The sequence below is a fragment of the Zea mays genome, chromosome 3, assembly GCF_902167145.1.
Source record: "Zea mays cultivar B73 chromosome 3, Zm-B73-REFERENCE-NAM-5.0, whole genome shotgun sequence".
NCBI lineage: Eukaryota > Viridiplantae > Streptophyta > Magnoliopsida > Poales > Poaceae > Zea > Zea mays.
The window spans coordinates 13,131,529-13,203,376 of record NC_050098.1 but is presented as its reverse complement, the minus strand read 5'-3'; the positions used below and the strand labels follow the sequence as shown (position 1 = coordinate 13,203,376).

At 49.2% G+C, this 71,848-nt stretch overlaps 1 protein-coding gene, 1 long non-coding RNA gene and 1 pseudogene across 2 annotated transcripts; 1 reads left to right on the top strand and 2 right to left on the bottom strand.

Annotated features, from left to right (window-relative positions):
• The first annotated feature begins 25,103 nt into the window (after positions 1-25,103).
• On the top strand, positions 25,104-26,663 carry LOC103651761 (myb-related protein Hv33). Its single transcript, XM_008677461.2, has 3 exons — positions 25,104-25,468; positions 25,600-25,729; positions 25,875-26,663. Exons 1-3 carry the CDS (start codon positions 25,330-25,332, stop codon positions 26,470-26,472), a joined length of 867 nt encoding a protein of 288 aa, XP_008675683.1. The 5' UTR covers positions 25,104-25,329; the 3' UTR covers positions 26,473-26,663.
• Positions 26,664-29,736: 3,073 nt separating this feature from the next.
• On the bottom strand, positions 29,737-40,027 carry LOC118476632 (uncharacterized). Its single transcript, XR_004857077.1, has 3 exons — positions 39,949-40,027; positions 30,087-30,676; positions 29,737-29,999 (listed from the first exon to the last, which is right to left on the bottom strand). It is a non-coding gene; the product is annotated as an uncharacterized lncRNA (long non-coding RNA).
• Positions 40,028-40,088: 61 nt separating this feature from the next.
• Positions 40,089-65,467, bottom strand: LOC109944955 (uncharacterized; annotated as a pseudogene).
• Positions 65,468-71,848: the final 6,381 nt, after the last annotated feature.

Below are 71,848 nucleotides of genomic sequence, written 5' to 3'. Positions count from 1 at the left end.
CCGGTAAGCCAGCGGGGTAACGGCTACCTGCGCGCAATGGTCGACTTTGACAGCACTACAATGTCGCGGCAGAAGTCAGAGCAGAAAGTCAAAGGGGCACTGGACTGTCCAGTCAACTGCTCTAGAACCCTAACAGTTGGGTGACGTGGCGGCGCACCGGACACTGGACAGTGAGTGTTCGGTGGCACACCGGACTGTCCGGTGCGCCCATCGCCAGCAGACTCCCCAACGGCTACTTTGGTGGTTGAGGGCTATAAATACCCCCAACCACCATAACTCCAAGCATCCAAGATTTCTGAATATCACATTCAATACAAGAGCTCTAACATTCACTTCTAGACACAATTCAAAAGATCAAAGCCTCTCCAAGTCCCAAATTCATCTCAAATACTTAGTGACTTGTGAGAGAGTGATTTTGTGTTCTTTTGAGCTCTTGCCTCTTAGATTGCCTTTCTTCTTTCTCATTCTTGTTCTCAAATGACTTGTAATCAAAGCAAGAGACACCTAAGAGTGTGGTGGTCCTTGCGGGGTCTTAGTGACCCGATTGATTAAGGGAAAGGCTCATTCGGTCTAAGTAACCGTTTGAGAGAGGGAAAGGGTTGAAATAGACCCGGTCTTTGTGACCTCCTCAATGGGGACTAGGTTCTTTGGAACCGAACCTCGGTAAAACAAATCACCGTGTTCATTCGCTTGATTTCCATTTGATTTGTTTTCCCCTCTCTCTCGGACTTGATTTTAGTTCTAACGCTAACCCCGACTTGTAGTGTGTTTAAAGTTCTAAATTTCAGATTATGCCTATTCACCCCACTCTAGGCGACTTTCAATTGGTATCCGAGCCTGGTGCTTCATTAGAGTCTAACAACTCGAAATGATGTCGGGAGATCATGCCAAGAGGGAGAACGTGACCGGCGACAAGCCCGCATGCTCGGGGAGAATCCTTTCAAGGGAGTCCGACAACAAGCATAAGGAGGAAGCCTCTCCTCCACCAAGACGCATCGGAAGGGTGACAAGAAGAAGAAGATGAAGAAGGTGGTCTACTACGAGACCGACTCTTCGTCACCCTCCACATCAAGCTCTGACTCGTCCATCGCTTCTAAGCGCCATGAGCGCAAGAAGTTTAGTAAGATGTACCTACGCTATCCTCGTATTTCTAAAAACACTCCATTACTTTTCGTACCCTAGGCAAGCCACCATATTTTGATGCTTAAGATTATTGTATGTGGAGTGATAAAATGAGGCATCATCTAACCTCACTCCACGAAAGCATATGGGACATAGTTGAATTTGGAGCGCAGGTACCATAGGTGGGGGACAAAGACTATGATTTGGACGAAGTCACCCAAATTAGGCACTTTAACTCCCAAGCCACTTCTATACTCCTCGCCTCCTTGTGTCGAGAGGAGTATAACAAGGTGCAAGGGTTAAAGAGCGCCAAAGAAATTTGGGACATGCTCAAGACCGCGCACGAAGGGGACGAGGTGACCAAGATCACCAAGCGAGAAACGATCGAGGGCGAGCTCGATCGATTCATCCTCAACAAAGGAGAAGAGTCGCAAGCCATGTACAACTGGCTCAAGAAGATGGTCAACCAAGTGCGCAACCTCGAGAGCACCAAGTGGGATGACCATGAAATGGTCAAGGTTATTCTTAGATCCCTTGTTTTTCGCAACCCTACTCAAGTGCAATTAATTCGTGGGGATCCTAGATATAAACTAATGTCTCCCGAGGAAGTGATAGACAAGTTTGTGAGCTTTGAGCTAATGATCAATGAAGCACCCCAATCCTCTGGGACTCAAATGTGATACAATTACTAGTCCCAGGAGGCTAGTAAACACATCTACACATCAGATGATTCCAGATCTGCTTAAACAAGACAAACCTATAAAGGTGGCGATCAACTTTAAGAGTTGATCCACAACTCGGGACATATCATCAGAGTGGGGCTGAAGCAGCCCGATATACGCAGCGAAGCAATTCAGCGATCCAACAGCCACAGGCAAGGTTGGGAACATGCGTAACTCTTACCCGATCAACGATCTACTTCTCTGAAAAACAACAACTAAGCAAGGGTGAGTACTTACATACTCAGCAGCCCACCTTCACCCACGAAATGGGGAAATCAGGTATAATGCATGGAATATTTGGAGCTCAGGATATTTTGCAGAAATAGCAGTATTTGATGCAGGCTTGTTTTGTAAAATATTTTGTATTTTTCAAAGCGCATCCTCTCCCAAAGGAGCAGGAAGTTTTTCAATATAGAACAAAATCCCCTGGACTAAACCATCCAAGTATCTTAGCAGTTTCCCACTGGTTTTGATTTTCAAAAACAGCTACTGGACTTCTCGTCCACCATAGCTCACGGCTCAACCGCCGAACCTTTTAAAACCACTTTTCAAAAGCATATTTGGAAAACAAAACACTAATTGTCATACCACACCAGACTCGTCCATACCAGTGGACACAGACTATTCGAATAGGTTTGAACTCTGTGCAGAGGGGTACACTTTACCCACTAGTTCGGTTTCTGCGATCTCACCATCGTGAGATCCGAATGCCGAATCTCTTTCCTTCCTCGCACGTCCTTACCTTAACGGTTATACCGAAAGGAGTCAGGCCACTGCCATGTCCAAACCGGACAAAACATTCCCCCTCCTTATCCTCCCGGTGCTTCACAACCATCATAACCCTGGGGTTCGGACCATACAAGTTCAGATTGAGTGACCGCCCATACAGTCTCAAGTGGTTGTACTTGTCATGAGTACAGGTAGTGAAGGATGACAAACCGATCCTTATATGAGGGGATAATCCTTCTGCCCACACCTAACCCGACTGAGCCAACACCTGAGGCCCTCCCCTAAACCTGTGAGTCCCTGATCATCCCGTTCAAAAGGTGATAAGGGTGACAACCCTTCATCATACCCATTTTGAAAAGTATTTTCTTTTGAAAACTCACACCTTTTCTCAAATCATTTGTAACAAAGATATCAAGGAGTATAAAGATTAATTGTGGCAAGCGGTTGGGTGACCATAATAACTTATCTTAAAATCATATCATGCATAAAATAACAGGCTGAGGGTTGTGGTTGAAAAATTATAGGTAATTTATGCATCAAAGGGATCCAGTGAGCTTGCCGTTGCTTTAATCGGCGAAGGGGTGAGAGCTCGCGGAACTGGCTTCTGGCTCCACCGCCTGGCGTAGACTTGCAAATATGGCCTCCACGAGACGGCACGAACGCTCCGATAACTATGCAACATGAACAAGCAAACATACAAACCAACAAGTATATCAACAAATACTTAGTATAGTGGTCAGAATAGCGATATATGGATGGGTAGAGTCTTGAGCAGAATCTGTGTCATGGGGTGTTGTGATATTACTGGTGGTGGAGCGGAGGTGCTTACCAGGAGGGTGGGTTGGAGGTGAAGCGGCACTATGCGCGTAGCCGACAGAGCAGGGTAACTGAGTGGGTGGGGGTTTGCCTTGGCTGAGGGTGTTGAGTGTGTGGAGAGGGAGAGGGTAGCTGGGTCTATTTATAGCTGGGTGTATGTGGTGTAGTACAGTGGAGTTCACTATTGGTGAGAATAGTGACGAGTGAATCGACTGACTTAGTCTGAATAGGGAAATTATAGACAGAATATGGGACAAGAGTATTTTGGGAGTTTTCTGGAATATGAACCATGCTTAAGGGATGACATGGTTGGATAGTGAATAATTTGATAAGAATTCAGAAACAAGAATTATTGGAATCTGAGTTTGGAAGCCTGGTTCGAAAAAATCTCAAAGTTAAGCGTGCTCAACTTGGAGGAATCTGGGAGGGGTGACCAGATGGGAAGTTCCTACTGGAAGGAAAATCACTGTCACCAGAGTTCGTATGACTGGAATATTGGTCTGGTAGGTCTTAGGTGGACTGGACAGCATGATGAATGAGTAGTCGAAATTTGGGGTGATCGGATGGTCGATGAATAGTAACGGTGATGAATAGTAACAGTGATGAATAGAACGTGAATAGTAACGATAATGAATAGTAACAGTGAATAGTGATGGTGAATAGTGATGTTGAATAGTTCGTATGAACGAGCGATGAACGATGAATAGTGACTATGAACGAACGATGAATAGGAACTATGAACGAACGATAAACGAACGAACGAACGATCGGAATTTCGGCAGCATAATGGCTGAACAAAGATTATTTGGACGAACGAACGGACGAACGAACCATGAACGATCGGACAAACGATCGAACGATCGAACGAACGAACAAACTAAGAACAGGTGGACGAACGATCGAAGAACGACCGAACGATCCTTGTGCTAGTGTGGGAAGTGGAGTGGTCGTGTGGGGGGGGAGGGAGAGAGTTGCCATGAAATGGCTTGGGGTGGCTTGAGAGGAGGCCCTTGCCCCTCTATTTATAGCCATGGTGGGGTATTAGGGGGAGGGATGAGAGGATTAGTAGGAGATTAACATGTATTTGTCTTGTATAAGTGTAATTAGCTTGTAGAGCTCACTGTATGACACCGGAGGCGTACGTATACGTATGAGCATGAGGAAAATTATGGAGGAAATATTTGTGGGGACTTTAAAAATGATTATGAAGGTATTTCTCAGGAGGAAAATATTCAGAGAATTATCGGTGGAATATTTGGGCAGTATTTCTGGAAAGAACTTGAAGGGGATCACTAGGGAAATATCTGGGCAGTATTTCTGGAAAGAATTTGAGGGGGATCACTGGGGAAATATTTGTAGGATATTTTGAGGAGGATTTTGGAGAGAATATAGACCACTATATTTTATTTGCTGATATCAGCTCGCAAACAAACATTTTGAAATGAAATTTAAAATTCATTTTGAATTTAGAGCAAGTTTGAGGAAATTCCAAGATTTGAGTTTTTGGGATGCTACAATCAAAGACTCCAAACATATTGTCAACTTGAAGCAAGGTGCCACCTCCACGCCCGAGGTGCAACCCGTCGCATTCAAAGCGACGAAAGAGGAGAAAGAGGAGTCTACATCAAGTAGGCTTCCCATCGACGCCTCCAAGCTCAACAACGAGGAAATGGTACTCATCATCAAGAGCTTCCGCCAAATCCTCAAGCAAAGGAGAGGGAAAAACTACAAGTCCCACTCCAAGAAGGTTTGCTACCGATGTGGTAAGTCCGACCATTTTATTGCTAAATGTCCTATTTCTAGTGAAAGTGACAGGGATGACGACAAGAAGGGGAAGAAGAAAGAAAAGAAGAGGTACTACAAGAAGAAGGGCGGCGATGCCCACATATGTCGGGAATGGGACTCCGACGAGAGCTCCACCGACTCCTCCTCCGACGAGGACGCCGCCAACATCACCGTCAACAAGGGCCTCCTCTTCCCAAACGTCGGCCATAAATGTCTTAAGGCTAAGGACGACAAGAAGAAGAAGGTACACTCTAGAGCCACCCCCAAATATACAACATCTAGTGATGAGAGTAGCTCTAGTGATAGTGAAGACAATTTAATGTCTCTTTTTGCCAACCTTAACATGGACCAAAAGAAGAAATTGAATGAGGCAATTAATGAGAAGGATAAACTCTTGGATAGCCAATAGGGCTTCCTTATTAAAGAAAACAAGAAATTTGTTAAATTGAAAAATGCTTATGCTCAGGAAGTAGAGAAATGTGAAAATTTATCTAAGGAGCTTAGCATTTGTCATAATTCAATTTCTAGCCTTAGAAATAAAAATGCTAGTTTAGTTTCTAAGGTTAAAGATTTAAATGTTTGCAATGATTTTATTTTCTGTCTTAGAGATGAGAATGTTAGATTAAATGCTAAGATAGAGGAATTAAATGTTTGCAAACCCTCTACATCTACTGTTGATCATGTTACTATTTGCACTAGATGTAGAGATATTAATGTAGAAGCTATGCATGATCACCTTGCCATGATTAAGAAACAAAATGGTCACATAGCTAAATTAACTGCTAAAATTGCCGAGCATGAACTTGAAAATGATAAATTTAAATTTGCTCGTAGCATGCTTTATAATGGGAGACGCCCTGGCATTAAGGATGGCATTTGTTTCCAACAAGGAAGCAATGTCAAGCTTAATGCCCCCAAGAAATTGTCCAATTTTGTTAAGGGCAAGGCTCCCATGGTTCAGGACAGTGAGGGTTACATTTTATACCCTGCAAACTATCCCGAACATAAGATCAAGAAGATTCATGCTAAGAAACCTCACAATGTTTCTCATCATGCATTTATGTATAAAAATGAGGCTTCTAGTTCTAGGCACACCACTCATATTAAATTGCCTAGAAAGGAAATTCCTGCTGCATGAAATGAACACAATGTTTCTTTTAAGACTTTTGATGCATCATATGTGCTTACTTACAAATCAGGCAAAATAGTTGCCAAATATGTTGGGGGCTGTTGGGGGTCTGCTTCGTCGCCGAAGGTCCCATAAGAAGAAACACCTTCTGAAGACTGACACAAAGCCAAAGCTATCAATCAAAGAGCTTCAGAGTACATTTTCAGATGCACCGACTTAAAGATGAAATGACCAATTGGCCCGAGATAGCTTGTACTATGATTGTAAACATTTGTAAAGGGCATGAATGTAATTTCTCATAGGCTGTGTCCTGTGCCTATAAATAGATGAACAGTACCCCTATACTGTTCACGCTATCTTGTATTCGCTTGTGTACAACGCTCGGATTTTTGCCTTCTGTCAAGCCGAAGGTACAAATATAATTAAATATTGTATTTAAATACTCAAGTTTATATAATGAAGATATGTGAATGATGTTATATGATTATTCATGTTATCTTTCATGCTTCATATGCTTTGTCTTTCATTATCGCATGCCATGATGATGAAGGTACGTCCTTCATGACCTTCGTCCGAAGATCATTATATCCTAAGGGAAATAATGCTTCGAAGGACAAAGGATATTAACATTTAATACTTTGTGTTGCCTTGTTCTTAACTCATAGCATTTGAGAACAAGTCCCCAACATTGGCGCCCACCTCCGGTGAACTCACTTCCACTGTCGAGCTGATGGCTTCGTTCAACAATGAAGCTGAAGTAGCTTCGGCTACGAAGATGGTGCTCCCGATAACAAGCGGTTCATGTTCAGAACCAGCCAACAAGAAGCAGAAGAAGGAGGCTCAGAGAAGGGTGCAACATGTTGGGGTGCAGGGACCCTTCATCAAGTCAAAATGGTCCCACATCCCAATCACCTTCTCGTAGGAGGACCTTCAGCTCAAAGATTACCCTCACAATGATGTTATGGTTATATCTTGTGTCATCAAGGGATTTCTGGTCCACAATGTTCTGGTTGATACAGGTAGTGCAGCGGATATCATATTTGTTAAGGCCTTCAGACAGATGCAAGAGCCAGAGGACAAGATTCATGATTCTACACACCCTCTTTGTGGCTTCGGAGGAAGGCAGATCGTAGCACTTGGCAAGATCACAATGCCAGTGACCTTCGGATTTGTCCACATCACAAGGACTGAACATGTTGTGTTTGATATTGTTGACATGGAATACCCCTACAATGCAATCATTGGTCGTGGGACACTTAATGCTTTCGAAGCAATTCTTCATCCAGCATACCTATGCATGAAGATACCTTCGGAACAAGGGCCTATTGCAATTCATGGAAGTTAGGAAGCTGCCAGAAAGGATGAGGGAAATTGGACAGACTCAAAAGCCATCCACAATATAGATGGAGCAGAAGCTTGTGAGCAGTACAAGTACAGAAGAGAGAAGGCTGCTTCGGCTGTTCAGCCGAAGCCCATGCTTCTATGTGAAGACATAGCAGAGCAGAAGGTATTGCTGGGGTCTCAATTATCTGAAGAGCAAGAAAAAACTTTGATAAGGTTTTTATTCAACAACAAAGATGTTTTTGCATGGTCGGCCAATGATCTCTGTGGTGTCAACAGGGACGTCATTGAACATTCACTCAATATCGATCCATCCTTCAGGCCCAGAAAACAAAGGCTTCGGAAAATGTCTGATGATAAAGCCGAAGGTGCTCGGAATGAAGTAAAAAGACTTCTCAGTGCTGGTGTTATTAGAGAGGTAAAATATCCAGAGTGGCTAGCCAATACTGTTATGGTTAAGAAGGCCAATGGCAAATGGAGAATGTGTATTGATTTCACGGATCTCAACAAGGCCTGTCCGAAGGACGAATTTCCATTACCAAGGATAGACTCTCTTGTGGATGCATCAGCTTCTTCAGAACTTATAAGTCTGCTGGATTGCTACTCAGGATATCATCAAATATGGATGAAGAAGGAGGATGAGCTGAAGACTAGCTTCATAACTCCGAGTGGCACCTATTGTTATCTTCGGATGCCTGAGGGGCTCAAGAAAGCTGGAGGCAGTTTCAGCAGGATGACAGCCAAGGTCCTTCATTCCCAGATAGGCAGAAATGTGCTAACATACGTTGATGATATCATAGTAAAAAGCACGAAGCAAGAAAATCATATCACTGATCTGCAATAAACATTTGCTAATTTCAAACAAGCTGGCCTGAAATTAAATCCTGAAAAGTGTGTCTTTGGAGTGAAGAAGGGTAAGTTCCTTGGCTGTCTGGTTTCAACGAAGGGGATTGAAGCTAACCCAAGCAAGATCGAAGCCATCCTTCGAATGGAACTGCCGAGCACAAAGAAAGGGGCCCAACGGTTGGCAGGAAGACTAGCTTCATTGAATAGATTTATATCTAGATCAGCAGAAAGAAACTTGCCATTCTTTGAAATACTAAAGTCAGCCGAAGTCTTTCAATGGGGCCCAGCTCAACAGAAAGCCTTCGAAGAGCTGAAGCAATACTTGATTGATATAACAACATTAACTCCACCCGCGCCAGGGGCTCCGTTACTATTGTATGTGGCAGCTTCGCACTCTGCAGTGAGTGTGGCGCTTGTGCAGGAGAAATTGGAAGGACAAATCAAAAAGCAAGCCCCAGTATACTTTGTCTCCGAAGTTCTAAGCCTATCAAAGAAAAATTATACAGAATTGGAGAAGGTGTTGTATGCTATCTTAATGGCCTCAAGGAAGCTTCGGGATTATTTTCAAGCATTCCATATAATTGTTCCTTCATCACAGCCTCTGAAGGATATCATGAGGAACAGAGAAGCTACTGGAAGGATTGGAAAGTGGTATGCAGAACTCAACGAATTCAGCATTGATTATGTGCATAGATCCTCAATTCAGTCCCAGGCGTTAGCAGACTTCATAGCTGACTGGACGCCAGGGGCTCAGGAAGAAGAAGCAAATAAAGATGCCGAAGCTTGGATAGTGTTCTGCGATGGTTCCTGGGGAACCTTCGGGGCAGGTGCAGCTGCTGTCTTAGTTGCACCTTCCAAAGTCAGAACATGCTATGCAATAAGGCTTGATTTCAGCTGTACAAATAATATTGCTGAATACGAAGCTTTACTTTTGGGGCTTCAGAAGTTAAAATCAATGGGGATAAGAAGGGGGGTCCTTAAAACCGTCTCCCAAGTTATTTCTGGTCATATTGACAAGAGTTGTAAGGCAAGAGATCCAAAGCTTGAGACATATCTGGACACAGTTCGAAGGCTTGAAGCTTCATTCGAAGGGTTTTCTGTTAAGAATATTCCACGAGGAGAAAATGAGCATGCTGATCTGTTAGCCAAGTCAGCAGCACAGGGGCTGCCTCTACCTTCGGAAGTATTTTTTGAGACAATAAGAGCACCTTCGGTGGAACTTCTCGAAAGAGCAGTGCTCACTATATCTCATGTTCATAGTGAAGATTGGAGGACTGAGATTATATCTTTCCTCCAAGGTAACTGCCTTTCAGATGATGAAGCTTATAATAAGAGAATGGAGGCAAGAACAAGACCATATGTTATAATAGAAGGGGAGTTATACAAACATGGAGTCTGCTCTCCACTTCTCAAGTGTCTATCCAGAACCGAAGGTATATTGCTGATGAAGGAAATACATGCAGGCTTGTGTGGATCTCACATTGGATCTAGACCTTTGCTGGGGAAGGTCTTCAGACAAGGATTTTATTGGCCGAAGGCAGCTTCGGACGCAACGGATCTGGTTCAAAAGTGCAAAAATTGTCAAAATGTGCAAGAGACCAGAAACAACCTTCATCGCTAACCCAGCTAATATAACCAACATGGCCATTGCAAAGATGGGGCCTGGATTTGTTAGGTCCACTTCCACCAGCACAAGGCAATTTAAGATATGTTGTGGTGGCTGTAGAATATTTTTCCAAATGGATTGAAGCGAAACCTTTGGCCACAATAACTTCGGTCACGGTCCAGAAATTCTTTTGGCAAAACATTGTTTGTCGCTTCGTCGTACCAAAGGCTATAGCTGTGGACAACAGAACACAGTTTGATGCCGAAGCTTTCAAGGAATTCTGTGATCAAATCGGCACGAAGATTCATTTTGCGTCGGTCAGACATCCAGAGTCAAATAAACTTGTCGAAAGAGCAAATGGTATTATAATGACAGGAATAATGAAGTTAATTTTTAATCAACCCAGAGGAAAGTGGCCAGAAGAGTTGATTAAAGTGGTGTGGAGCCACAATACAACCGTATAAAGATCAACAGGTTTTACACCATTCAAGTTATTATTTGGTGACGAAGCTATAACCCCAGAAGAAGCTAAAACGGGGTCAATAAGAACAACAGCTTCGACTGAAGACGAAGCTGATTATCATGTGACAAAAGACACTATAGAAGGGGTCAGACTTCAGGCTGTGGAAAATATAAATAAATATCAAGCCGAAACAATAAAATGGCGTGACAGAAAAGTCCGACTGAAAAATATCAAGCCAGGGCATTTGGTGCTTCGGAGAGTGGCTAATCCGGACATAGTAGGCAAGCTATAGCTGAAGTGGGAAGGGCCTTTTCTGGTAGTATCTTCGTCAATGCCCGGTTCTTACAGATTAAAGGATATGGTTGGCAATAACATTCCCAGATCTTGGAACGCAGATGAGCTTCGACGGTATTATGTATAGATTGATGTAATCTTTTTCATTTTTCTATGGCACCATTTTCCTTTCCAAAGGGGGAGAAAGGTTTTTAATGGGGCCATAGTTTGTAATTTTTCCTTTCTTATTCAGCTCCATGAGAGCAAAATCCCCCAAAATATGTAAATGTAAAATCTGAGCATGCACCATCGAGTGCAGAGAAAAAGAAAAAACAGGGAGAAGCTCGAAAGTCGTCCCTAAGGGGATGCAGAGCATGACGAAGCTACAAAAAGTCGTTGCTAAGGAAGCGCAACATAAGTTTTCTGCTCAAAAGTCGTTCCTAAGGGAATGCAGAGCCAGATACCGCCGAAATATAAGGTGAAGCGCGAAAAGTCAACGCGAATACCGCCGAAATAGAAGGCGAAGAAGTTCAAAAGACGTTCCTAAGGGGATGCAGAACTTACACCGAAAAATAAGCGGCGCAGCCGAAAAATAAATGGCAAAGAGATTTCAGTTATTCCTAAGAGAATGAAGGTTGTGGATGAAGCTTCGAATGTGTGTGTTTGGGCATTCATTTGCACGATACATTACATCATACATTGCATTCATAAACATTCATTTAGACATACATAGGATCATCGTCGTCGTCATATCATATAGATACAGACAGTTGCTTCGGCTCTAAGCATACAGCTTCAAAAGCATATTCATGCTTCGTTGTGTACGAAAAGAAGGGAAGGTGTTTTTCGCCTTCGGCTCAAAAAATACAAGTTTCGTCCACATCAAAGCATTTCATACATCGATGGAAAGGTAAAAATATATTACAAGGTATGGACAAATTTACAGAGTAGAATCTGATTCTTAAGTTACAATATTCTTTATCAAGGTTAATACAAGAGTTTTCTTAGAATTTTTCCACAGCTAGGTATTCGAGCTTCATCACCATCTGTTGAGCTTCGGATTGTCTGCTAAGCTTCGGCTCTGTGTTCTTCAGCTTCGTCATCCTGTAAATATCAAAGCATTATAAGGAAAATTCAAGTTTCGAGGAAAAGGTAAACACAAGGTATGATTTTATTACCGGCTTGAGGTGACTTCGAGCTTCGTCACCAGCTAGGCTTCGCCCACCCTTCGTCTAGATTTGCTTTATAAATCTGTTTCCTATGCTTCGAGCGAGGCTAGGTATATCAATTAAATCTGCTGGTGATAAGCTGAACTTTGGTCTATTAACAATCTTCTCATGTGTGCAACCAGACTTCATGAAGGCAACAGCTGTGCCCCGAGAAGCTAGCAGGGCACAGAAATCACCGTGTTCGGCTATAACTTCATCAAGAGCATCAACTTCGCCCTCAATGTGTTCGAAGGTCCCTGGCAGGTCTTCAATCGAAGGATTGAATTTCTCAGAGCTGGCTTCAACCGAGTTGAAGACCTGTCTTAACCGTTGCACGCATCGGTTGCTGAACTCTAGACATTTATTTTGAAGCTCTTTCAATGATTTTTGCAAATGTGAACTTTTTTCTACTTCAGCCTCAAACTTCGTATTAAATTTCTGCTTTTCTTGTTCGAAGCTTTCTGACTTTGAGAGAAGTTCTTCATTCAATCTTGTAATTTTGGCTTCAGCTTCTGCCAGTAAACCCTCCGCTGTCTGAAGTTCGAAATCTTTCCTTTCAAGAGCAGCCGCTTGATCTTTTATTTTGTTCTCTAGACCTTCAATTATGACCTCATGTTTTTTATCTTCAAGGTCATGTTGTATCCTCAAAGCTTTACTTAATAACATACTCTGTGTAAAAGCAAGCTTCGTCAGCAAACACCTTCGTAGTTAAAACAATGAAAAAGCCGAAGAAAAGTTTTTACCTTGAAATTAGAATATAATAAACTACCGACGATATGCTGTCGTCGGTAGCGGCTGGTATCGGCCTCAAGCTTCGGGAAACCAATACTCTTCGACAGAGTACTGATAACCTTTGCTCCAGTTCAGTCTCGGAGGCAACCTAAGCTTTCATCGTCAATGCCGCCGAAGAGCATCGCCCCTGGCTGATACCCGCAGGATATGGCATAGTCTCTCAACTCTTCTTTCTCAGCCTTTGACAATTCTTGTCCAATTAAGTTTTGAAAGTTGAAATTTTCTTCTTCTGAAGTATCTTCGGCCATCTCCTTCTCTTTTCTAGGCACTGTGGTCATGGTCTCTTCGGCGGCTGTAGCAGCTTCTTCTGCGGCCATATCTAGAAGCATTCTATCAATATCAGAAAATGTGCTCTCTAGATTTGCATCGTCGCCCGTTGCAGCCTTGGCAGTTGCAGCTTTAGTAGGTGCAGCTTCGGTAGCGGTGGCACTCTCGACAGCTGGTGTCTTTGACGCCGAAGCTGGCGGTGGTGTTTCTTCAATAGCTTCAGTCACAGTAATAATCCTTCATTTTTTCGGCCTAGCAGATTTCTTCGCTGCCGAGGGCTCCTTCTTCTTCTGTAAAAGCTTCGTCAGATGTGGCCCCAGTGGACTTAGCTTGATAGGCAAGGATTCAGTCATTACCTTTAGAATTTCTTCCACGTTGGCAGCAGAAGGTGTTGAAGGAGTCTCTTCTTCTATATCAGTCGCCTTTTGCTTCGGAGCCGTAGTTTTCCTTTTCTTCGGAGCAACTACCTTCGGCTCAGGGCTCAATTTTTTCCTCTTCAGAATTTCTTCATCTTCTTTCACCATTCTAGCAGCTTGTCTGCCCACAACACTAACAATTCTTTTTCTTTTTTGTCCTTCGGCACCTTTGTTCAATCGCTCATAGTCAGGATATTCAAAATTCAGTGCATCCATTACTCGATTCAATCTTCGCTTCGGCTGGGAGCCGAAGGCTGCAGTCAGTAACTAATCTTCTTTTTCGTATAATTGCCTAAAATCTCATTGCACATAACTTCAATTGTATCCAACCATTCCTCGCAGGGTTCTTTGAAGTGTTTCTTGAATTTAAAATGATAGGGCAACCGAACAAGTTCATTCTTCTTTTTCTCTCCTTCGAGCTTCGGCATACCCCATTCTCTTAGCGTTGGGAATATTCTGTTGGCTAAGTATTCTTGAACTAAATCCCTAGTCTCAATATGTTCAGAAACAACTCTAAACTCGGCCACAGCATCTGGGCATGGTGCCCCTGGCGTCATGTTGCATTGAGGCCTAGTCAGCCCGAAGGTTAGCTCCAACGGGCTCTGAACTAGCTTCTCCTTTTTCTCATCAATCTTAACATAAAACCATTCAGATTTCCAACCGGTCGGCCACTTAGTGCGGTAACTGACCACCGGTGTCTTCATATCTTTGTGGTATGCAAAATTATAACAGCCAAAATTCTCGTGCAAGCCATCTTCTCTAGCCTTCGTCTGATAATAGAGTTCGTGTACTCGGCAGAAGGCTTCGGCGAGCGGCTCCACCCCTTGGCTTCGGAGAGCCCAGATATACACGCTGAGCCTAACGATGGCGTTAGGGGTCAGCTGATGAAGATAAATCTCAAAATTTTCCAAAACATCTGCAATCATCCCATGCAAAGGAAATCTCAACCCTGCTTTGAAGAAGCTCTTAAAAACTACCACTTCATCACTTTCTGGTTTCGAGATAGTCTCTTCCCCGCCAAAGCGAATCAACCCCTTCTCGGCTTCTCTGAAGTAGCCTAGCTTCGTCATCATGGGCATATCAGCTTTGGACACAGTCGACTTTCCAAAATCCAAATGGCTGGGTTTCGATGGCATAGCGGTGTTATAATCAATCTCTTCTTCACCAGTATCGCCATCTTCAATATTTGCCTGCTCAGCTTCAGTAGCAGGGGTGCCTTCGTCAGGAGCGCCCTCCGTCACAACTAGTCCCGACCGCCTCATAACTTCGGAGATCGGAGCAGTTTTAGTGGCTTCGATTTTCTCTCCGTCGTGTGTAACCCTAGCTGTTGAGCGCACCCTGGCCATTTGATGTTGAATTTCTTGCGTTTTGATGAAGTTGATTATTTTTGATGAAGCTCCCTCTTGTCACGAAGCTAGAGCAAAGTGATCCTTTGATTGAGAATACGGTGAACAAGCTTCAGTGGTGGTCAAATTTTTCGGTAGCACAACAGTACAATAGCAGTAAATGCTGTGGTAACTTCACAACTACCCGTCTGTTTATATAGTGCTGCAGGTGGGAAGGTGAATCGTCAAGTCGCTCGCACCCACTGAACAGTCACCCGCACTCGCTGAACGGTGGACCATAGTGCCCAAGAAGCTGAATCACGAGATCGCGCGTACCCGCTGTATGGTGGGACCACCCTTCACTCAGAATATTTAAATCGTTTCTCGACAACGAGCTAAGGGAAGGTGTTTTTCGGATCTTCGGCATTCCGAAGCCTGAGAGAGTTTTTTCACGGGTCGAGCTTGTTACGAAAAACGATCTGGCACCGTGAAGGGGCTACTGTTGGGGGTCTGCTTCGTCGCCGAAGGTCCCATAAGAAGAAACACCTTCAGAAGACTGACACAAAGCCGAAGTTGTCAATCAAAGAGCTTCGGAGTACATTTTCAGATGCACCGACTTAAAGATGAAATGACCAATTGGCCCGAGATAGCTTGTACTATGATTTTAAACATTTGTAAAGGGCATGAATGTAATTTCTCACAGGCTGTGTCCTGTGCCTATAAATAGATGAACATTACCCCTATACTGTTCACGCTATCTTGTATTCGCTTGTGTACAACGCTCGGATTTTTGCCTTCTGTCAAGCCAAAGGTACAAATATAATTAAATATTGTATTTAAATACTCAAGTTTATATAATGAAGATATGTGAATGATGTTATATGATTATTCATGTTATCTTTCATGCTTCATATGCTTTGTCTTTCATTATCACATGCCATGATGATGAAGGTACGTCCTTCATGACCTTCGTCCGAAGATCGTTATATCCTAAGGGAAATAATGATTCGAAGGACGAAGGATATTAACATTTAATACTTTGTGTTGCCTTGTTCTTAACTCATAGCATTTGAGAACAAGTCCCCAATAGGGGCAAACACAAGAGTCCAAAGACTTGTGTTTGGGTACCCAAGGTGCTTGTTTCTAACGTCAAAGGACCAAAAACTGTTTGGGTACCTAAGAACAAGGCCGAAAATTGTTTTGTAGGTTTATGCATCCTGTGGTTCAAGTTGGATAATCGATAGCGGGTGCACAAACCACATGACAGGGGAGAAGAGAATGTTCTCCTTCTATGAGAAAAACGAAGATCCCCAACAAGGTATCACATTCGGGGAGGAAAATCAAGGTTTGGTCACAGGTTTGGGTAAAATTGCTATATCACCTAACAATTCTATTTCCAATGTTTTTCTCGTAGATTCTTTAGATTACAACTTGATTTCAGTTTCTAAATTATGTAAAATTGGCTACAACTGTCTTTTTACTGATGTAGGTGTTACTGTCTTTAGAAGAACTGATGATTCAATAGCATTTAAGGGAGTGTTAGATGGTCAGCTATATTTAGTTGATTTTAATGATAACAAAGCTGAACTAGACACTTGCTTAATTGCTAAGACTAACATGGGCTGGCTCTGGCATCGCCGACTTGCCCATGTTGGAATGAAGAATCTTTAGAAGCTTCTAAAGGGAGAACACATTTTAGGACTAACAAATGTTCATTTTGAGAAAGACAAGGTTTGTAGCGCATGCCAAGCAGGAAAGCAAGTTGGCACTCATCATCCACACAAGAACATCATGACAACGGACAAGCCGCTCGAGCTACTTCACATGGATCTATTTGGCTCGGTCGCTTACATAAGCATCGACGGGAGTAAGTACTGTCTTGTTATTGTGGATGATTATTCTCGCTTCACTTGGGTGTTCTTTTTGCAGGAAAAATCACAAACCCAAGGGACCTTAAAAGGATTCTTAAGATGGGCTCAAAACGAGTTTGGATTGTTAATCAAAAAGATAAGAAGCGACAATGGGACGGAGTTCAAGAATTGACAAATTGAAGGCTTTCTTGAGGAAGAGGGCATCAGGCATGAGTTCTCTTCTCCCTACACACCTCAACAAAATGGTGTAGTGGAGAGGAAGAATATAACTCTACTGGACATGGCAAGAACCATGCTTGATGAGTACAAGACGCCGGACCGGTTTTGGGCCGAGGCGATTAACACCGCCTGCTACTCCATCAACCGGCTCTACCTTCACCGAATCCTCAAGAAGACATCATATGAACTCCTCACCGGTAAAAGCCCAATGTTTCATATTTTAGAGTCTTTGGGAGTAAATGCTTTATTCTTGTTAAAAGAGGTAGAAAATCTAAATTTGCTCCTAAGGCTGTCGAAGGCTTTTTACTAGGATATGACTCAAACACAAGGGCATATAGAGTCTTCAACAAATCCACTGGATTGGTTGAGGTTTCTTGTGACATTGTGTTTGATGAGACTAATGGCTCCCAAGTGGAGCAAGTTGATCTTGATGTGCTAGATGATGAAGAGGCTCCGTGCGTCGCGCTAAGGAACATGTCTATTGGAGATGTGTGTCCTAAGGAATCTGAAGAGCCCACACAAGTACAGGATCAACCGTCATCTTCAAACCAAGCATCTCCACCAACTCAGGACGAGGATCAGGCTCAAGATGGTGAAAATGAAGATCAAGAGAATGAGCCACTTCAAGAAGAGGACATTGATCAAGGGAGAGAAGACAACAATCACAAGGAAGATGATCAAGAAGTTCAGGGTCAAAGATCACCACACCCAAGAGTTCACCAAGCAATTCAATGAGATCACCTCGTCTACTCCAACCTTGGTGACATTCATAAGGGGGTAACCACTAGATCTCGAGTTGCTCATTTCTGTGAACATTACTCTTTTGTGTCCTCTATTGAGCCATACAAGGTAGAGGATGCACTAAGAAATCCGGACTGGGTGCTGGCAATGCAAAAGGAACTCAATAACTTCACGAGGAATTGTAGCATCATTTCCCTCATGTGAGATCTTGAGGGTGTCCCAGATTTGCTTCGCGTTGTCCAAGCCGCTAACCTTGTTGTATTCATCCCTGCATAAAGATGCTAGCAAAACAGTGGTAGCTTGTGCATTTTTATGAATTTGTTCATTTATCATCACAGGGTTATCCGTACTATCGAAATGCATTTCATTTTCCACAATTTCCCAAATGCTAGGATGGAGAGAAAATAGATGACTACGCATTTTATGACTCCAAAATGAGTAATCCTCTCCATCAAAGTGTGGGGGTTTTCTAAGAGGAATAGAAAGTAAACGGGCATTGAATTGTACGGAATACAGGAATAATCAAAGGAATAGTTTTGATTAACCATCTTTTTCTTTGACGAAGAATCATCATCATCGTCGTCTCTTGATGAAGAAGAAGATGCATCGCTGTCATAGTAGATGATCTTCTTGATGCGCCTCTTCTTCTTCCCGTCCTTCTTCTTGGACCAGAAGTTTACCAAGACTTTGTACTTTTTCGATGTACTGTTCTTGTTGTTGGACAATAATAAAATCAAGACTTCGTACTTTTTCGTTGTACTGTTCTTGTTCTTGGACAATAATAAAATCGCTTCCTTCGCCAAAACAAATTGTGTGCCAAGAACGAACCATTAAGCTTGTCTTTTTCAAGTAGCTATCTAGCCGGCACCAACATTATTAGGTTATCTTCTTGTCATCACTGCACCAACCACGCTCATCTATCATGCATATAAACTCTGAGCTCATCAATTATTGTATATATATATACGGGCATTTACACAAATTAAACGTTAACAGATGTTGGTCCTGTTATCCTGTATATGCTTAAGTAGAAAAATCTGGATTGGTAATAAAATCCCAAGCAGAAAATGCCATGGACGATGGATGCAAACGCATGCAGCATGCCTGTTGTTGGAACGGAGCATCCAGCAGCAGCCCAGCAGGCCATTTATCTTTAAATCCCCACATGGCACATTAGCACGTGAAAATGTGGTAGAGCGTACCAATCAAAGCATGGTTTTTTATGTGTAATACATGCTCTCGTGGTCGATGGATGGCCCTTGCATATACATCTCGCCGGCCGCCGCCGCCGCCATGGCGTCATTGTCTGCTTCCGAGGTCCTTCAGAACTTGTTAACAGGGTCAAAAGTCGATCAGCAGCACTACTGAAATCCAGCTCTTTGCCGAGTGCTCAACGCTTTGCTGAGTGTTTTTTACACTCGACAAGCCACACTCGACAAAGTCCTGCATTCGGTAACGACTACGTTTACCGAGAGCAGTACTCTCGGCACAGAAAGACACTCGGCAAAGACAACTTTGCCGAGTGTCTTTGCCGAGTGTCAAACACTCGGTGAATGACGGCACTTGACAAAGGGCCGTCAACAACCGTCTATAGCTGACGGCCGTTATATTTGGCGAGCGTCGGGCTTTGGCACTCGGCAAAAAATCTACTTTGTCGAGTGTCCCATGTCGGACACTCGGCAAACAAGGCTTCGTCGAGTGCCATTCTTGGACACTCGACAAATCATATTTTAATTTTTTTTTCTTTTTTTAACCAAACTTTTTGTGCTATATTTCTACACTATGTAGACTTACATGTTTCATTTTTGCATAATTATAAAAATGTTTAATATAACTATTAGATTTTGTTCGTTTAATTGAATTTACTCGGATAATTCAGATTTGAACTGCAAGTCACTCGAAAAATAGAAAATCGTGAATGCAAAAATGGTATCCATGTTAGGTAACACAAGTTACGACCGATTTAAGGAGCAGACTGAAATTTTTTAGCACCATTGCTCACTAAGCATGACCGTGAACTTGTCATCAAGTTGTTTAAAAATTGTATAAAACACAAAAAGTCAGAAAATCATGAAACTTGTTCACATGTCATGATATCATATGTATAGGTTGTGATAAAAATTTGAGAACGTTTCGAGAAAGTTGTGACGCAATATCGATGTAATGCTATATTTTTTATTGAGCATATATTTCTAAATACATCTTTTTTATATATGCTTATTTGTTTTACTCTTAATTGCAGGTTGTTGGACAAAGATGGTGGGCGGTGGGATGAGGACGAGGAGGGGAAGGGGGAGGAGGAGCACCCGCAGGACGGCGGAGGAGGCACGACAGGACGACGACGTCCAGCAGCAGGTGGAGCAGCAGGCCGCTATCGATGCGGCGCAGCAGGATGACGACGACGCTCAGCAGGACGCCTCATGTTCTGGCGCCTTAGGTTCGAGGAACGTCTACCTGCGAGGTCCCACGAGTCTCCCTCAATGTCCCATACTTAGAGACAGGCGACCGCTGATTCGGCTGGATGAGGAGAGGCATGTAACTTTATGTTCTTCCTGCTTGTTTATATTATGTGTTCAAATTCATAATATAAACTAATACTTTTTATTTATCACTTAGACATGTTTTGGAAGGTTTTGGAGAATGCTGGGGTCACGACCACAACCCCAATGGCATCCTCGGCCTGCTGTGCAGGGAACACTTCCCTGGACTGATTGAGTACGCCGGATTGATGGGCCCAGCCTACACCTTCGACCACTACGCGTCGCCCCTGATGCAGTAGACCAGTATGACAGTGAATTCAACAACAAGACGGAGCGGGTGAAGCAAGAGCTGTGGGTAAGTGTTACTATAATATAAAATATGTCGCATTTGTTGCACATTCTTAAAATAATATATGGATACATTATCTTTGTATGCAGGATTTCTTCAAATGCGAGGCTAGATACGAGGTTAGGACAGATGTGATGGCCACCACGAGCTATAAGAAGCTTGTTGTGGAGATGCACTACGAGGCACGAATCCAGACCATCGTTAGCTACCACGGCTCTATCCTTGGGGAGAAGGTGACCAAGCAGGAAGCCCGAACCAAGTCGTTGACCAGGGACCAATACTTGTAGGTAAATACAACACTTTAATATCTGTGACAAATTTTTTTCCTTAACTGTATCTTGTGATATGCAATTTACTTGTTTTACTTTGTAGATGATTCCTTATTGAAGCGCTGCACATCCTCAGTGCTGGGAGCAGATGGTGGATAGGTGGTGCTCGCCTGAGTGGGACAAGGCACACAACGCTAGACGGGAACAACGTCTAATGATACAAGGTCCATCCCACCAGCAAGGCAGCCGCAACCTAGGCAAATATGCAGAAGCATGGGTACACCCTCTTTTTTATTTAGGTATATAACATTGGATTATATATTATTTCTAACTACCTCGTTGGTTTTCTTGCAATCGGCGTCACATGGTGGTCAGCCTTGCTCCATCTTCTCGGCTTATATTATGGCCCACAAGGGCAAGACGATGTCTGATGTCACCTACAACCCGGATTATGGGCCCGAGATGTATAGCAACCTCGTCGTCTACAGCTGCCTTCATGAGTACACCGCCATGGCACAGGAGGTACATGGGCCAGATTACGATCCGAGGACTGAGGACATCGACAGAGATGCTCCCATGAGGGTCGGAGGAGGCAAGAGACATGGGCGGTACTGGATTGCCGACGAGGCAATTGACTCGTCGTCCACTCCCACTCTGTCTCAGGTGCGAGCAAGGAGCACGAGCTCGAGCAAAGCATACGACCTCGGTAGGACAACTCACATAATAAGATACAACAACTTCAGGTTAATGCTTTTGTAACTCGTCATTCCTTGAGTTATATACCTTCTCTTTGAGTTACTATAACATTGGGATGGAATATTACAAGCCCAGCTAGAAGAAGAGAGGAGGGAACGACAGGAGATGGATGTGAGGATGACGGAGATGTTCCAGTACATGCAGAGACTTGGCGCCGCACAGAGTTTTGCTCCACAAACTCCGTTGTTCCCTACAGTTGACCCTGCTCAGTTACATACTCCTGTGAGTATCAAAATTCTAGTACTGCATGATATATATTTATCTGGTATAACATATGCAATCTCTTCTCTATGCAGGGACATGCAATTCTAGTACTTGTGAGATTTGTGTTTTTTTGTGAAATATGTAGTCTCTATTATGTATGTGATGATTATGTGATATCTGTGATGTATATGTGATATATATTTTGTTTGTTTGGATGAAATAGGAAAAAACAATTAAAAAAGGGTATACTGGTCTCTTTGTCGAGTGTTACACTCAGCAAAGAGCCTCTTTAACGAGGGTCATGGTCATAGCACTCATCAAGGAAGACAGACCTGGACACCGGTAAAGCCTCTTTGCTGAGTGCTATGGCACTAGCACTCGGCAAAGAAGCAAGCTTTGCCGAGTGCCTCCTAGTGCACTTGGCAAAGAAACTGACAAATGGGTCTGCTAGCGACCTCGTTGTTAAGTGCTAGTCTGGCGGACACTAGCAAAGAGGGAAACTCTTTGCCGAGTGTCACCTAATACGCTCGGCAAAGAGATACTACCGAGTGTCACCTATTACACTCGGCAAAGGCTCCGTCGCAGTTACCCGCCGCCGTGATGGCGAGTTTTTTTTGCCGAGTACCTGGTGACACTCGGCAAAGTCTTTGTCGAGTGCCCGATAAAAAGTACTTGGCAAATAAGCCGTTGCCGATGTACAGTTCGCCGAGCTCTCTTTGCCGATTATTCGTCGAGTGTGTTTTAGGTTTTGCCGAGTGCTTAAGACACTCGGCAAAGAGCCTGCTTCTGGTAGTGCAGGTTCTATAATTGTTAGCTAGCTAGTACTAAGTAGTACTATATAGTATTTCTAACCATCGCACATGCATGATTAGACAATTATGTTTTACATATATGATTAATCGACATAAGATATTCGCCATTTCTGCATGCAAACTAATGGCACTAGAACTATATATATTAGATCGATTAATTTCAAATCATCAATACTAAATTTTCATTAGTACGTACGAGTACAGTTATGAAGGGTGAATATAGGTGACCATGACAATGTCGTCCTAGCCAGCTAACAAGTCATGTAACAACAAATAGAGGTTTGACATATGAAAGAATGAAACAAACCGCCTGTGTGCAGCTTTCCCGGAATTCAAGTGGACGGTATGATCACGACCAAAAGGGTGTAGGCCAGTAAGCCCACTGATGTTGCTTATCGATCTACATGCATGGTTTCATGTGATGATTTATGAGATGTACATAATGGAGAGGTTAGGTATAATAACGAACCTACGTACGCACATGCCCTAAATATAAATACGTTTTCAAAGGCTTGTCATAGAGCCAACACATGGTTAATATGTGCTCACAGTGGTGGAAGACGAATAAAAAACTAGGTATGGCGGAATAAATTGAATCTGACAAAGTGGGAAAACAAAACATAAAAACAAAAATTCCAAAAAACCAAAAAAAAAAAAGAAAATAAAGTGATAAGACACTGTCTTACCGCTGTAGTTTGGATACCTATAGAAATAATTTTGCTAAGGTACGTATGACATGCGCCTATTGCGTCATAACATGTGCTCCATTCCTAAGTGTAGGGCTAGAAAAAAAAGCTTAAGGCTCGCGAGCCAGCTCGAGCTCGGAACGACTCGTGAGCCTCGAACGAACCGAGCCGAGCCGAACAAGCTCGCGAGCTATACAAATTAATTAATCTACAAAATAGCAATAAATATTGGATAATTCTATGGATAATATAGTCGTTTCTTAGCTTTTGTTGATGAATTTATGACATTTCATAATTTAGATTACTCATAATATTGAATGATGATTGTATATTCTACATTTATATATTTTTAATTATTTTATAATTCAATAATATTTATCAGAGTGTGACTCGCGAGCCAATTTCAAGCTGAGCCTCATTCTTGAGCTCGTGCAATGGGCGAGCCGAGCCAAGCTTGGCCCGTCCCGTTTCTAGCCCTACTTGAGTGTGTTAGTGATTGTTAAAGAGATGTTGTCTGAGTTTGAAGACTAACCACAACGTGAGTGTGGTATGTGCAACATGTCTCTTGGATTATGGTGTACATATGTGGAGCATAGAGAACAGCATGTACGTACCACTATGGACTAGCACTATGTCATTTGACAATTTTAGGCAGGATAGAAATGTATTTAAAAAGTTTGTGGGTCTACATGATACACATAGCCATAAATGTCCAAACAGACTGGGTCTGTCAGGAGGCCTATGGCCGCATGGCTTTAACCCGACACGAGCATGATCTAGCAAGTTGGCCACAAGGTTGATACTGGCCCGACGCGATCACCGTGTTGTACCTATATCTTAGGTGCGGCACAGCAGGCCAGGGCGCTCGACACGATCCAGGTTTTTTAAATAAAAATATTCATATTATGTCTAAGTGTAGAGCATAAATAAAACACAATAACATGTGTTTCCCGTTAGCTATGTAGGTGTAAATGTGTGTTGAACTAACAATCATAGTTCAAATCCGCACTTATGCACATTTTAGCTTAATTATTTTTATCATTTAAACATCTTAGGTTGTTATAGATCTATCAGGCTTGTCGGACCATGGGACGGTTTGGCACAATTAATGGTCTAGCGAGCCATGCTTGGGTCTCGCTCGTGGTCTATGGGCCGGCACTACACGATGGCCAATCTAGACCGAGTCGGACCAGACGAAACCTAATTTGTGTCGGGCCTAGTTGTGCTCGAGCCAGGTTAGTCTGTCCTGCTCGTTTAGACATATATATACACATAGACAAGTGCAGGGGGCTGTCGCGCGATTAACTCTTCATAAAGTGTAGTCTATACTCAAACACTAAGTATATACCTAGTTTATATGAACTAAAACCTCGAGATTGACATGATATACTTCAAAATCAAGAGACATGTGTCACATACCACTAAAAGAATGATAAATGCAGGCACTTTACGATATTTTCTACTAAATAACTCAATTAGATCGCTATTGAATAATAACAAAAACAACAACAACACGAATGATCAATGGATGCAACATTTATATGCCAGAACGTGACCGATCAAATCGCATATTCAATAAAAATAAACAAAAGGGGAGCACTTTATATTATTATATCATTCCCTACAGATTTATGGAGTGGATCATGCATGTCTGAGACCCATGAGGCATCATTATGAAGGGACGCAGCTACAGACATGAGTGTGGCTGCTTTTGCCATGGCAGCAAGTGCAGGTGCACGTTAAACTAGCTAACGGGCTGCATGCTGCCCCCCCCGATTGATCATGGGTGCTTTACAGCCATTATCGCACAATTACATAAGACCCTGCATATAGTTTATGGACCTCTCCGGATGGACCATGCCGGGATAAACAATGCTGCAAATGATGCAAGATGCAGCAGCTGCCCCAATTTCCTATGCACGTTTCTTGCCATAGACAGATTGGCACCAGACCAGAGCATCCAGCAACATGTACTTAAAATTCAGTGGGAGGGTCAGAGAGTTTCGTTCAGTGCTGACAGTATACGTGCATGCCATTCGTTGTGACGACGACTGTCAGAGCTACCTAGCTTTGCTTTGCTTGCTCGGACTGAGTGGATCGAGATGGGGAGGGTGCACCCTTGCTGCTCCGAGGAGAAGAAGGTGAGGAAGGGGCTGTGGTCGCCGGAGGAGGACGAGAGGCTCGCCTCCCACATCGCGCGCTTCGGCGTCAGCTGCTGGAGCTCCATCCCCGAACTCGCAGGTGATGAACATATGCATGCATTCTTGACGCTGTCGCAAATTTGCAATGCCGTCACCACTGAGACCTGTTTGCTCATAGTAGTAATGGATGGGATCGGACGGAGTGAGTGAACTGGTGGTATCTGTTTGCAGGCTTGCAGAGGTGCGGCAAGAGCTGCCGGCTGCGGTGGATGAACTACCTGCGCCCGGACCTCAAGCGGGGCCGCTTCTCCCAGCAGGAAGAAGACCTTATCATAGCTCTCCACAAAGCACTTGGAAATAGGTAACTGACCTCCGCTCTGCTGAACAGCAGATGTGCCTCCCGTCATTGCCTCAGCTTAATTACGCATGGCCATCTCATAGTAACCCGACCGACCCGGCCGTCGTCGTCGATTGTGAACTAATTTGATGGTCATTATCTGTATTAGCTGGTCCCAAATCGCGGCGAGGCTGCCGGGGAGGTCGGACAACGAGATCAAGAACTTCTGGAACGCGCGGCTGCGCAAGAAGATCCGGCAGAAGGAGGCCTCGTCGTCGGCGTCTTCCACAGCCGGGAGCAAAGAACCCGCCGCGAGACGCAACCGACCGAACAGCACCGAAAACGGCGACGACCGGATAAAACCGGCGCCGCCGCCGGTGTTCACCCCCTACCCCTTCGTCCCGCCGTCTCCTCGGGACCATGTCGCCGCGGCCGCTTCCGGCGCAAGCAGCTGCGACGACTATTCCTCCGCTGCCGGCAGTTTCGTCGCCGACCCAGCCGCGGCGGCGGCATGTGCCGCTGTTCATGTAGGGTACGCCACTGACCGGAGTGCCGCGGCCGCCGAGTCGGGGGTTACGCCGACGCCGCCGTCAATGACGACGAGCACGAGCGCGTGCACTGACGACGCGCGGGGCAGCTGCGACGACGGCTTCTTACGGGCGATGGTCGACGACCCCAGCTTCCTGTTCGGGGATTTCTACCTCGACAGCGATGGCGGTCACCATGGGCAGATCATGAGCTTCTGGGAAAGCCATGCGTTCAGTTGATTTGTTTCTTTTTCGCGGTGTTACTTGGCCGGTCTACACAAATTTATTACGACTTCACTTCATTGTTGTGTAAGCGTATGCATGCGGAATCAAATGTGAAAGTTCAACCGGAATAAATAAAAGCTACGAACTGTACTTTTTGTGTTTCCAAGTTTTGCAAAGAAAAATGGCAATTGATTTCAGTTCTGTGAGGATGTCTGTCTGGATAGATTCTCTTTAAAAGACCAATATCTAGCTCTATGTAACATTATGAGGCACAAATTAATATCAATAGCACAAGCTATGAATGTTTTTCCTCCTAATTTTTTCTGGCGGAGACAATTATTTGAAGCCAATTTGGTTGGTTGGCTTTCTCTATTATCACACATCTAAGGTATGGAGTTGTCCCAAGACTAAGATACCTCTCTTGTGGAACCTTTCACAGAATGGTAGATTCTCGGTTAAATCGGTTAAATGTGAAACCTTTCACAGAATGCTCAGAAATATCCCTAATGTCAATAAAGAGCTTTGGAAGCTAAAGGCCTCCCGAAATTTAAAATTTTCCTATGGTATTTGTGAAAGGGTGTAATTCTCACAAAAGATAATTTAACTAAACGAATTTGGTAAGGAAGCTTAACATGCAACTCTTATCACAAGGAGAAGACCATTAACCATCTTTTCTTTGAGTATCGGTTAACCCGATCAGCTTGGAGTGTGATACACATTTCCACTAGAATCAATCAACCACAAAATGTGGACCACTATATGTTTGGAGATTGACTTCATGGTTTTAACAATGTGTTGAAACCTGAGTTTCTATTTGGAGTGATGGTGTTGTGTTGGGGGACACTCTAGATCTGTAGAAATGACTTAGTTTTTTTAGAGAAAAAACTCTTCTGTTCTCCTTTGCAAGTTATATGTTTTGCGACACAGAAGCTTTCAAATTGGGTTATTCTACAGCGAGAAGATGTGTGGTTGCTGGTTGTGGTGGGATCCCGACTCATGGTGCGAATGGCCATGCACTACCAGACTGGCATTCTTTGGCGAGTGTCTCAAACACTCGGCAAAGACTTTGCCAAGTGTAACACTCGGCAAAAGACTTTGCCAAGTGTAACACTCAGCAAATGGTTCTTTGCCGAGTACTTTTTTGGGACACTCGGCAAAGACTTTGTCAAGTGTCAAAAAACATTCGGCAAATTAAGAATCACAAAAAAAATCAAAAAACAGCTAAACATTTTTTAATTAGGGGAACAACCTCCCTAACCATCATCATTGTCATTGCCCTACCCATCGACCTACCATTTTTTGAATCGTCCTACCATTTTCACCATTTTTTGAATTGTATTCACGTGTTTTGTGATTGGTGAGATTCAAACTCGCAACCTCCTCTAACACTACACCGCTATATTACTTGTGTCTATGTTATGTTTTTCTTCCCCGTGTATTATAGCAAACCGTGAATAAATTGATTACTTGAGGCACTAAATGAATTTAAATGAAAATGTTGTCAACGGTAAAGTTGCATAACTTTTCAAGATCTATAACTTTTATATTAATAGTTTCTTCATCCGAGGCCGTTTACAAAATTTAAATTTCAAATTTGAAAACTTTAAATATATTTTTCTATGACAAGATGATTTCAAATAAATAATTTGTCAATTATAAAGTTTTATAACATTTGAACACCTAAAACTTTTATTTTGGTGATTTTCCATCCGAGGTCGTTTGAAAATATTAAATTTTAAAATTGAAACAAAGTTTTGCATGACAAGATGATTTTAAACCAAAAGGTTGTCAACTACAAAGTTTCATAACTCTTTGAGACTTACAACTTTCATTTTGGCGGTTTTCCGTTTGAGGTCGTTTTAGAAATCCGAATTTTAAATTTTTAAAATTCAGACGTAGTTTTCGTTGACAAGATGACTTCCAATCAAAAAGTTGCCAACTACAACGTTACATAACTTCTCAAGATCTACAAAACTTATTTTGATTGTTTGTTCATTTATTCATCCCACATGTTGGTTCTAACATTATTTACAAATCTTATACATCTCTCTTATAGTTTCATAAACTACGAGCGATATATAGTTTTTCTTTCTGAACAAATTTACTTTTATTTTATCATATGAAGAAATGACCAAAATATAAATTGTACATATTGATGAGCTATACAAATTTGTAGTTGAAACCTTTTCATTTGAATTAATTTACTGCTTCAAAATACGATTTTTAAATTGTCGTTGCCTAGTGTTGAAAAAACACTCGGCAAAGAAGCACTTTGCCGAGTGTCAAAACAAAACACTCGGTAAAAGAAGCTCTTTGCCGAGTGTCAAAAACACTCGGTAAAAAAACTCTTTGTCGAGTGTCAAAAATAAAACACTCGGCAAAAAAAATCATTTGCCGAGTGTTTTTTGTTAGGCACTCGGCAAAGAACTTCTTTGCCGAGTGAACGAAAAAACACTCGACAAATCATTTGGCAGTCAGTAAAGAGCCGGATTCCGGTAATGATGGTCTTTTTTCGGGTGTATAGATGACGTTCTAGTCTTCGGATTGATTGTCACTAGCTTAAGGACGGTGTTGTGTTTCTATTTTTTTAATCCTTAGGGTGGCTATGTGCATCAGGTAAAGGTCGAAAGCTTCTACCAAGACTTTGTATCTCCTTGATGTAATATTTTTGTAACCTTTTTATAAGCTTCCTTTATTAGAAAAAATGATTTCAGTTTAGCCGCGTCTCGCCTGCTTATTTCTCGGATGGATAATTCCGTGGGTGGATTGGATAGCGCTTGATTTCAAATTCCGTTCCTGATCCTCTCTATTAAGCAGCAAGCTAGCAAAGCGCCACTCTCAATCCACATCAGGCCTCGCTCAGATCTCCCTTCCGTTACTGTTCCTCTCTATTAAGCAGCACGTGGGTGTCAAATCTACATAAGGGCCGAACTGAATCCAAGCTAGGGACAGTTACAAGCCAGGGACAGTTACAAGCCAGGATTCAGTGGATCCGGCCCTTTCACTTGTTCCGGACATGTAATTAATCCGGCTGGAATGAATCAAGGGAAGCAAGTTTTATCTGTTTGATAGCAAAGGATTGAATCCTGTCACTTCAGTTGAAATCAAATTTTCAGCCACACACTGACAGCGGTAGTAGGCGATGTCGGACCACAACAAAAAAATTGTGATAAATTTTTTTATCCAACTCTGGTACGATGAGAGTAACGTTCAGATACCTTGCGATGGTTACCATGTCACAAATCTGTCTCAACAACAACAAAAAACATGTACTTTGAGGCCTGAATTTTCAGTATCAGACAACGGTTGGGATTCAGAAAGGGAGAAAAAAAAGAAATTCTGATAGATGCACGCTCGGATTGATACACATTATTATAAAGCTTAACGATGGCAGACAGGTATAACTTGTGACATGTGACATCTTCAACAGCTAAGAGATAGAACAGATGTGCTAAGAAGAAACACCACTTTAGAACTACGCATGTCAGTTCAAAATAAGAAACCTCCAGATGTGCTAAGCATCACCGATTGATCACCCAAACCTGTCCAAACAAATGGAACAATTAGATTGGAATATAAATGCCCAAGTGAATATGGTTAAGTGGAAGGTAAAGACACAAATATCATACCTACTAAGCCATCTCATTTCTTAGCCAAATCAAAGCTGATTCTTGATCCGCTTCACATGCACATATGAAAGTCTCTCTATTCTCTTTGCTCTTGGTGAAGACTGAATATGCTTTTGCCTTCTCCATTTTGGTCACTTCTTCCATTGTGTTCAGAACTGATATGCACCTTTTGATGGAGAAATCTTCACTTTGAGCTGCCTCCTTTTCTCTTGTCTCCTTTTCTCTTGCTTCCTTTTCTCTTGCAGCTTCATCTTCTACTTGCTTGCTCCTCATTTCTAGGTATTTGTTCATCATATTTTCTATGTTGTCAGTCTTTCTAGGCTTCTTTGGTTCCTTTTCTTGCTTGTTTCTTGACGCAGCAGGTCTTCGTTGTCCACTTTCTTCATCTCGTGACAGAGTATTAGCCCTTCCTTGAAGCATATCTTCATTCCTTTCAGCGAGTGCATCATTAACTTCATCATCTACATCATGAACAACATTCAGATCAAAGCCTTGTGGTCCATCTTCTACATCCTGAAGTTGCTCATTCGGTTCTTCCTCTTGCGGTGCCTCAAGAGAAGTGCAATTCCAAGTCCCTTCAGCCAAGTGTCCTACACAATGACAAAGAAATATAAACTTAGCAAAAATATGTCTCTACCTAGAGCACGAGTGGAAAGAATGGGAAATTCAGAAGTTAAACTATATTATATATGAAAGGGAATTAGGCTTACACCTTTTTCCTAATTGATTTTGGTGGTTGAATTGCCCAACACAAATAATTGGACTAACTAGTTTGCTCTAGTCTATAAGTTTTACAGGTGCCAAAGGTTCACAACAAACCAATAAAAAGACCAAAGAAGGGTTCAAAGAAAGAGAGCTAAAGGCATCCCAAATGGCACCCTGGTCTGGCGTACCGGACAGTGTCCGGTGCACCAGGGCACTCGAGGCTGAACTCCTCACCTTCGGGAAAATGAAAGGACGCTCCGCTATAATTCACCGGACTGTCCGGTGAAGCAACGGACAGTGTCCGGTGTCACACCGGACTGTCTGGTGTGCCAGCGGAGCAACGGCTACTTCGCGCGCAATGGTCGACTGCAACACATTTAATGCGCGCCTGCGTGCGTAGAGGGCAGAGCACGCACAGTTGGCGCACCAGACAGTCTACAGGACCTGTCCGGTGCGCCACCAGACAGCCCCGAGACCCCACCTGTCAAAGCTCCAACGGTCGAACCCCAACGGCCTGCTGACGTGGCTGGCGCACCGGACACTGTCCGGTGCGCCATACGGCAGCAGTCTTCCAACGGCCATATTTTGGTGGTTGGGGCTATAAATACCCCAACCACCCCACATTCAATGGCATCCAAGTTTCCAACCTTCAACACATTACAAGAGCTATAGCATTCAATTCTAGACACTCCAAAGAGATCAAATCCTCTCCCAAGTTCGGAATCACTCCAAATCAAATATTGACTAGAGAGAGCGACATTTGTGTTCATTTGAGCTCTTGCGCTTGGATCGCTTCTTTTCTTTCTCATTCTTTCTTGTGATCAAACTCAATTGTAACCGAGGCAAGAGACACCAATTGTGTGGTGGTCCTTGTGGGAACTTTGTGTTTCGTTTGATTGAGAAGAGAAGCTCACTCGGTCTAAGTGACCGTTTGAGAGAGGGAAAGGGTTGAAAAAGACCCGGTCTTTGTGACCATCTCAACGGGGAGTAGGTTTGCAAGAACCGAACCTCGGTAAAACAAATCATCGTGTCTCGCTCTTTATTTTGCTCACAACTTGTTTTGCGCCCTCTCTCTCGGACTCGTTTCTATTTCTAACGCTAACCCGGCTTGTAGTTGTGCTTAAGTTTATAAATTTCAGATTCGCCCTATTCATCCCCCCCTCTAGGCGACTTTCAATTGGTATCAGAGCCTGGTGCTTCATTAGAGCCTAACCGCTCGAAGTGATGTCGGGAGCATCCGCCAAGAGGGAGTTCGGGACCGACGAGAAGCCCGCCACAAGCCATGGGAAGGCTCCATCCGTGGAGTCCGCCAACAAAGTGAAGGGATCCCCTTCACACAACAAGTCGGGGCGGAGCGGTGACAAGAAGAAGAAGATGAGGAAGGTGGTCTACTACGAGACCGACTCTTCGTCGCCATACACCTCCGGCTCCGACACACCGTCCGTAACTTCTAAGCGCCATGAGCGCAAGAAGTTTAGTAAGATTCCCCTACGCTATCCTCGCATTTTCAAACGTACTCCATTACTTTCCGTCCCATTAGGCAAACCACCTATGTTTGATGGTGAAGATTATAATATGTGGAGTGACAAAATGAGGCATCATCTAACCTCACTCCACACAAGTATTTGGGATGTTGTTGAGATTGGAGTGCAGGTACCATCACCGGGGGATGAAGACTATGATTCGGACGAGGTCACCCAAATCCGGCACTTTAACTCCCAAGCCACCACTATACTCCTCGCCTCTCTAAGTCGAGAGGAGTATAACAAGGTGCAAGGATTAAAGAGCGCCAAGGAAATTTGGGACGTACTCAAGACCGCGCACGAAGGAGATGAGGTGACCAAAATCACCAAGCGGGAGACAATCGAGGGGGAGCTCAGTCGGTTCCGACTCAACCAAGGCGAGGACCCTCAAGCCATGTACAACCGCTTGAAGACCTTGGTGAACCAAGTGCGCAACCTCGGGAGCACAAAATGGGATGACCATGAGATGGTCAAGGTTATTCTAAGATCCCTCGTTTTTCTTAATCCTACGCAAGTTCAATTAATTCGAGGAAATCCTAGATATACACTAATGTCTCCCGAGGAAGTAATAGGAAATTTTGTGAGCTTTGAGTTGATGATCAAAGGCTTAAATAAAATCATCGAGCTAGATGGCCCCTCCACGTCCGAAGCACAACCGGTCGCATTCAAAGCGACAGAGGAGAAGAAGGAGGAGTCTACATCAAGTAGACAACCCATCGACGCCTCTAAGCTCGACAATGAGGAGATGGCGCTCATCATCAAGAGCTTCCGCCAAATCCTCAAGCAAAGGAGGGGGAAAGATTACAAGCCCCGCTCCAAGAAAGTTTGCTACAAGTGTGGTAAGCCCGGTCATTTTATTGCAAAATGTCCACTATCTAGTGACAGTGACAGGGGCGACGACAAGAGGGGCAAGAGGAGAGAAAAGAAGAGGTACCACAAGAAGAAGGGCGGCGATGCCCATGTGTGCTACGAGTGGGACTCCGAGGAAAGCTCCTCCGACTCCTCCTTCGACGAAGACGCCGCCAACATCGCCGTCACCAAAGGCCTCCTCTTCCCCAACGTCGGCCACAAGTGCCTCATGGCAAAGGACGGCAAAAAGAAGAAGGTAAAATCAAAATCCTCCACTAAGTATGAAACCTCAAGTGATGAAGATAATGCTAGTGATGAGGAGGATAATTTACGTACCATTTTTGCCAACCTCAACATGCAACAAAAGGAAAAATTAAATGAATTAATTAGTGCTATTCATGAGAAGGATGACATCTTGGACTCTCAAGAGGACTTCCTAATTAAGGAAAACAAGAAGCATGTTAAGGTTAAAAATGCTTACGCTCTAGAAGTAGAAAAATGTGAAAAATTATCTAGTGAGCTAAGCACTTGCCATGATATTATTACCAACCTTAGAAATGAGAATGCTAGTTTAATTGCTAAGGTTGATTCAAATGTTTGTGATATTTCAATTCCCAATCTTAGAGATGATAATGTTAATTTACTTGCCAAGATTGAAGAATTGAATGTTTCTCTTGCTAGCCTTAAAAATGATAATGAAAAATTAATTGCTAAGGCTAAAGAATTAGATGTTTGCAATGTTACAATTTCCGATCTTAGAGATAACAATGATATTTTACGTGCTAAGATTGTTGAACTTAATTCTTGCAAACCCTCTACATCTACCATTGAGCATGTTTCCATTTGCACTAGATGTAGAGACATTAATGTTGACGCTATTCATGATCACCTAGCTTTAATTAAGAAACAAAATGATCACATAGCTCAACTTAATGCTAAAATTAATGAGCATGACTTAGAAAATGAAAATTTTAAATTTGCTAGAAGCATGCTCTATAGTGGGAGACGCCCTGGCATCAAGGATGGCATTGGCTTCCAAAAGGGGGACAATGTCAAACTTAATGCCCCTCCTAAGAGATTGTCTAACTTTGTGAAGGGCAAGGCTCCCATGCCTCAGGATAACGAGGGTTACATTTTGTACCCTGTCGGTTATCCCGAGAGCAAAATTAGGAGAATTCATTCTGGGAAGTCTCACTCTGGCCCTAATCATGCTTTTATGTATAAGGGTGAGACATCTAGTTCTAGGCAATCAATCCGTGCTAAATTGCCTAAGAAGAAAACTCCTAATGCATCAAATGAACCTAGCATCTCATTTAAAACTTTTGATGCATCTTATGTTTTGACTAACAAATCCGGCAAGGTAGTTGCCAAGTATGTTGGGGGCAAACACAAGAACTCCAAGACTTGTGTTTGGGTACCCAAAGTTCTTGTATCTAATGTCAGAGGACCCAAAACCGTTTGGGTACCTAAAATCAAGAACTAAACTTGTTTTGTAGGTTTATGCATCCGGGGGCTTAAGTTGGATCATCGATAGCGGATGCACAAACCACATGACAGGGGAGAAGAAGATGTTCTCCTCCTATGAGAAAAACCAAGATCCCCAACGAGCTATCACATTCGGGGATGGAAATCATGGTTTGGTCAAAGGATTGGGTAAAATTTCTATATCACCTGACCATTCCATTTCCAATGTTTTTCTTGTAGATTCTTTAGATTATAAATTGCTTTCAGTTTCGCAATTATGTAAAATGGGTTACAACTATCTTTTTACGGATGTAGGTGTCACTGTCTTTAGAAGAAGTGATGATTCAATAGCATTTAAAGGAGTGTTAGAGGGTCAGCTATACTTGGTAGATTTTGATAGAGCTGAACTCGACACTTGCTTAATTGCTAAGACTAACATGGGCTGGCTCTGGCATCGCCGACAAGCACATGTTGGGATGAAGAATCTTCACAAGCTTCTAAAGGGAGAATACATTTTGGGACTAACAAATGTTCATTTTGAGAAAGACAGGATTTGTAGCGCATGTCAGGCAGGGAAGCAAGTTGGTGTTCATCATCCACACAAGAACATCATGACGACTGACAGACCACTCGAGCTCCTACACATGGACCTATTCAGCCCGATTGCTTACATAAGCATCGGCGGGAGTAAGTACTGTCTAGTTATTGTGGATGATTATTCTCGCTTCACTTGGGTGTTCTTTTTGTAGGAAAAATCTCATACCCAAGAGACCTTAAAGGGATTCTTGAGACGAGCTCAAAACGAGTTCGGCTTAAGGATCAAGAAAATTAGAAGCGACAACGGGACGGAGTTCAAGAACTCACAAATTGAAGGCTTCCTTGAGGAGGAGGGCATCAAGCATGAGTTCTCTTCTCCCTACACCCCTCAACAAAATGGTGTAGTGGAGAGGAAGAATCGAACTCTATTGGACATGGCTAGAACCATGCTTGATGAGTACAAGACTTCGGATCGGTTTTGGGCAGAGGCGGTCAACACCGCTTGCTACGCCATCAACCGGTTGTATCTACACCGAATCCTCAAGAAGACATCTTACGAACTCCTCACCGGTAAAAAGCCCAATGCCTCATATTTTAGAGTCTTTGGTAGAAAATGCTTTATTCTTGTTAAAAGAGGTAGAAAATCCAAATTTGCTCCTAAGGCTGTAGAAGGCTTTTTACTAGGTTATGATTCAAACACAAGGGCATATAGAGTCTTTAACAAGTCCTCGGGATTAGTTGAAGTCTCTTGTGACATTGTGTTTGATGAGACTAACGGCTCTCAAATAGAGCAAGTTGATCTTGATGAACTAGATGATGAAGAGGCTCCATGCGTCGCGCTAAGTAACATGTCCATTGGGGATGTGTGTCCTAAGGGATCCGAAGAGCCTCCACAAGCACAAGATCAACCATCTTCCTCCACGCAAGCATCTCCACCAACTCAAGATGAGGATGAGGCTCAAAAAGATGAAGGAGAAGATCAAGAAGTTGAGCCACCTCAAGAGGAGAGCAATGATCATGAGGGAGATGCCCATACTCAAGATGAGGAAGATGAACAAGTTCCAAGACCGCCACACCCAAGAGTCCACCAAGCAATCCAACTAGATCACCCTGTGAACACCATCCTCGGCGATATTCAAAAGGGGGTAACTAATCGATCTCATGTTGCTCATTTTTGTGAACATTACTCTTTTGTTTCCTCTATTGAGCCACGCAGGGTAGAGGAAGCACTTCAAGATTCAGATTGGGTGGTGGCGATGCAAGAGGAGCTCAACAACTTCACTAGGAACGAGGTATGGCATTTAGTTCCACGTCCTAACCAAAATGTTGTAGGAACCAAGTGGGTCTTCCACAACAAGCAAGATGAGCATGGTGTGGTGACAAGGAACAAAGCCCGACTTGTGGCCAAGGGATATTCACAAGTCGAAGGTTTGGATTTCGGTGAAACCTATGCACCCGTAGCTAGGCTAGAATCAATTCGCATTTTACTTGCCTATGCTACTTACCATGGCTTCAAGCTTTATCAAATGGACGTGAAAAGTGTCTTCCTCAACGGACCAATCAAGGAAGAGGTCTATGTTGAGCAACCTCCCGGCTTTGAAGATGGTGAGTATCCTAACCATCTATATAAACTCTCTAAGGCGCTTTATGGGCTCAAGCAAGCCCCAAGAGCATGGTATGAATGCCTAAGAGATTTTCTTATTACCAATGGCTTCAAAGTCGGAAAGGCCGATCCTACTTTATTTACTAAAACTCTTGACAATGATTTGTTTGTATGCCAAATTTATGTTGATGATATTATATTTGGGTCTACTAACGAATCTACATGTGAGGAATTTAGTAGGATCATGACACAGAAATTCGAGATGTCCATGATGGGGGAGTTGAAGTACTTCTTAGGATTTCAAGTGAAGCAACTCCAGGAGGGCACCTTCATTAGCCAAACCAAGTACATTCAAGACATACTCAACAAATTTGGGATGAAGGATGCCAAGCCCATCAAGACGCCCATGGGAACCAATGGGCATCTCGACCTCGACACGGGAGGTAAATCTGTCGATCAAAAGGTATATCGGTCGATGATAGGCTCTTTACTCTATTTATGTGCTTCACGACCGAATATTATGCTTTTCGTATGCATGTGTGCAAGATTCCAAGCCGACCCTAAGGAAGCTCACCTTACAGCCGTAAAACGAATCTTGAGATATTTAGTTTATACTCCTAAGTTTGGGCTTTGGTACCCTCAGGGATCCACATTTGATTTGATTGGTTATTCGGATGCCGATTGGGCAGGGTGTAAAATTAATAGAAAGAGCACAACGGGGACTTGCCTGTTCTTGAGAAGATCTTTGGTGTCTTGGCTTCAAAGAAGCAAAATTCCGTCGCTCTTTCTACCGCCGAAGCCGAGTATATTGCCGCAGGCCATTGTTGCGCGCAATTGCTTTGGATGAGGCAAACCCTTAGGGACTATGGTTACAAATTAACCAAAGTTCCTCTTCTATGTGATAATGAGAGTGCAATCCGCATGGCGGATAATCCCGTTGAGCATAGCCGCACTAAACACATAGCCATTCAGTATCATTTTCTAAGGGATCACCAACAAAAAGAGGATATCGAGATTCCATATATTAATACCAAGGAACAATTAGCCGATATCTTTACCAAGCCACTTGATGAACAAACGTTTAACAAACTTAGGCATGAGCTAAATATTCTTGATTCTCGGAATTTCTTTTGATGTTTTGCACACATAGCTCATAAATATACCTTTGATCATTTCTCTTTTATATACTATGACTAATGTGTTTTCAAGTGTATTTCAAACCTAGTCATAGATTGTAAGGGAATTCAAGACTTCGGTGACGACAAAGGCTTCCACTCCACTCCATCACAATACTCATACTTCGCCGTCGCTCCGCGCCGCTCTCCAACTTTGGTATCATCTTCACTCATATTTTGTTTACCAAAGGGGAGAACGTAGTTATAAAAGGGCTTACATTTCACTCAAGTATCCGTTTTTGGCGATTAATGCCAAAGGGGGAGAAAGTATTAGCCCAAAGCAAAAGGACCGCACCACCACCAATTTTCAAAATTTGTTCTTCAAATGATGAATTTTCAATTGATATCTCATTGTATTCAAAGGGGGAGAAAGTAGTATTTTCAAAAGTGGTATCTTAAAACCCTCTTGAACACTAAGAGGAGGATTTTATTGAGGGGGAGTTTTGTTTAGTCAAAGGAAAAACATTTGAAACAGGGGGAGAAAATTTCCAAAACCTGAAAATGCTTCTCAAAATCTTACTCATTTACCTTTGACTATTTGCAAAAGGACTTTGAAAAGAATAAAAGAATTTGCAAAAACAAAACATGTGGTGCAAGCGTGGTCCAAAATGTTAAGAATATCAAGAAACAATCCATGCATATCTTATGAAAATATTTATTGGTTCAATTCTAAGTAATCTTTGCACTTACATTATGCAAACTAGTTCAATTATGCACTTCTATACTTGCTTTGGTTTGTGTTGGCATCAATCACCAAAAAGGGGGAGATTGAAAGGGAATTAGGCTTACACCTTTTTCCTAATTGATTTTGGTGGTTGAATTGCCCAACACAAATAATTGGACTAACTAGTTTGATCTAGTCTATAAGTTTTACATGTGCCAAAGGTTCACAACAAACCAATAAAAAGACTAAAGAAGGGTTCAAAGAAAGAGAGCTAAAGGCATCCCAAATGGCACCCTGGTCTGGCGCACCGGACTGTCCGGTGTGCCACCGGACAGTGTTCGGTGCACCAGGGCACTCGAGGCTGAACTCCTCACATTCAGAAAAATGGAAGGACGCTCCGCTATAATTCACCGGACTGTCCGGTGAAGCACCGGACGGTGCCCGGTGTCACACCGGACTGTCCGGTGTGCCAGTGGAGCAACGGCTACTTCGCGCGCAATGGTCAACTGCAACGCATTTAATGCGCGCCTGCGCGCGCAGAGGGCAAGCACGCGCAGTTGGCGCACCGGACAGTCTACAGGACCTGTCCGGTGCACCACCGGACAGCCCCAAGGCCCCACCTGTCAGAGCTCCAACGGTCGAACCCCAACGGCCTGCTGACGTGGCTGGCGCACCGGACTGTCCGGTGCGCCATGCGGCAGCAGTCTTCCAATGGCCATATTTTTGTGGTTGGGGCTATAAATACCCCAACCACCCCACATTCAATGGCATCCAAGTTTCCAACCATCAACACATTATAAGAGCTATAGCATTCAATTCTAGACACTCCAAAGAGATCAAATCCTCTCCCAAGTCTAGAATCACTCCAAATCAAATAGTGACTAGAGAGAGCGACATTTGTGTTCATTTGAGCTCTTGCGCTTGGATCGCTTCTTTTCTTTCTCATTCTTTCTTGTGATCAAACTCAATTGTAACCGAGGCAAGAGACACCAATTGTGTGGTGGTCCTTGCGGGAACTTTGTGTTTTGTTTGATTGAGAAGAGAAGCTCACTCGGTCTAAGTGACCGTTTGAGAGAGGGAAAGGGTTGAAAAAGACCCGGTCTTTGTGACCACCTCAACGGGGAGTAGGTTTGCAAGAACCGAACCTCGGTAAAACAAATCATCGTGTCTCGCTCTTTATTTTGCTCACGACTTGTTTTGCGCCCTCTCTCTCGGACTCGTTTCTATTTCTAATGCTAACCCGACTTGTAGTTGTGCTTAAGTTTATAAATTTCAGATTCGCCCTATTCACCCCCCTCTAGGCGACTTTCAATATATTTCAGTATGATGTTTGGAAACTTACCATCATAAAGCTCTCCCAAAGCATTAAAGAGCGGGAAGGTTGCCTTGTTGTTGTTAAACTTTTTGATTTTAGGAAATGTCTGCACAATTAAAAAACATTGATCAAATACGAGATTATCATTATAAGGTTATCCTACATAACTAATTTAATAATTGAATTTCAAGAAATCAACTTACCACCATGAGATTCTCCCACAAAGCTGGTGGTCCTTCAACCATATTCCTTTTCTCATTCTAGGTGGACCCACTCTGTTGCTTTGCTGCTTTGAGCATCTTGTAGTCTCTCTTCAGCTGATCTCCTTTATCCTGAATTTGAGACTTTGTAAAGGAGACATACTTGTTCCTCACATGAAACTCCTTGACCATTCTATTCCACCCTTCGGAGTTCCAACCATTGTCACCTCTTGTCGGCGTTTCGAGACCGGGGGGTCCCTGGGCCGACGAGTGAAATGTCGCTGCGTGCCCCAGCCCAGATGGGTCGGCGCGAGGCCAAGCGTGAAGGGGGGAGAAAGGTGGCTGGAGACGGGCGTGAGAGATGTGGAAATCCCGCGGCCTTCGTGTTCGTCCCGCGCCCAGGTCGGGTGCGCTTGCAGTAGGGGGTTACAAGCGTCCACGCGGGAGAGGGAGCGAGTGGCCTCACGCGAGCGCCTGTCTCGTCCTCGTCCCCGCGTGGCCAACCCTCTGTAAGAGGGCCCTGGTCCTTCCTTTTATAGGCGTAAGGAGAGGATCCAAGTGTACAATGGGAGGTGTAGCAGAGTGCTACGTGTCTAGCGGAGGAGAGCTAGCGCCCTAAGTACACGCCGTCGTGGCAGCCGGAGAGGTTTTGACACCCGGTTGGTGTGATGTCGTGGCCGTCGGAGGAGCGCTGGAGCCTGGCGGAAGGACAGCTGTCGGGGCTGTCGAGTCCTTGCTGACGTCTTCTTGCTTCCGCAAGGGGGCGGAGAGCTGCCGTCGTCAGGGAGCGTGCGGGGCGCCATCATTGCCTATCTGGCGGAGCGAGCCAGATGGGACGCCGGTCTTGTTCCCCGTAGCCCGAGTTAGCTCGGGGTAGGGTAATGATGGCGCCTCCTGTCGACGTGGTCGGTCTGCGCCCTAGGTTGGGCGATGTGGAGGCTCCTCCGAGGTCGAGGTCGAGTCTGTCTTCCGTGGCCGTGGTCGAGTCCGAGCCCCTGGGTCGGGCGAGGCGGAGACCGTCGGCTGAGGCCAGGGCTGAGTCTGAGCCCTGGGGTCGGGCGAGGCGGAGTTCGTCGTCTTTTGGGGCTGAGCCCAAGTCCGAGCCCTGGGTCGGGCGGAGCGGAGTTCGCCGTCTTCCGGGGCTGAGCCCGAGTCCGAGCCCTGGGTCGGGCGGAGCGGAGTTCGCCGTCTTCCGGGGCTGAGCCCGAGTCCAAGACCTGGGTCGGGCGGAGCGGAGTTCGCCGTCTTCCGGGGCTGAGCCCGAGTCCGAGCCCTGGGTCGGGTGGAGCAGAGCTTCCTATGGTGCCTGAGGTCGGGCCTGACTGCCTGTCAGCCTCACTCTGTCGAGCGGCACAGCAGTCGGAGTGGCGCGGGCGGCGCTGTCCTTCTGTCAGGCTGATCAGTGGAGCGGCGAAGTGACTGCGGTCACTTCGGCTCTGTCGACTGAAGGGCGCGCGTCAGGATAAAGGTGTCAGGCCACCTTTGCATTAAATGCTCCTGCGATTTCGTCGGTCGGCGCGGCGATTTGGTCAGGGTTGCTTCATGGCGAAGACAGGGCCTCGGGCGAGCCGGAAGTATGTTCACCGCTGGAGGGGGGCCTTGGGCGAGACGGAGATCCTCCGGGGTCGGCTGCCCTTGTCCGAGGCTAGGCTCGGGCGAGGCGTGATCGAGTCCCTCGAATGGACCGATCCCTGACTTAATCGCACTCATCAGGCCTTTGCAGCTTTATGCCGATGGGGGTTACCAGCTAAGAATTAGGAGGCTTGAGGGTACCCCTAATTATGGTCCCCGACAGTAGCCCCCGAGCCTCGAAGGGAGTGTTAGCACTCGCTTGGAGGCTTTCGTCGCACTTTTTTGCAAGGGGACCAGCCTTTCTTGGTTGCGTTTGTTCCGGTGGGTGCGCGCGAGCGCACCCGCCGGGTGTAGCCCCCGAGGCCTCGGAGGAGTGGTTTGACTCCTCCGAGGTCTTAATGCCTCACGCAATGCTTTGGCTGGTCTGGTCGTTCCCTCATGCGAAATGGCCGTAGCCCGGGTGCACGGTCGGGTCCCAAGTTCTCGGGCTGGTATGTTGACGCTGTCAACGGTTTGGCCGGAGCCGGGTTTGCGAGAGCAGCCCCCGAGCCTCTGCACCGGGCAAGAGGACGGTCAGGGACAGACTCGACTTTTTTACATACGCCCCTGCGTCGCCTTTCCGCAAGGAGGAGGGGGGAAAGCGCCATGTTGCCCTCGGAGGGCGCCGAACATGGTGTCTCCGGTGAGCTGCTGGCGGGTAATCCGAGCGGACGTCCGTGCCCCATTTGCTAGGGGTCGGCTAGAGGCCCAGAGGCGCGCCCAAAAGTACCTGCGGGTGATCTGCCGGACCCGGTCCCCTGTCGACGGGGTCCGAGGGCTCGATGCCTCCCTCTGATGGGATTCCGTTACAAGATCGTTCCCGCTGGTCTCGGAAATGTCCTAGGGTACCTCGGGAGCGCAGCCCGAGCCTTAGTTATGTATCGAACGTACCCATGGTCATCCCTCGCTCTGTGTCTGAGGCGGCTGTGAACCCTTCGAGGGCCAGCCTTCGAACCCCTGATCAGTAGTGGGCGCGGAGCCCGAGTAGCCTGAGGCGGTCGTTGAACCCTTCCGAGGGGCCGGCCTTCGAACCTCTGACCAGTAGTGGGTGTGGAGCCCACGCGCTCTGAGGCGGCTGTTGAACCCTTCCGAGGGGCCAGCCTTCGAACCTCTGATCAGTAGGGAGGCTCGGAGCGTGGTTCCTTCACGGAGAAGGATCCTTTTTGGGGTATCCCCCTTTCCCGGTCCATGTTGTAAGAGAGAGAAAGAGGAAAAGGAAAAGGATACGAAATTGAACGACGCGGCGTACCTTTTTTGACGCGGTCATTATGGCGAAGGCGAAACGTCGCTCGCTTCCCCCGCCAGAGGCGCCGCCTTTCCCGCCGTGGAGTTAATGCGACGGGGCGTGCGGTTCGCGGGGCGGCCGTTGAGCGTGCGCGAGCCGTTCAAGGAACGGAACACAGGCGCGTCGTCTTCATGCCGTGAGAGAGGGTTCTCTCGCTGCCCCCGGATGGGACGTAAGCTTGGCTGACGACGTGACCGCTGCTCCTGCCCGCCTGCCACCGCCATTACTGCCGGCCCATTTTTGGCCGCATTGACCGTCGCGCCAGGCTGGCGCCGCTGGGTCGTGCGTTGGGTTGCCTCGAGTCGCGGTACTAGTTCCGCAGTCGAGGAGGCGTGGCAGTGGCGCGAGTGGCGGTGCAGTTGCTCGCACGTAGCATCCGGCGCGCTGGTCGCATTATGCGTGGGCCTGGGCCTCCATGCTGGGCGCGCTGGAAGTCGGAGAGGTGCGCCCACTTGGCACGGTTGCATGCCGCCTGCATGGCTGCCCGCCCTTTCACCCGCTGGTCTGGGCGAAAGTGGAGGGACGCTTGTAACCGCTGGACGGTTGCATGCATCGCGCGCGGCGGTTTGGCTTCTTCCGCCCTGGGCCGGCTTGCATGATGCGTGGGGCCCAGCCCCCGCGCCGTAGGGGGAGGACCTTGGAGCGTGCTGGAGAAGACTCAGCCCGTGACGGCTGGGGACGCAAGTAGGGAGAGTCGCCTTTAAAAGGAGGGAGACCCCCTTGAAAGGCGACCATATCTTCGCGCTCCCTTATGCGTCGTGTCTTTCCACCTTCCGAGCCCCCGGATGGGGAATGCCCGCAGTCCTTCCGCCTTGTCGTTGGGGGAACGCAACTCCGTGGGAGTTGGTACCTTTCAGCCATCGTTCGGCTTCAAGGATTTTCATCATGCAGCCCGGCTGCACCCCTCCGTCGGTGGTCACCCAAGACGGTGACCTCCAGTTTGATGGCGGGGGAAAGCAAGCCGGGCTGCGACCTCTGCCCCTCCCTCAGCCTCAAGGATTTTCATCACCAGTGCTGGGGAGGGGAGAGTGTCGAGTTGGGGTCGGCCCCTGCATGGGCGGTGGCCCGCTCCTTCCCTCAGTGATCGGGGGGAAGGGCGGTTGCTGTCCGTGGCGCTGGCAGCTGCCGCGTGCCTGGCTCTCGGTCCCGAGTGGCTTCGGAGCCGCTCTCGGCGCCAGCTTCCGCCACGGCAGCTGGAAGAGGTTCTTCCGCCGACGAGATAGCCGGGGCCGCCAACGGACCGACCTCCAACTCTACGACCTTCTGCCCGTCCTTGCCTCACGAGTTTGGGCATGGGCGGGGGCCTCCTGGCAGCAGCATCCGCCCTGAGGTCATTGCTGCCGCTGTTCGGCCCCCGGAGCAGAAGTCGTCGTCGTTGCCGCTGCTGGAGCGGGTGACGGCGTGCCGTTCGTCGGTCTTCTGTTGCTCCGCAGGCCCCCTCCATCGAGTGGGGTTGTTCGTTCCTGCGGAGGTGGAACCGGAGTTCCGTTTGTAATGGCACTTTGAATGCCAGTTTTATGTTCATAGTGGCTGTCGGGGCCTGAACATGTATGCATTTTTGGCACGGGGCCGTGTTTTTTCCTCATTTTCGAGCACTAAGACTCGCCTGTTGGTTGTCCGAACCGCTTCACCAAGCGTGAGTCGCCCCGTGTAAAGGTGACGAGTGAGGTATCCGTATCCCGGAGGCGTAGGAGTCCCTCGGCTCGGTCAGCCTTGTTGTCCGAGGCTTCTCTTGCTTAGTTAAAGTAACCCCTCGGCCGCTCTTCGATGAGCCGAGGCCAGGGGTAGCGGTATCAGCATGGACAGAGGCAGAGTTGGCTCGAAAAAGAAGACTTGATCGGCCGGAGCCTGGCCGGGTCGTCCGTTAGCGGGACCGACACCGGAATTGATCTGCCGAGGCCTCGGGCCGGGCTGATGTCCTCGGAGGACAGCCGGCCGAGGCCTCGGGGTGACCAGCCGAGCCGCCTGCTCGGGCCGGACTCTCGGAGAAGACCCTGGCGGCGATGGCCCGGGCGTGGTGATGACGTCGTCCTTCAAAGTGGAGATCCTCGGACCGCATCGCCGTCCGAGGCTAGGTCGGACCTCGCCGAAGGTGTAGCCGACGCCAAGGGTGCTGCTGCTCCCTTCAACCGTCAAGATCCGAGCCTGCAGGATCGGATTATCTTGTAGTGTGTGTTTTCTGCGGCCGCCGAGGCCCAAACACACCCTCGCCGTGTTGTAAAGCTGCGCTTCTTTTCCTCTTGTTTCGAGTATCTGGACTTTTTCGTTGGTAACAGAATTGTCTGTGCGAGCGAGAGTTGCTTTTCACGGAAGGTGATGAGTGAGGTATCCGTATCTCGGAGGCGTAGGAATCCCTCGGCTCGGTCGGCCTTGCCGCTTACGCGCACTCTTGCCCGTCCATGGGGTTCTGTCACCGACGCAGTTGAGAAGGCCCGAAGAACCATTTCAGCAGAGGAGCTTTCGAGCGTGAAGACTTGTTCGGTCCGCGGAATCACTTATCCGGACGTGAGTTACTTATCGCAGAAGGTGATGAGTGAGGTATTCGTATCCCGGAGGCGTAGGAGTCCCTCGGCTCGGTCAGCCTTGGCTGCTTACGTGTACTCCGTCGTTTTCAGGATCCACTTTCGAAGTAGTCGAAAAGCACGAAAGACATTCTGGCAGAAAGGATCTTTTTTCGAGGAAAAAATTCAACGCAGAGGGGGTTCCCCCCTTTTAGCCCCCGAGGGAGGGTTGGGCTTTGCCGAGGCAAGGCTGACCCTTCCTTGATGACTAAACTTTGCATGGGAGCGAGGTATATGAACAACTTGAAAATATCTTAAGGGTAGAAGCGACGTAGCTGTTGGATGTTCCAAGCGTTGTTGTAGACCTCGCCTTGGCTGTTGGCCAACTTGTATGTTCCGGGCTTCAGAACTTTGGCGATGACGAACGACCCTTCCCAGGGAGGCGTGAGCTTGTGTCGCCCTCGGGCGTCTTGTCGCAGCCGAAGCACCAGGTCGCCCGCCTGGAGGTCTCGGGACCGGACCCCTCGGGCGTGGTAGCGTCGCAGGGACTGCTGGTACCGCGCCGAGTGTAGTAAGGCCTTGTCCCGAGCCTCTTCCAGCTGGTCCAGCGAGTCTTCTCGACTAGCTTGGTTGCTTTGGTCGGCGTAGGCCCTCGTCCTTGGGGAACCGTATTCTAAGTCTGTGGGCAAGATGGCCTCGGCCCCATAGACTAGAAAGAACGGCGTGAAGCCCGTGGCCTGGCTCGGCGTTGTCCTCAGGCTCCAGACCACCGAGGGGAGTTCCTTCATCCATCGCTTGCCGAACTTGTTGAGGTCGTTGTAGATCCGAGGCTTGAGTCCTTGTAGAATCATGTCGTTGGCACGCTCTACTTGCCCATTCGTCATGGGGTGAGCCACGGCGGCCTAGTCCACTCGGATGTGGTGATCCTCGCACAAGTCCAGGAACTTTCTGCCGGTGAACTAGGTGCCGTTGTCGGTGATGATGGAGTTCGGGACCCCAAAACGATGGATGATGTTGGTGAAGAACACCACCGCCTGCTCGGACCTGATGCTGTTTAGGGGTCGGACCTCGATCCACTTGGAGAATTTGTCAATGGCGACCAGCAGGTGCGTGTAGCCCCCGGGTGCCTTCTGCAAGGGGCCGACGAGGTCCAGACCCCATACAGCAAAAGGCCAAGTGATGGGTATTGTCTGCAGAGCCTGAGCAGGCAGGCGGGTCTGCCTTGCGTAGAATTGACACCCTTCGCAGGTGCGAACAATTCTAGTGGTGTCAGCCACCGCCGTCGGCCAGTAGAAACCTTGCCGGAAGGCGTTTCCAACAAGGGCTCAAGGTGCTGCGTGATGGCCACAAGCCCCCGAGTGTATCTCTTGTAGGAGTTCCTGAACTTCGGCGATGGAAATGCATCGCTGGAGGATGCCCGAGGGGCTGCGGTGGTAGAGCTCCTTCCCATCTCCCAGCAAGACGAACGACTTGGCGCGTCGCGCCAACCGCCGAGCCTCGACTCGGTCGAGGGGTAGCTCTCCTTGGTGGAGATATTTCAGGTACGGGGTCTGCCAGTTTTGATTAGGTGTGACCCCACTTCGCTCCTCCTCGATGCGCAGTGCCTCACCCTCGGGTGCCGAGGGTGCCTCGGGCCGAGCTGAGGGTGCCTCGGGCCGTGCCGAGGATGCCTCAGACTGAGCCGAGGGTACCTCGGGCTGGGCCGAGGGTGCCTCGGGCTCGGGCGTGTCGTCGATCTTGATGAAGGGTTGATGCAGGTCTCGGGAGAAGACGTCCGGGGGAACCATTGTTCGCCCCGAGGCTATTTTAGCCAGCTCATCCACAGTCTCGTTGTAGCGCCGGGCGATGTGGTTGAGCTCGAGCCCGTAGAACTTGTCTTCCAGGCGCCGAACCTCATCGCAGTAGGCCTCCATCTTCGGGTCGCGGCAGTGGGAGTTCTTCATGACTTGGTCGATGACGAGCTGCGAGTCACCGCGAGCGTCGAGGCGTCGGACCCCTAGCTCGATGGAAATCCGCAACCCGTTGACCAGAGCCTCGTACTCAGCCACATTGTTGGACGCGGGGAAATGGAGGCGTAGCACGTAGCGTAGGTGCTTCCCGAGGGGTGAGATGAAGAGTAGGCCTGCGCCGGCTCCTGTCTTCATCAGCGACCCGTCGAAGAACATGATCCAGAGCTCTGGTTGGATCGGAGCTGTTGGGAGCTAGGTGTCGACCCATTCAGCCACGAAGTCCGCCAAGACCCGGGACTTGATGGCCTTCCGAGGGGCGAACGAGATTGTTTCGCCCATGATTTCCACCGCCCACTTTGCAATCCTACCCGAGGCCTTTCGGCACTGGATGATCTCCCCCAGGGGGAAGGATGACACCACAGTTACCGGATGAGACTCGAAGTAGTGTCGCAGCTTCCGCCGCGTCAGGATCACCGCGTACAGCAACTTCTGAACTTTTGGGTAGCGGATCTTGGTTTCGGACAGTACCTCGCTGACGAAGTAGACTGGCCTCTGAACGGGCAATGCATGCCCCTCTTCTTGCCTCTCGACCACAATCGCGGCGCTAACCACCTGAGTGGTCGCGGCGACGTAGATCAAGAGGGCTTCTCCGGCAGCTGGGGGCACCAAGATATGCGCATTCGTGAGGAGCGCCTTCAGGTTCCCGAGGGCTTCCTCGGCCTCAGGGGTCCAAGTGAAGCACTCGGCCTTCCTTAAGAGGCGGTACAGAGGCAGACCACTTTCGCCGAGGCGTGAGATGAAGCGGCTCAGAGCCGCGAGACATCCCATGACCCTCTGTACGCCCTTCAAGTCCTTGATGGGCCCCATGCTGGTGATGGTTGCGATCTTCTCCGGGTTGGCTTCGATGCCCCGCTCGGAGACGATGAACCCCAAGAGCATGCCTCGGGGTACCCCGAAGACGCACTTTTTGGGATTGAGCTTCACGCCTTTCGCCTTGAGACATCGGAACGTCACTTCAAGGTCAGAAAGGAGGTCAGAGGCTTTCCTCGTCTTGACTACAATGTCATCGACGTAGGCCTCGACCGTCCGGCCAATGTGTTGGCCGAACACATGGTTCATGCACCGCTGGTACGTCGCACCCGCATTCCTCAAGCCGAACGGCATGGTAACATAGCAGTACATGCCGAAGGGTGTGATGAAAGAAGTCGCGAGCTGGTCGGACTCTTTCATCCTGACTTGGTGATACCCTCAGTAGGCATCGAGAAAAGATAGGGTTTCACACCCAGCAGTGGAATCCACGATTTGATCGATGCGAGGCAGAGGGTAGGGAACCTTTGGACATGCATTGTTTAGACCAGTGTAGTCTACACACATCCGCCATTTCCCTCCTTTCTTTCTCACAAGCACAGGGTTGGCAAGCCATTCGGGATGGAATACCTCTTTGATGAACCCTGCCGCCATTAGCTTGTGGATCTCCTCGCCTATGGCTCTACGCTTTTCTTCGTCGAATCGGCGCAGAGGCTGCTTGACGGGTCGGGCTCCGGCTCGGATATCCAGCGAGTGCTCGGCGACATCCCTCGGTATGTCGGGCATGTCCGAGGGACTCCATGCGAAGACGTCGGCGTTCACACGGAGAAAGTCGACGAGCACTGCTTCCTATTTGGGATCGAGCTCGGAGCCGATCCGGACTTGCTTGGAGGCGTCGCTGCTGGGGTCGAGGGGGACGGACTTAACCGTCTCCACTGGCTCGAAGTTGCCGGCATGACGCTTCACGTCTGGCACCTCCTTAGGGAGGCTCTCCAGGTTGGCGATGAGGGCCTCGGACTCGGCGAGGGCCTCGGCATACTCCACGCACTCCACGTCGCATTCAAACGCGTGTTTGTACGTGGGGCCGACGGTGATGACCCCGTTGGGGCCCGGCATCTTGAGCTTGAGGTAGGTGTAGTTGGGGACGGCCATGAACTTCACGTAGCATGGCCTTCCCAGTACCACGTGGTAGGTTCCTCGGAACCCGACCACCTCGAACGTCAGGGTCTCCCTTCGGAAGTTGGAGGGTGTTCCGAAGCAGACGGGAAGGTCGAGTTGTCCGAGGGGCTAGACGCGCTTCCCGAGGATGATCCCATGGAAAGGCGCAGCGCCTACCCGGACCGAGGACAGATCGACACGCAGGAGCCCGAGGGTCTCGGCGTAAATGATGTTGAGGCTGCTGCCTCCGTCCATGAGGACCATGGTGAGCCTGACGTCGCCGACGACGGGGTCGACGACGAGTGGGTATTTCCCCGGGCTCGGCACGTGGTCAGGGTGGTCGGCTTGGTCGAAGGTGATGGGCTTGTCGGACCAGTCTAGGTAGACTAGCGCCGCCACCTTCACCGAACAGACCTCCCAACGCTCTTGCTTGCGGTGCCGAGCCGAGGCGTTTGCCGCTTGCCCACCGTAGATCATGAAGCAGTCACGGACCTCGGGGAACTCTCCTGTCTGGTGATCTTCCTTCTTGTCGTCGTCGCGAGCCCTGCCACCCTCTGCGGGTGGCCCGGTCCTGTGGAAGTGGCGCCGAAGCATGGCGCACTCCTCAAGGGTGTGCTTGACGGGCCCCTGGTGATAGGGGCACGGCTCCTTGAGCATCTTGTCGAAGAGGTTGGCACCTCCGGGGGGTTTCCGAGGGTTCTTGTACTCGGCGGCGGAGACAAGGTCCGCGTCGGCGGCGTCGCGTTTCGCTTGCGACTTCTTCTTGCCCTTCTTCTTGGCGCCGCGCTGAGTTGACGCCTCGGGGGCATCTTCCGGTGGGCGGCCCTGGGGCTGCTTGTCTTTCCGGAAGATAGCCTCGACCGCCTCCTGGCCAGAGGCGAACTTGGTGGCGATGTCCATCAGCTCGCTCGCCCTGGTGGGGGTCTTGCGACCCAGCTTGCTCACCAGGTCGCGGCAGGTGGTGCCGGCGAGGAACGCGCCGATGACATCCGAGTCGGTGATGTTGGGCAGCTCGGTGCGCTGCTTCGAGAATCGCCGGATGTAGTCCCGGAGAGACTCTCCCGGCTGCTGTCGGCAGCTTTGGAGGTCCCAGGAATTCCCAGGGCGCACGTACGTGCCCTGGAAATTGCCGGCGAAGGCTTGGACCAGGTCGTCCCAGTTGGAGATTTGCCCCGGAGGCAGGTGCTCCAACCAGGCGCGAGCGGTGTCAGAGAGGAACAGGGGGAGGTTGCGGATGATGAGGTTGTCATCGTCCGTTCCACCCAGTTGGCGGCCAGCCGGTAGTCCGCGAGCCACAACTCCGGTCTCGTCCCCCCCGAGTACTTTGTGATGGTAGTCGGGGGTCGGAACCGGGTCGGGAACGGCGCCCGTCGTATGGCCCGGCTGAAAGTCTGCAGACCGGGTGGTTCAGGCGAGAGACTCCGGTCCTCCCCGCTGTCGTAGCGTCCTCCGCGCCTGGGGTGGTAGCCTCGGCGCACCCTCTCGTCGAGGTGGGCCCGACGGTCGCGGTGATGGTGCTCGTTGCCGAGGCGACCCGGGGCCGCAGGCGCTCTGTTGCGCGTGCGCCCAGTGTGGACCGAGGCTTCCCGCATGAATCGGGAAGTCGCGGCATGATGTTCCGAGGGGTACCCCTGCCTTCGGGAGGCGGAGCTCTCGGCCCGTCGGACCGTGGCGCCTTCCAGGAGATTCTTGAGCTCTCCCTGGATTCGCAGCCCCTCGGTGGTTGATGGCTCTGGCATCGCACGGAGAAGCATTACTGCTGCAGCCAGGTTCTGGCCGACCCCACTGGATGCGGGTGGCGGCCTGACCCTGACATCGTCGGCGATGCGGTGCTGGAAGCCCTGGGGTAGATGACGCGTTTCCCCGGCCGGAGGTTGGCCCGCCCATTCCTGCCCGACGTCCCGGCGGATCGACTCAAGTGCTCCTGCTCCCTCGTCGAGCCTGGCCGGCACCCCGCGGATTTGCTCGAGCTGTGGGTCATGGCCCCCCGCCTGAACGGGGACCACAGCTAGCTCCCGTGGGATGCCAACGGGAGGCACCGGCCTAGGGAGATCACCGTCCTCCGGCATGCCGAGACGGTTGCCTTCGGAGGGACCCCCTAGATCGACGTGGAAACATTCGCGGCTTGAGACGCAGTCCTCGTCGCCGAGGCTGCGGCTACCGTCGGAATAGTCGAAAAGGCAGTAGTCGCATGCGGTCATGAAGTCTCGCATGGCACTGGGGTTGCCAAGTCCGGAGAAATCCCAACAGAAGTCGGGCACGTCGTCTTCCTCGGACCCAGAGGGCCCGTAGGTCGAGACGTCCGGCAGCCGGTCCCAAGGTGACCGCATACGAAACCCCAGAGGGTTTGGACTCGCCTCTACGAGGGCGCCCGCCAAAGCGAGGTCGCTTGGCGGGTCGAGGCTGAATCCAGGGGGCGTGAGATGAGAATCGGTCGGTACCTCTTGGTCGACGGGCGGTGATGAAGTCACGTCGGGGACTGACTGCACCGTCGTCTCAGGTACGAGGGTGACGTCCAGCAAGCCTTTCGCGAGCATGCTGGCGTCGTCCGTTTGCTCGGAATTGGCGTGTCGCGGGGAGACGGCGCTCGTCTTCGTCTCAAACGAGAGGTCGATGCCCGACGCGCCCCCCTTTGGGGCGCTGGCGCCGTCTACTCGCTCGACAGCCGACGAGGCGCTGCCTCCTGCTTGGCCTTGGTTGCCCCGCCTCCTCCTCCGTCGGCTGGGGAGAGGACGGGGTGAGCTCGAATGTTGTTCTTCCACCACGCGGGGAAGACGTCGTCGATTCTGCCGCCGGCGGGCGGGCTGTCAGCCGCCATTGTCGCTGTCGCACGGCGGTGGAAGGAGTATCATGTCGTAGCTGCCGTCGAGGGACATGAACTCAAGTCTCCCGAAACGGAGCACCGTCCCGGGCCGGAGAGGTTGCTGGAGACTGCCTGTTGGGGCGAAGGCAAAGACGCCACCCTTCGCTCGAGGCCTTCGTTGTAGTCGCCGGTCCGACGGATACAAAACGGACAGGGACACCCTTCGCTTGTTACGGCATCAGACGAGGGCCCGCTACAAGGTCATCCCACCGAGCGGCCTCATCCAGCTCGGAGGCCCACGTGTGCTCCAGCCCATCGCAACGGGCCCTGCGTGGTTGCTGTGCGTTACGGGCCTAATTTGTAAAGGCATTCCTGTAATTACAGTCTGTAACCCTGCTTTATGGGAATATTCTGGGGATAACCTAGGTAGCTGAGGGCACTTGCGTCCTTAACACAAGGCGCTGGGCGCTCAGGTACCTATAAATACCCCCGCACAGTGCCCGTGAGAGGCCAGGTTAACAGAGCTATTGCCATCTCGCGCGTAACCTTGTTGACGTCACTATCCACACTTGTTGGCCCCTCTTGCGACTGCGAGCAAGTACCAACATTTGGCGCCCACCGTTCGTGGTACGAGAAAACCACCCGCGATGGCACCCAAGAGAGCTAACCCGAAGGCTGATGAGGCTGCGAAGGCAGCACTGCTAGCCGCAAGAAAGGGCAAGGCCCTCGCCCTCACCCAGTCCACCCACCAAGAGGCCACTGAAGACAACATTCCCCGCACCTGCGAAGACGACATCCTCCGCACCTGCGGCCCTGAAGGACAATCGCAGCCACCCCTAGGCTTCGCCTCACCGGAGGGCGCGGACCTCACCGAGGATGGTGAAGTCCTCGGCGTCTCAACGGAAGAACAGCTACAGCTGCGCGCCCTGCACCTCAAGAACCGCAATCTCCAGAGGCAGAAAGAAATACTGGAGGCCAAGCGCCAGCGCGTATCCGCACTAGCCAAAGTGCGGCAAATGATACAAGATGAAGAGCAGAAGGCCCAAGACCTCGAGCGGGAGATCGCGCTGATGCAGCGCGAAGGCCACCTCGGCCTGCAGCAAGGGCCACCCCTCCAGCAGCGCGCACAACTTGAAGACACACGCGAAGGCCACCTCGGCCTGCAGCATGGGCCACCCCTGCAACACCGCGCGTGACCGGAAGACCCGCGTTTCCCCCAGCGCGATCACACCTTCCCGCACGCCGCGCCATTCCAAGGGGTCAACTATCTCGATGAGCGAAGTCCCCTGGCGCCACACCTGCAAGTGATGCCTTGGCCAGCCAACTTCCGGGCAGGGGCCTATCCCAAGTACAACGGCAGCACCGACCCGGCGCAATACATAATGAGTTATCAGGTCGCCGTTGCGTCTTCCGGAGGGGACGACGCCACAATGGCGAAGTCTTTCATCATCGCCCTAGAGGGCCCAGCTCTCACCTGGTTCACCAGGTTGCCTCCGCTGTCCATTGATTCCTGGAGAAGCCTCAGGGACAAGTTCCTGCTCAATTTCCAAGGGTACCGCCCAGACACCGATGCATTGGCCGAGCTCTCGCTCTGCAAACAGCTGGAAAAGGAGACTCTGCGGGAGTATTACCGCAAATTTTTAACACTCAAGTCACAGCTGCCCTCAGTCGATGATCAGATCGCCATCCATTACGCTATCAGTGGCCTTCGCGCCGGCGTCCTCTACAGCCACTGTATCAGAGATCTGCCCAAGAACCTCCAGGAACTATACCAGCTCTTTGAAAAATATGCCAAATCCGAAGAGCTCCACCAGCGCAAAGTTGAATCGCAGCGGAAACCCAAAGATGCTCCACAGTCCAGCCGCACGTGGACGAGGCCTCCGCAGCCAGACTCCGGTCGAGACGGCCGCAATCAGCAGCAGGTGCACAACATCGCCAACCAGCATCCCGCTGCTGACCCCCCTCGCCGCCAGGAATATCCCCCCAGGGCCGCGGAAATGGAGCTCGTGGTAGGGGTCGAGGGCGCGCGTAGCCGTCGCGCCGATTCTACTGCCTCTTCCATGGCGAAGACTGCGCCCACCAAACCAAAGACTGCCCCGAAACGAAGGCCACCAGAGACAGAATGGCACGGGCGCAGCCAGCCGACAACCCCAGAGTTGTCGCGCACACTTACCAGCAACCCCCTCCACCATATATCCACGCCCCCGCCCCGCATCCACCGCACCACGCTTACCAACACCATCAGGAAGTACAAATCGTACCTCCCCCACCACCACACCAGCAACATCAAAACCTCCCCCACGCCCCAAAGCAGGAAGACTTCACCGATCAACCATATCGCGGAATCATTCACATGATAACTGGGGGGTCCAGCACTGACTTCGACACCAAGCGGCAGAAGCGGGACCACTACCGCAGCATCAACCATGTCGCCGTCACTGGCCCAGTCGTGCAGACAAAGTGGTCCCACATACCGCTAACCTTCGACGCATGAGACGTCGACCTGCGCAGCGCCCCCCACATCGACGCTATGGTTATCAATTGCAGCGTGGCAGGCTGGGACCTACACAAAGTCCTAGTCGACAACGGCAGTCAGGCGGACATCATCTTCCTCCACGCCTTCGACCGCATGGGTATAAGCCACAGCCTGCTCAAGCCTTCGGACAACCCGTTGTATGGCTTCGGCGGCAAGGGCACCTTTCCCGTCGGCAAAATAGAATTGCCCCTCTCCTTCGGTGTAGCACCCAATGCCCGAAGTGAGCAGGTGACTTTCGATATCGTGGATATGGTATATCCATACAACACCATCATGGGTCGGGGCTCCATCAATAAGTTCGAAGCCGCCATTCATGGACTGTACCTATGTATGAAGATACCAGGTCCGCTAGGCGTCATTACGGTCTACGGCAACCAACAGACGGCGCGCAACATAGAGCGGGACTTCGTGCCCGGTCAGAGAAACGTACACTGCCTCACGGCCCAGCGCGAGGTCCCCGCGCCCGCCAGCCCAACCGATAAACAGCACGACAAGGCACAGCTGCAGAGCCAAGATGGGACCAAGACTGTCCCCCTCGATCAGGCCACGCCCAAACAGACAGTCACTATCAGCGAAGACCTCACCTCGCATGAAGAAGAGAAACTCCTCTGCTGCCTGTCCAAGAATAAAGATGTCTTCGCCTGGTCCGCCCTCGACCTGGTCGGAGTCAGCCGATCCATAATTGAGCACAGCTTGGGAATTGACCCTTCGGTGCGACCAAAAAAGCAGAGGCTTCGCAAAATGTCCGACGAAAAGACAGAGGCCGCCAAGGCGGAGGTGCACCGCCTCCTAGAGGCTAAATTCATCGAGCCGGTGGCTTACCCCACGTGGCTCTCCAATGTTGTAATGGTGCAGAAAAAAAGCGGGAAATGGCGAATGTGCATAAACTTCACCAGTCTCAACAAGGCCTGCCCAAAGGACAATTTCCCGTTGCCGCGGATTGACAAAATAGTCGATAGCGCGGCCGGATGCGAGGTCATGTCACTCCTCGACTGCTTCTCTGGTTACCACCAGATATACATGAAGGAGAAAGACAAGGCTAGCACCAGCTTTATAACACCCTTCGGCACATATTGCTTCATCAGAATGCCGGAGGGACTCAAGAACGCCGGGTCCACCTTCTCCAGACTCACCAAAACAGTCCTCGAAGGGCAGGTTGGCAGAAATATATTTACATATGTGGACGACATCGTCGTCGCCAGCAAGAGCAAGGAGGACCATCTCGCCGACCTCGCCGAGACATTCGCGAACATGCGAGACGCACAACTCCGCCTAAACCCGGAAAAGTGCGTCTTCGGCGTTCGCCAAGGCAAAATATTGGGCTACCTGGTATCACACCGCGGCATCGAGGCCAACCCAACAAAGATCCAGGCCATCATAAGCATGACGCCTCCGCAGTCCGCCAGGGACGTCCAGCGCCTGACAGGCAGATTGGCCGCTCTCAACAGATTCATCTCCAGGTCAGCCGAGCGAAGTCTCCCCTTCCTCAAAACACTCCGCGGTGCAAAAGACTTCGCCTGGGGACCGGAGCAGGCAGCGGCCTTCGCCTCACTAAAACAGTACCTATCGGAGCTGGCCATCCTCACAAGCCCCGACTCCTCGCTCCCCCTATTGCTCTACGTCGCGGCTTCGCCGCATGCAGTCAGCGCGACACTTGTGCAGGAGCAGACAGTTGAGGGCGTGGTCAGGCAGTGCCCTGTTTACTATGTCTCCGAAGTACTGACACCGTCCAAGTGCAACATGACAGAGCTGGAGAAGATTGCCTACGCAGTCGTTATGTCTTCGCGCAAACTGCGCCATTACTTCGAAGCATTCAAGGTCCGAGTCACCTCAGACAGGGGACTCGGCGAATTATTCAGAAACCCGGAGGCATCGGTGAGGATCGCCAAGTGGGCAGCCGAACTATCCGGCTACCACATCAGCTTCGAGCCCAGGACAGCCATCAAGTCACAAGTCCTGGCAGACTTCGTCGTCGACTGGACTGGGCCAATAACACAATCAGACCCGTCCGCAGAGAAGGTTTGGACGATCCATTGCGACGGCGCATGGTGCCATGCGGGGGCAGGCGCCGCCGCAGTCATCACCTCACCGGCCGGGGTCAAGCACAGATATGCAGCACGCCTCAGCTTCGCTCTGGAATCCGACAGATGCACAAATAATATAGCAGAATATGAAGCAGTCATCCTCGGCCTCCGCAAGCTAAGGGCCCTCGGAGTCACCACCTGCATCATCAAGACAGACTCCAAGGTAGTTGCCGGCCAGGTCGAGAAAGACTACGCAGCAAAGGATCCCGCACTTATGCAATACCTCGCGGCCATCCGAAGTCTCGAGAGACAATTCAAGGGATTTACCTTGAAGCATGTGGATAGGTCCAAGAATGAGGAGGCCGACGCATTGGCCAAGGCCGCTGCCAGGGGCGAGTCCTTGCCCTCCGACGTGTTCTTTCATATCATCGGCACGCCAGCCGTCCGGAGCCCCGAAGGGCTCCAAATAACTAATGACAGCGAAGGCCACCGCATAGTCAACCTAATCATGACCGAAGACTGGCGGGCACCAATAACCCTGTTCCTACAGGGGTACTATCATCCAACCGACATCAGCGTGGCCAAGCGCCTCAGACATCGAAGCCGGGACTTCGCACTAATTGAAGGCCAACTCTACAAGAAAGGGGTCAGTCAGCCAATGCTTAAGTGCGTCACCGAAACCGAAGGCATCCAGATCCTGCGTGAAGTCCACAGTGGCACGTGCGGCTCACACGCAGGACCAAGGGCCCTAGCTGCTAAGGTGATCCGCCAGGGCTTTTACTGGCCCGCAATGATCTGCGCCGCAAATCGGGTCACAAGGTCCTGCGAAGCCTGCCAGAAGTTTTCCCCTCGGTCAGGCAGCCCCTCGCAGTATACAAAGCTGATTGCCCACACATGGCCTCTCCAGCGCTGGGGCCTGGACATTGTCGGGCCCCTGCCCACCGCTCAGGGGAACCTTAAGTTCGCCTTCGTCGCCGTCGAGTACTTCACCAAATGGATCGAGGCGAGGGCTGTTTCCACAATAACATCAAAGACTGCCCAAAAATTCTTCTGGCAAAATATTGTTTGCCGCTTCGGAGTACCGTCCGAACTAACAGTTGACAACGGCAAGCAGTTTGACAGCCAAGACTTCAAGGATTTTTGTTTCTCCATCGGCACCAAGCTTGCCTTCGCCTCAGTCTATCATCCGCAGTCCAACGGGGTTGTGGAACGCGCCAATGGGAAAATCTTCACAGCTGTCAAAAAGATGCTCCTCGATGAAAAAAAGGGCAGATGGACCGATTTGTTACCCGAGGCAGTCTGGGCACTGAACACGACTGAGTGCAGGGCGACCGGGTTTACTCCTTTCCGCCTTCTATACGGATCGGAGGCCATGACACCACAAGAAATAAAACATGGGTCCCCGCGAACAGTCCCTTCAGCCGTCCCCGACGTGGACGAGCCAACTTCAAAGGATCTCATTGACGGAGACCGAGTCTTCGCACTGCAGGCCCTAAACAAATACCAAGCCCAAACAAAAGCATGGCGCGACCACGCAGTCATCCCGAGGGAATTCAGCGAAGGGGACCTCGTACTCGTCCGAACAACTCGGACAGAGTCCAGGGGCAAGCTGGAGCCCAAGTGGGAGGGCCCCTTTATAGTCAAAACGAAAGCTTCCCCCAGCGCTTACAGGCTCGCAACGCCAAACGACGAAGACCTGGAGCACTCCTGGAACATCGACAACCTCCGCAAATTTTTTGTTTGACTCATTAGGGCTGACTTCGCCCTTGTAATTCGCAAAAATAATCATATACCGGCCCGCACTCTTTTCCTCCCGGGGGTGAGGTTTTTAACGAGGCGGAGCCATGTAATATATGTGTGAAAAATCCCCCGCAAAAACATGCGTCGAAAAAAGACCGCGACGACGGCCTTAGACATTCGACCACCACGAGGTCACCGCGAGGCTCAGCGCTAGCCACCCTCGCGTGCGACAAATCCGCGCAGAAGTCGCCTAAGGGTGCAGCCGGACCAGCACAACAAGTGCGAAAAATCGAAGTCTTCCGCGAAGACTATCCGCGCAGAAGTCGCCTAAGGGTGCAGCCGGAGTAGCACAACAAGTGCGAAAGATCGAAGTCTACCGCAAAAACTATCCGTGCAGAAGTCGCCTAAGGGTGCAGCCGGACTAGCACAGCATAACAAACACACCAGAGGAATAAAGCCTTCGCAAACATAGCCGAATGTGCGGGGGCACACAACCTCATCATACAAGCCTTTACACATGTACAAGCGAGGGCACCACACTCTACATCGCTCAACCTTAGGAATAATTCCCATCTCCCTATAATTAAATAACATTATCCTAAGCTCTTCACCCGCAAAAAGACTTCGCAATTCCCCTTCACCTGTACTCCCGGCGGCTGGCAAGGACAATAGTTCCTGCCGGCCAGCCCTACTCACGCGAAGCCGACCTCCCTCCGCTTCACTCACTCTGCGTTTCGCAACCGCCCTTCATCACCGACGCCCAGTACTAGGACCAGGCACATCTTCTGTGTCCGCAGCGTGCGGCGAAGCCTCCGCCGCAGCCACATCCAAGGCCGCAAAATAGTCCAAATCCTCCTCCGACGACTCCTCAGTCCACTCAACCGAGCTCCCAGAGTCAGCAAAATCAGAAAACTCAGATGCAGAACCATCACATTTATTACCACCATCCACGGTCGAAGCCGCCAAAAATTTAGTAGTGGCGGTTGCGTGCGCAGGCCCAAAATCTTGAACGTGCGCAGCAACCAAAATTCAGCAACATATCCAAAATTCCCTAACTATCTACACCCACTACGCCACCTGCGAAGACCCTGTCGTTGCGGGAGCCTCCGTCGTTGGCTCCGCCGTTGCCTCCACCGTTGGCTCCGCCGTTGCCTCCACCATTGGCTCCGCTGTTGCCTCCGCTGTTGTCTCCGCCGCCACCGCCGCGGGATCTTCAGCACTCGGCGCAGCAGCTGCGGGGGCACCAGGCGCGCCTTCGATGGTCTCTGGGGGCAGGTCTTCGCCGGCCGCAGTGGATGCGGGGGCATCCGGTGCGTCTTCCGCAGCCTCCGGAGGCGGCTCCAGGGCGACCCCGGACACGGCCTCCGCCGGGTTCGGCTCCGGGTCAGGCAGCGCGTTGTTCAGCGCCCCGAAGTCGTCCACCCTCTCGCCACGCGCCGCCTAAGACACAACACACAAAATTCAGCAAACCCACACATAGCCCACATCCAGCGAACGCCAAACAAACGAAAACGTTACCTGAGCCCTCGCCGTCTCAGCCCGTTCCCTGACCACCTCGCGACCGTGCGGACCCCACATCCGGTCGTAAATGGCTCCGGCGGATTCCTTCACTATGGGGTCCTCAACCTTATAGATTTCTCGCTCAAAATCTTCGTCGGCTTGGTCGAAGACCTCGAAGTGCCGGCACCCTTCGCGGGAGAGCGCGTTCATCGCCCCCTCGCAGGTGACCAGGGAGGCATATGACATAAACCCCTCCACAACAGTGGGGAGTGCCTGCAACTCCTCCTGCACCCACTCCAGGCAGCGAAGTCCGGGCTCTCGGTCCGGCACTTCGAAGTCACCAGTCCGCGCGCCCAGCTCACGGTATGTATCCATAAGCTGTTGGCGCGTCCGCTCTGCCTCCGCGCGCGACACGGCCTCGGCCCTTTCCACGCGGCTCTCCAGGGCGGTGAGCCGCTCCTGCAGCTGCTCGGCGCGCTCCCTGGCAAGATTGCCCTCCGCCCGTGCCAGGTTAGCCTCCGCCTGCGCAGCCTGCGCCTTGACAAGGGCCTCGTTGGTCTCCCTCCTCTCCCCCGCCAATTGGCGCCGGAGGTCAGCCTTCTCCCCCTCCAGCGCGGCCACCTTGTCCGCCAGCTTGCGGCACTTGCTGTCGGCGGCCGATTTTTCACGGACGGCGTCAGCATGTTGTGTCCGAAGTCTCTCAACTTCGGCAGACACAGCTGCCGTGAGGGCCCCCGACGCTGTGCGGCTGGCGAAGTCAGCCACCTGCAGAACAAACGTAAGATCGCGGCCCCGGCAAGCCGATTAAAAAAAACGAAGTCCAGCTCAGCGGACCTCACTTAGCGCCTCCGTCACCTCCTTCAGCTGGCGGGACGCAGCGCCCGCCTCATCCCTGACAACCGCGAGGGCCGACACCTCGCCTCCGGCGCTAAGAGCCCCGCCCTTCGCCTTCGGCACTACGGCAGCCGTCGTGGTCGCCGCGGCAGGCGCAACTATAGCAAGTTGGCCTTCGCCCGACCCTGCGACGTACCAACGAATAAATTAAAAAAACGAGCCAACGACTTACCACCAAGATAGCCGTCCACATTGATATCGGTGGCGAAGTCGGCGACACGTTTGCCTGACAACGGCAACGCTCGGGCCGCCTTCGCGACCTCCGCCACTCCGCTGAGCGGCGGCACCGCCTTCGTCGATTTGGAGCCTCCGGCGCCTGTCGTTGCCTCCGGCACCTTGCTAGATGCAGGGACGCCCGACTTCGCCGCCAGCGGCGGCTTGCCTCCGCCGGGGGCCGCAGCCTTCGCAGCCCCCCGCTGCCTCTTTGGCCTGGCTTCAACGAGCCTGACAGCCGCCTGGCGCTTTTGTGCAGCTCCTTGGCGATCCTTGTCCATCACTGCCGACACAACAGCAGCAATATTCCGCCCGTAAGGAAAAACCCTCCATTCACGAACCATGCGAGATGTAAAAAAGTCCTCGCCAGCCGCGCGGGGGATAGGAACATTCCTAGGCCAACAACCCCCGGTAACCCTCAGCATCCGAGCCGAAGACTCCCGGAGCTCGGGCGAAGACATCCTTCCCCCCTGGGCCGCGCACGTCCTCATCAACTCTCTAGCAAAACCATCAGAAACCCCAAGTCCTCCCATAGCAGTACCTAATTTTCTCTTTTTAGAAGATGGGGCGGCCGCCGGCGAAGGGTCGTCTCTAGTCTCCACCACCGGTTTCTTCCCACGGCGGTCCACATCGTCTTGACCAGGATAGCCGTCATACGGCAATTGATTTAATTCAAAAACCCTGTTCAAACGATCATTCGACCCGCGGATATCAAAGCTGCGCTGGCCCTCTGTCCTCGGCACATAACGTCCAACGAGCCGCACCGCCCCATCCTCCGCCTCATGCACAAAGGCGGCCGGATCACGGTTTTGCAGATTTAGCGCGAAGGCGGGACTCCGCACCACCCTTCCACCATGGAAAGGCATCTGGCGAGGGCACACTTCGCCCAACGCCCAGCCATGCGCCAAGGGCCATACCCCGTACACCACAAATTCTTCAACCAAGTCGCGCCCACTGCTCTGGCCGGCGGCGCACCGAAGGGCCCCTTCGTCCGCATCCTCCTCCGCCACTTCAAAGGGCAGGTACGCTGAGTAAAAATGAGAACACATCTCGGACACGGGGAGTCCCTCATGGCCTTCGACGGTACCCTCAGCAACGTAAAACCAAAACTCATTCCAGTTGCCCCACTTGTTGCGGGCGCAAGGAACCAACTCGACTACCTGCATCGTGGTCTTGCCGGTCTTCGGCGTGAACGTGCAGGACCCAAACTGAGCAACTTCGTCTCCAATCATCCTCTTCTGCCAGTGCAGACAATAATACTTCGCAAAAACTTCGACCGATGGTTGTCCGCCATACGAAGTCGTCGCCCAGACATACTTCGACAGAGCCACCACGACATTCGGGGTCAGCTGATGTATCTGAATGTTGAACCTGCGCAGGACTTCGCCAACAAATCGGTGCGCAGGCAGGCGGAGACCGACGGCGAAGAACGCCTCGAACACAACCAACTCGCCCTCCGGCACGGGGACTTCCTCCGTCCCCGGGACACGAGCAACTCCGCCGCCGAAGTAACCCAACCGCTGCATATCTTGCACGCGGACCGACGACATCCGCAACACGCCAAAATCAACAGAATCGCCGGCGCGCAACTCCTCCGCCATCAAGCTACTCAGCGTCTCCTCAGACGAGGTGTCGGCCCGCGGCGAGGCGTCGGCCGGTGGCGAAGCGGCAGCGGAAGAAGAGGAGGTCGGCATCGCTACGTACCGTCGGCGGCGGCGGGCGGTCTGCTTCACTCGAGCCAGATCTCTGGCGAACAAGAGCGCGGCGGGCAGACGAGCAATAGGACGGTGAAAAAAGGCGGCTAGGGTTTTCACGGAGCGCAGAAAGTGAAGTTCAAAAAGCACCGACCCCCGCCCCCTTTTATAGACAGGGCGCGGTGCTTCGGGAAACCCGCAATCCAACAGTACGCTGTTAATCAACGGTCACGTCAAAAACCCCCGCGGAACCACTTCGAGCGAGGGCAGCGTCTCCGCCATCTAGCGACGTCTTCGGCACCAGGTGACTTTGTCGAACTGGTCCCTCGGAGGGCAAATGTTGGGGCGAAGGCAAAGACGCCACCCTTCGCTCGAGGCCTTCGCTATAGTCGCCGGTCCGACGGATACAAAACGGACAGGGACACCCTTCGCTTGTTACGGCATCAGACAAGGGCCCGCTACGAGGTCATCCCACCGAGCGGCCTCATCCAGCTCGAAGGCCCACGTGTGCTCCGGCCCATCGCAACGGGCCCTGCGTGGTTGCTGTGCGTTACATGCCTAATTTGTAAAGGCATTCCTGTAATTACAGTCTGTAACCCTGCTTTATGGGAATATTCTGGGGATAACCTAGGTAGCTGAGGGCACTTGCGTCCTTAACACAAGGCGCTGGGCGCTCAGGTACCTATAAATACCCCCGCACAGTGCCCGTGAGAGGCCAGGTTAACAGAGCTATTGCCATCTCGCGCGTAACCTTGTTGACGTCACTATCCACACTTGTTGGCCCCTCTTGCGACTGAGAGCAAGTACCAACACTACCCATCTGGAGCTTGACGGGAAGCTGTTCGTCAACACGCAGCAGGCCCCTACCTGGCGCGCCAACTGTCGGCGTTTCGAGACCGGGGGGTCCCTGGGCCGACGAGTGAAATGTCGCTGCGTGCCCCAGCCCAGATGGGTCGGCGCGAGGCCGAGCGCGAAGGGGGAAGAAAGGTGGCCGGAGACGGGCGTGAGAGAGGTGGAAATCCTGCGGCCTTCGTGTTCGTCCCGCGCCCAGGTCGGGTGCGCTTGCAGTAGAGGGTTACAAGCATCCACGCGGGAGAGGGAGCGAGCGGCCTCACGCGAGCGCCTGTCTCGTCCTCGTCCCCGCGCGGCCAACCCTCTGTAAGAGGGCCCTGGTCCTTCCTTTTATAGGCGTAAGGAGAGGATCCAGGTGTACAATGGGAGGTGTAGCAGAGTGCTACGTGTCTAGCGGAGGAGAGCTAGTGCCCTAAGTACACGCCGTCGTGGCAGCCGGAGAGGTTTTGGCACCCAGTTGGTGTGATGTCGTGGCCGTCGGAGGAGCGCTGGAGCCTGGCGGAAGGACAACTGTCGGGGCTGTCGAGTCCTTGCTGACGTCTTCTTGCTTCCGTAAGGGGGCGGAGAGCTGCCGTCGTCAGGGAGCGTGCGGGGCGCCATCATTGCCTATCTGGCGGAGCGAGCCAGATGGGACGCCGGTCTTGTTCCCCGTAGCCCGAGTCAGCTCGGGGTAGGGTAATGATGGCGCCTCCTGTCGACGTGGTCGGTCTGCGCCCTAGGTTGGGCGATGTGGAGGCTCCTCCGAGGTCGAGGTCGAGTCTGTCTTTCGTGGCCGTGGTCGAGTCCGAGCCCCTGGGTCGGGCGAGGCGGAGACCGTCGGCTGAGGCCAGGGCTGAGTCCGAGCCCTGGGGTCGGGCGAGGCGGAGTTCGTCGTCTTCTGGGGCTGAGCCCAAGTCCGAGCCCTAGGTCGGGCGGAGCGGAGTTCGCCGTCTTCCGGGGCTGAGCCCGAGTCCGAGCCCTGGGTCGGGCGGAGCGGAGCTTCCTATGGTGCCTGAGGTCGGGCCTTACTACCTGTCAGCCTCACTCTGTCGAGCGGCACAGCAGTCGGAGTGGCGCGGGCGGCGCTGTCCTTCTGTCAGGCCAGTCAGTGGAGCGGCGAAGTGACTGCGGTCACTTTGGCTCTATCGACTGAAGGGCGCGCGTCAGGATAAAGGTGTCAGGCCACCTTTGCATTAAATGCTCCTGCGATTTCGTCGGTCGGCGCGGCGATTTGGTCAGGGTTGCTTCTTGGCGAAGACAGGGCCTCGGGCGAGCCGGAAGTATGTTCGCCGCTGGAGGGGGGCCTCAGGCGAGACGAAGATCCTCCGGGGTCGGCTGCCCTTGTCCGAGGCTAGGCTCGAGCGAGGCGTGATCGAGTCCCTCGAATGGACCGATCCCTGACTTAATCGCACCCATCAGGCCTTTGCAGCTTTATGCTGATGGGGGTTACCAGCTGAGAATTAGGAGACTTGAGGGTACCCCTAATTATGGTCCCCGACACCTCTATATCCACTTTCTTTAAATTCATGGAGAATGTCAACAAGAGACCTCTCAAGGCCTGGATTCCAATCCGCTCTTTGTTTCACTACTACATAAACAATGGTCACGCATCAGTAATACAAAACTTACAAGAAAGCATGAAGAAACATTGAACACAATACCTCTTGGAGAACTTCCACTCTTTTTTGCCCCACTGCATTTAGGAGAAGTCTTCTTTTTAGTAGCACTTGTTGTAGGAATGAACCTACGCAACTTTGGGGAACCACCTATGTTGAACCTTGGGGAGCCTTTTCCATCCATAGCTTTTTAAAGAAAAAACTTATTACATTTTACAATACTACTAATTTAAATTATTACAACTTATTCAACCACGAAAATACTAATTTAGATGTTGTTGGTATTGAGCCCACATTTCTTGGGCGATGGTATCTCTTAAAGCATTGCCTTGTGTAGTGCCTGGGTCACTCATTTGATCACCACTTGGTAGAGCAACAAAGTTTGATGGATCAATATTATCCGGCTGATGATCTAACCAATCTTCATCACCATGAAGTGATCGGATTAGATTGTGGAAGATGGCAGCAGCTATAGGTATCTTTACTTGGTTTTCCAGTGTGTGGAACGTGGCAACTTTGAGAATGGGGAAGAGCTTTTTAAGCACCCCCAAAGCCCTTCCCACATGGTTCCTCAGAAGTGCGTGGCGATGGTTGAAGAGCTCCTTCGGGTTCTGTGGTCTTCGATGTCCAACCCCAAATTCCTTCAAGTGGTACCGAGCTCCTCGGTATGGAGCAAGAAAAGATGGAGTATTTGCATACCCTCCGTCAACTAGATAGAATTTTCCTGGAGGTACCTAGAAACCCTTGCTCATAGCTGATCTTAGCACTCTAGAATCTGTGGCCGATCCCTCCCATCCATTAGAAACAAAAGTGATATTGGGATCGAAATCACATGCCACCATCACATTTATGCTTAGTGTTCCTTTCCTATTTCGAAAAGGAGAATGTTTATCGGGAGATATGGAAATAGGAATGTGAGTTCCATCAATGGCACCAAGACAATTCTTGAAGAATGGATAGAATCTAGGATTATCTTGGATTTTTTGATGCACTTGATTAGGATCAGGAGGCTGAATGAAGCGACGAGATAGGACAAGAATGACCTTATTGAAGAAGTGGTTGATGTGATGATGGAAGGTGTCATTACTGTGCCCAAAATACACTTGGAGATCCTGATATGAGGCGTTGCGACTTAGCATGTATAAGAAGAACCCCAACTTATCCTCGACCGTGATCCTTGTATCAACAATGATCCTTCTCCTTCTAAGATAAGTTGCAAGCTCTCTGAAGATGTGTGGTTCCATCCGAAATGTAACTTGACAGTTCTTGACATGTCCCCCGAGGAGTTGACAAACCTTAATCTCGCCTGTCTCATCTGAGGTATGACGTTTCTTCTTTTGTCCCCCACCTCTAGTAGAACCCATCAGATATAAGGCGGGGAAAATAAATAACATCATGTCATCATCTTCTTCTTCCCTTCTCTTTCTAATATGATCCCGCAATGAGATACTCATTGTAGAACTAAATAATATAGACTTGTCGTCAGATATAAGATGAATATAAAAATAGAATTAAAGCAAACCATGTATAGATTGAAAAGTACAAGTAATAAGGACTAAAGCAAACTACTACGGACTAAAGCAAACTATGTATACATAGACATAATTCAGTACCTTTTGGAGTTGGTAACGGATCCCAAGAAGGAGGAGGTTCGCCTTCCCCAACTCTAATCGGTGTTGTAGGGATCTACATGTAACAAAAGTGAAATAAGGAGCTGACATACATGATCCTAAAGTGTACAATTAATTCATGAAGTAATAATTCTCTGAGGGACTCAAACACATGAATATAGGCACACAAATGAATCAGGACAAATGAAAAAAAATATTTATACAAAAAGCGAATGATTATGGATGCAACAAATGGAGGTCTGTAAGGTTCATATTTAGCTCAAAAATTGGATTCTGTTGAATAATATACTAGATAAGGTTGTGCACAAGCACAAACAAATTGGCACCGCTAAGAAAGGCCATATTGATCTTCTTCAATGCATTGTACCAATTAAAGCTTCAGCAGTTTCTGTTGATGCTGGCTAACTGCTGCTGAACAAGAACAATGTGATGATGTTCAGACGTGCTGACAACCAACTAAATCTCCGTAGTAGTACAGGGACGGAGCCAAAAAAACTTTAATAGAGACCGAACTAAACTATTGTAGAGAAGTCCTTTCTACAACTAAAGCTCCGTAGCGTTGTACTAATAACCAATGGCAACACAAGTACACAACGTTGGCTAGGTGCCATGTAGCAGAATTTGCTTGTAGAAGAGTACAGAGCATGCATCCATGGCGAACGAAGGCCATGGACGAGCATCCTGACCACCCGCGCGTCCAGAGCATGCAGATGGCGGCGAACTCGGCCAGGGCCTCGGCGAGCATCCCGGCCTTGCCCTTGGCGACGAGCATCCTGACGAGCGCGGCCACCCGCGCGTCCAGCTGCTGCCCCTCGACCGTCACGGCAGCCTCGACCGCGGCAGCGCCCTCTTCCAGGGGCCGCTCTAGCCGGAGGAGAAGGGGTGCGCCATGGATCCAGACGAGCACACGCGGAGAACCTGACCACGCAAAGGATGAGCGCGACGAGAGCTTACTGGTGAGAAGGCAGCGGGGAGGGTGGCCGTCGTCGCTGCTTCGCGCCGTCACGCCATCACCTGGCGCCGTCGTCTCTTCGCCTCCTCCGCCGCCAGGGTTACGGATTGGATCCGGACGCCACCAGACGAGGATTAATGCCGGACAGTGGTGGAAGAAAAAAAGTCCAAACCGGGCCAATTCGAAACCAGTCCATTTCTTCCCAGCCTTAAACGAACATCTTTTGGATGGACGGTCCAATTCGAAACCAGACTATTTCTTTCCCCTGGAACCAGGCCCGGAACGCGCCCAACAGGCCAAAACGAACTCGCCCTAAGGGAGATCTAAACTGAAATCATTCGACGTCTGGGTCAAGAACAGTATTATTTCTCGGATGGATAATTTCGTGGGTGAACACTTCTCATTTGTCCCTCTCGTTTTCCAGAAACCAGACGCTCAAGATCTTGAATCTGTTCTTGACCTGCAATCAGTGGAATCAAAATGGGATCTGTGAAATGAAAAAGTGATTGTTTTAGTTGGTGATGACTAGGTTTCTCTCGCCGATGAACTTGACGGCCTAGATTAAGTCTACAAATAAAAAAAAATGGTACTATTAATTGTAGCTAATTCTGTGAGACCTCGTTGGTATTAAAAGATATGCGGTCACCTCAAAATGTTTATAGCGGTAGTCCGAGGGTGAGAGTGGTCTGCAGCTAAGGGCTTGTTCGTTTGTGCCGAATTGGTGGGTCGGAACAATTCCTAACCGGATTGCTTCTCTAATTTATATAAACTTTGATTAGCTGGAACGATTCTGGGTCCAATCCGACGCAAACGAACAAGGCCTAAGGGATATCGAATCTGGATTCTGCCTTACCTTTCCGATTCCCCATCCGCGCACAGTCCATTTCCTTTCTCATTCTCCCTTCCCCATAAAATCCATTCTCACATACATCTCACGCCTATCTAAAATTAAACTAAAAAAACAGGCCCCAAGGGGATTCAAACCCGCGACTCCTCAAGTAAGTGTGCTCGTAGCTACCACTACACCATATGTGTGTTTATGTCTACATTTATTATAGTAAAAACATATACTACATCTCTTCCGAAGCCCATCTGCTACCCTTCCACAATGTGTATCAGTAGATAAGTATCACCGAGATTATTAAATTATAATTTTGGATTGAGGGAGTAGTATTTAAAGAAGAGCCTTGCATGCAATTTCTTTTGTTTGAATAATGTTTGCAACTTAAATTCTTTTTTTCATGTGTGACATTTATTCTCCGTAATATTTTTCCATGGATCTGACTTATAAGTCATTTTCATAAACCAATGCCAAAGATGAATCCATGTTTCTTACTTGGAAACCCCGAACAAACACCACTAGCACGAGGCGCTCGCGTTGGCGTCGCTCATCGACAACGAGAAGAAACTTGGCGACTGCCAGTTCGACCTCTGGAAGCAGTCCTACGTGGCCCATGCGCCGCTGTGTACGGCAAGCTCCGGCGCAGCCGCCGCTTGGATGCGGTCCAGAGCGGCTGCACCGCGCTGACCATCGTCAAACATGGGGACCTCATGGTCGTCGCCAATGCCGACGATTCTCGGGTTGTTCTGGGCACCGCAAACCGACGACGGCGCCATCACGCCGTCCAGCTCATCATCCACCTGAAGCCCAACCTGCCACGTAAGTCACTACTAACCGGCCATGAATTCTTGTGCGTTGAGATGACGGCCATTGTTGATGTTGTGTGAGTGTTCTCGAACAAGATGTATGTAGAGGAGTAGCACATCCGGTGGTGCAACGACCAGGTGTACTACCTCACTGATGAGCCCGGGGTGCACTTCATTTGGCAGCCCAGCCAAGAGTCATAGGTACTCACCATATCGCGCGCGTTCGATGACTACTATATCAAGGATTGTGGCGTTATCTCGGCGCCAGAGGTGAGCAGAGGAGGACCGACAACAATGACCACTCGCCATCGTCGGGGTAGCTTTTGTGCCGGCCTACCTTTAATTCTCTTCGCAAACACACACTTGCATTTTTTGTTTAAGAAAAAGGGTGTATGGTGGTGCGTGTCTGATGACTAACGATGTACGACGGAACTTCTACCGACAGGTGTGGCATGTGCTCTCCAATGATGAGACCATGCAAATCATAACATATATCGAAGTCTGCGTGATACTGATGTTTACAATGTAGTAGTGAAACAACTAAATTAAAATAACAAAATTTATGTATGGCTAGGATCACAAATGGATTATGAAACATTTTCTTATAACAATATAAGGCACATTTTGTATATAAGTTATAATGGTATTATATGTTTCCGTTGCAACGCACGGGTACTCACCTATTATACCTAAAAATACACAATCCTAGGACCTATATAAGTACACACGCGCAACTAAGCACCACTGAAATATTAGAGGGAGTAAACCCTCTTGTGAGAAATCCTAGGACAAACAGAGCTCAAATCCAAGAGCTGCCATTCCGCAACCGGAAACAGACCAACCAAGCTATGGCTCGATCCCCTGGTCTTTTCCTTTCTTTTCTATACAAGATAGAGAGGAAGAACAATAACTTCTCCTTGTTTTGGTTAGGAAGAAGAAGCACTACAAGATCATTCTCAGTGAGGCCTTGTTCGGTTCTACCCCAATCCATATGGATTGAGGGGGATTGAGGGAGTTTTAATCCCTAGTAAGTCAAAATCACTCCCAATCCGTATTGATCCCCTCCAATCCATATGGATTGAAAATAACCGAACAAGCCCTGATGAGTTTTAATGCATTGTTTATATTGCTGACATATTAGATTTAAACTAGGTAATCGTGAATGCAGAGTTTCATTCCCATAAAACTTTATCATCTCTTATAAAACTCTTTCTATTTCTCTCCTCTTAATTGTATTGCTATGTCACCTCTGATGTGTCACCGTAATTAATGAGTATGAAACTCCTATTATGAATGGCCTAATAATAATCAAACAGGCCTTAGGCCTTAGCGAGAGATGAAAATGAGATTAGTCGAGTGAGTACGGACAGTCTGCTAGTACCTGGGCCGTCTATTCAGATATGGCCCTTCAAGGTCTTGCTTTGATGGTTATTAGGAGAGAATTAGATTAGGCCTACAGATTTCCCATCTAGTTTTGTGTATGAATGGCCGAGTGGGGGCCTAGTTTGCTGGACCAATGACCGCATGGGCTCAAAGGCAGTCCTCATCCGTCAGGGCCGCCACAGTCCACAGGTCAGGAGAGCACCACAAATGGAGTTAAAGGGTCTGGTTTTATGGACCCACAAGCTTTGACATGATTTTCACAGCACATCCTGATTATCTACGGGATATATCTTTTATCCAGTTGATGTCATTTCTTTTTGTGTTTTATTATGTACTTCTTACTCAGAACAATATCAAAATAAGAACAGTAAAAAAGAGAAAATAATAGTGAAATAAAGAAAGAAAAGGAAGAGGAACATGTAACGAACACCCAATAGCTCCGTTATAAGTGGTGCACTTTTTTTCTTATTCATGTCCATTGCTTCCTTTCATACTTAATGCTTTAGAGACATAAGAACTAATTCTTTCATTTATCAATTTCTAAAAGAGATTTAATTGATTTGGCCTTTAATATTTTATAGTCTAGCATTAAAGAAAAGCCTAAAGATCACGAGTTTCTCAATGTTGAACAACTGCTACAAAAAGCCATTGCAGCCGAGGCTCATCATTTGAATGATACTTGTGATGTTCATAGATCACATTATCCAAATATGCATGTAATAGAAGCTATTATGGTAGCTCGGATGATGAGAATAAATAATGTTGTGCTACTAACTTTGTCTAGCCAACACAAAACAAATTAGTTACTTGTCATTCTCTCAAGGTAGTTAATAAGAATCGGCAAGAGGATATGAAAATTTTACTGTTGATCCTACTAAATGTGAATGAATCTTTAACAAGTTGCTTAAATTCGGTTATATTAAGTTTTCATATATTTTATCTTCACTTGAAG

What these genes read in the sequence shown, in the direction of transcription:
- LOC103651761 (XM_008677461.2), top strand. Translation starts at nt 25,330, where the DNA reads ATGGGGAGGGTGCACCCTTGCTGCTCCGAGGAGAAGAAGGTGAGGAAG. An exon ending in CTCCATCCCCGAACTCGCAG is followed by an intron (nt 25,469 to 25,599) that starts GTGATGAACATA and finishes ATCTGTTTGCAG; the next exon opens with GCTTGCAGAGGTGCGGCAAG. An exon ending in CACAAAGCACTTGGAAATAG is followed by an intron (nt 25,730 to 25,874) that starts GTAACTGACCTC and finishes TATCTGTATTAG; the next exon opens with CTGGTCCCAAATCGCGGCGA.